Consider the following 72,089-nt stretch of genomic DNA (forward strand, 5'->3'; position numbering starts at 1 on the left):
AACCCCCACAGCCTTTCCATTATTGCTCAACTTGGAAGTTAGATACATCAATATAATTGTTATCACAGTTACTTTTAGACGAAAATGGAGTCTGGCATGTGATTTTATAGTTGAAAAGTTTCTATTATTTTCATAGTCGAATTTTTATCGTTGTCGTACGAACTTTCACTTATAAACATGTACAATCTGTGCATGAGATTATAGGCAAAGTAATTTAGGTAAAAGAACTTCTTAATAAACCTCTTTAAAAAGGTTTATAAGAAGAAAACTTAAATATTTTTTTATAAATTAAAATTAACTTAAATATGTTGAAAACATTTTTTTAGAAAAAAAAAGCTGGACAGGTTTGCAAATGAAAGTTACATTCAGGTTTCATAGAACTCAAACCAAGAAGAAAAATACACATCATTACAATTTATTTTCATTATCTTTGTACTTTAAAACTTGGTATAGTTTGGTCCTTGTGCATGTTATTTTCCCTTTTGCATCCCTTTCATACATTAACTTCTGCCTTTTATAACAAGGAAGAAGAACTTTCCTCAAAATTTCTAAACCAAACCTCAGAGGTAAGGAATTTTGAAAACAATGATATCCTAAGAATATAGGCATGCTAATTTATTTTATGTCCTACTAAAAATTTTCTGTTAATATTTGTAAAAAAATTCAAATTCATAGAAATATTCTAATGAAATTACAATTTTTTGTAAGAAAATTATAGAAAAGGTCTTCTGAGATACGAAAGTATTTATTAAACTTTGTGTCTGTTTGTTAGAAGTAGACTTGTAAGGTGGGGATTGCATCCACTTATATATTCTGAATTGACCTTATCTCTAGTCAGCGGTCCAATATCGGAAGGAACAAAATGTCCAAAAATGCAAACACTGGTTCATGTTAGAAGTGAGTTTTGAGCCTAACTCAAACCCATAAAACCGGCTTGTAAGATAAGGATTGCACCCACTTATATATTGTGAATTGGTGTTATCTTTAGTTGATGTGTGACTTCCAACCGTGTCCACTATTCAAAATTCTTATAATTGAGTTCATGTTTAATTGTTTTCATTAATAGAGAAATATGATTGTTATCTTATCTCTCGTCATCTTACTTATTTATCTTTAATGGTTAAAAAATGTGTAATTTTCTGGTTAATATAAAACTATATTATAGACAATACAAAAACAATAAATAATTTATATTATTTTTAAATGTGTTGAATAACAAGGAACTGTTCACTTACATAATAAGATAACAAGGAACGGTTATATTATTAGTTCACCTTGATTAACGATGACAAAATAACGTAATAAAATAACAATTACATCACTTAATTAATAAAAAGATAAACGGAAGAGACTTAATTAAAAATATAAAAAGTTTTAAGTAAAAAATATTTAATAAAAATCAATTTAAAATTAAAATACTCAAATTTATGAAATATTTAAAATTTAATTTAATAAAAAAATTAAACTTGATTTAGTTGAACTGAGTGTGTCATATTGAATTTATTATTATTAAATATTTAAAAATAAGAGTAATATAACAAGTAGACTCATGAGTTATCTTAAAGTTTACAAGATATAGTCATCTTATAAAACTTTTTTATGAATGGTAGTGTAAAAGGTGTCTAGGTGCATAGACTTTTCCTCTTCTTCTTCTAATATAATTCAATTTCAGAGAGATTTTTAAGATTATTTTTCCAATACAAAGAAATCATTATGTCCTTTATTATATATTATTTAAACTATTGCATACAGTAAAATAGTAATTCCTCCAATTCAAAATCTAGAAAAAAGGACTATGTTGTTATTTTCATATTCTGAATTCATAAAAACATACAATGATGAGAGTTTATAATTATTAATTGAGACAGTACAACTGAAGAAATTTTCACCCTAGAAGTACAATTTTTGTTCTTGAATATGATACACTGTTGGGTGGTGAAAAATGAGCAGGAGAATAAATTTAATGTATTTGATAGATATGAGAATGTTGCAATAGATAAATAGATTCATTTAATAACAATAGAAATAAATGTGTTTCAAAGAAAGTTGACATAACATCTGCTGTAGAAAAAAAGATAATAAAATTGGTAGTTTGAGTACATGCAAGGAACACCAATAGAAAATCAAGAAGGAGCACAGATAGTATAGAGAGTGACTTTATATCTAAAAGTAGGGGAAAACAGATAAAAGTTATAGTCTATATACAGAAGAAGTTATAAATTATTTAGATGACAACAATTTATCTATTATGTAAAAATTACGTTACAACATTTTAATATTGTATGATATATTAAAAGTATTTAAAATAATTTTAATTATTTTTTGTAACGAAAAATTAGGTGATAAATTTATTATGTATATGGTAATCAAATCCAGAAATATTTTTCTCATTGATAAAACTGTTAAGATATTTAATCTTTCCTAAGATGCATTTAAATCTAAATAATACTTTACAATTTTAGTTTTGAAAATGCTGATTTTACATCTTTATAATAACACAAATACTAAATAGTTATTAATATTGAATACATCAATTTTAAATACTTTTTATATTTTATATTTCAACTTCTATAATTAATATTATAACACATTTAAACATTCATAATTTTGAGCATAAGATTTAAAGTTGATCTATAAACTTCATCCAATCAAATAATTATTACAAATGTGAACGAATTTTAACTGTATGTCAATGTATAATTATATTTTGGGGGCATTTTTTGATATGCTGTTAGCATATTCCTATTAAGTAGAAATGCATGCTAAAAAGTTTTGTCAAAAATGTATTTTATTAAGAAGAAAGGGAAATGAAGAGAGAGAAAATAAAATAACGTGAATAAAAAAAAACAAAATGAGACAAGAAAAAAATTATACGTCTACATATTTGGATAATCATAATTATGGTATAATAATAGTTAGTGCTTTAAAAGTATGTTCATAAAGAAAAATCTAATACATATTTGGACAAAAATTTGTAATCTTAAGACTTTCAATATATACTAAAAATCGTACATATTGGATTATTCGTGAGTTAGAAAAAAAGTTTGATGAACATCAAATTTATTTTGAAAAGAATAGAATGTTAAATATAAATAATGAATACTATGATGTGATAAAAGAAAGATGAAAAAAAGAATAGTTCTTAGTAAAATATATTTTGACATACAGCTGTAAGACAGTGTGATGGCTTATGAGGGAAAGATAGAAACTGAATTCCAGTGTAACATGATTCAGGAAAGAGACAGAGAAGTACAAAGCTGAAAGAAGAAAAAAAAAATTGATGATTAAGATCAGAATATATGTTGCTGTTTTAAAAATAGATTTAGTTCTCACAATGATTGCTTGAATTAAGTATCGATAATTGCAAACCTGTGACCCATGCATGTATATATAGTAATCGGGATGGTATCCATGATTGTTCCCCAGGCGATGTGTTACTTCAAAGGAATAGTTAAAATTGACACTTACATACACCGAGTTCCTTTTCTTGATCCCAATTTGATGATGAATTCGGATGCTTAAATACCACCAATCATAATATTGCAAAGTGTATTAAGTAACTATCAAACTGGGCATCGTCATATCAGCACTTTTGACAACATTTTTACAGAAACACAAAAGTAAACGAATTGAAAGTGATATACATATATATATATATATAGAGAGAGAGAGAGATGACATGAGAAAAGAAACTATATATGACACGGATTAAGGTTCCTTTTTTTTCCTTGCGGGGTTACCAGAATAACAGAAGAAGTAGAAGGTGCAGAAGGGTTGTTTTGTTTCTAGTTCCAATTGAGTAGCTCCTCGATCATCTGCAGAGCGAGTGTATCCTCTTCTTCTTCCTCTTCTTCTTCTTCTACGACTACTTCACTGTTTGCAGCAGTGTGATTAGCACCACTGTTGGGGGACCATGCTGATTCACCCTGGGTCTGCTTCTTGCCAAGCTCGACCCTCATGACCCAGCTGGAGCCAGAATGTGGTCCTGCACCTTTCTGCCACACTCCAATGTGGGAGTTATCAGCATCGAGCCTGAGACAGGTGAGGGAAGGGGCAGGGTCTTTGCAGTACTTTCTGAGCTTTGTGCTGAGGAGTTCGGAAAGAGCTTTGGGAGATAAGAAAGCGTTGTCAGAAGCAGCAGCAGAAGAAGTGGCAGCGGCGGCGGCGGCGGCGGAGTCAGGTTGAGGGTGGTTCTTTGAAGTGGGGAAGTTAGTCTTGGCATTCTGACCGTTCATCAAAATGGCTGCTTGATCATAAGCCCTTGCTGCAGCCTCAGCTGTCTCAAAGGTCCCAAGCCACACCCTTCTCTTGCTGCAGTGAGGAGAAATAAATAAAGAAAGAGAAAGAAAGGATTAGTAATAGATAAGAGGAAGAAACAGAAGAAAAAGAAGAAGAAGAAGCAGCATTGTATATTGTGTTGGTGTTGGAGATTAATGAGATGATTACAGCAAAGGGTGGCGAATTTCTGACACCCAGGAGCCCCACTGGCGTTGCCTGACTCCTCTGAACTTCTTGGCTTGTACCATAATGGCGCGTGAGAGAGTGAGGAAGAGAGGTGAAGGGAATTAATAGAGGGATTAATAGGAAGAAAAAGAAGAGTAGTGTAAGTATTTAACAAGTGTTAATGAAATATATGTGGGTTGTCGGTGAGATTGGACGGAAAGTTGAAGTGAACAGTAGAGAAGCAATAAAAGTTTCACCTGCACCACTTTGATAAATCCATGCCTCCTTAACAACTCAAATTAATGACCACCTTGTAGGCCTCCTTCTGCCCACACACATTATGCAATCACAACCTGTGTTCCATTTCCACCCACGGAATGTCAAAATATATATTACCCTGTAATTTCACCTTTTCAGCTCACTCTTTCCATCACGTGAATTCTTAACGGATAATGTTTTCTCATGGATTGTCTTATTCATGGTTACGTCAAGTAATGTTTTTACCATGGAGTCAACCGATTCCTAATATCTGTTACAGAAAAGCTTTCTCCTTCATATGCACCCATCATCTCCTATTTTTCATAGCTCCCAAACTAGGATCATCTCTCATCCCTATTTTCTTCTCTCTTAGACTAATGCAGATTTTTAAAATCCTAACTCTTTTCATTATTAGGAATCAGTTACAGGATACGTTGAGTATTGATTTGAACGAGACCGAAAGAATGTATTTAAGTGAATTGGAAGGTGAAATGTGTGTTATTTTTTTTATTGTAGAATGAAATCTGATGTATTTTTTAAAGAGATTTAGGGTGAAAGTAAATGAATTTAGAGGTAAAATTTGTAAAACCTTGTAAGTGATATAAATGATGTGATAGATAAAAAATAAAGTTTTAATAGATTAAGATATAAATTTAAATTTTACTCTTATAATTAAAATTGATATATTATTTTATTATTATTATTAATATTATTATTATTTATTATATATATATATAACCAAACATATAAAACATATAATAATACCAACATATAATATATGTTGGGTCCAATTTTATTAATATATGCTAGAATCGATTTCAAAATAAACTAATAACAATGATACAAGTGTACGTTTTAATTTTTTTAAGGAAAAAAAACATATATTGGAAACTCTAAGCCTAAGTATTTAATAATTTTTTTAAGAAGTAAAAGGATGAACATGCAAGTTATTAGAGAGGGTGAGAATAACAAATTACTGAATTGAAACATTCTCAACTTAATATATCCAATCCATTTTACTGAATTGAAAAATGATAATCGATTTTGTCTTGCTAATAGTCCATTTGATTAGCCAATTGAGATAATTGATTTGTTAACTACTCCCATGAAGATAAATGATTTTAGTTGATAATTAATTTGGAATCTTATAATTGATTTGAAATCCATCACTTCAATATCTCATCAAAATACCTAAAATAAGTAAAACATCACAATTACAAAACAAACATAACCAAACGAACTAAATAGTATAAATAAATGAATTATATAGAACTCTATTGAGTTATTAAACAAAGCTTCACACAATGCATCTAACACATTTCTTACCTCACTAAGAACAGAAAGGAATAAAACAAAATAGTTTTAAAAAATCTGACAACTTTTAAAAAACTATATTGAATTCAAATGCATGAAACTAAATACCTATTATATATTTCATGAAGTCCAAACATATTGGATTATCCATGATTATCAAGTAATTGTTCAAAGTTTAGTAGAATATTATAATTCAAGTTTCAAGTTAAAATAAATCTGAACTTAACTTACCAAAATTAGTAACAACTTCAAATTTAAGTAAAAACTGTAAATATACGTAAAAAATATCAAAATCCTAGAACTTTAAATTATGTTCATGATCCCGATTATTCATTATTCATATAATATTACAAAACACAACTCAATATCAACTAAAAAAGAACAACTTGACTAACTTAATTATTTGTACTAATTAATTTGATATGTAAATATCTCACAAATCAGTCCGCATCAATTAATCAATCATAACCTAAGTTGAAATGTTACTAGTTTTCTTTATTTGGATTTCCTTGTATCCTAGGAAAAACATAGTTTAAAGGAAATGATGAGTGACTAATGTCCATAGAAGTTCTAACATTAGAGAATTAAACTTTATTTAACGTATTGTAGTGACTTTAACAACGAAAAAAGAGAGACTTTAGAGTAGGTTTGGAAATTTGAAAAGAAAGAAGAAAGAGAATGAAAAAGCAATAACATGTTTTCTATTTTAAAAAGAAAAATAAAGAAATGTTATTGATTACAATGACACGCCACACAACTAAATTGATCCCATTTTATTACTTTTCTATTATAACCTAAAACAAACCTAAGTTTGTTTACTACACCTCTCTAAAATACTATTCTCACACCCTTGATTATCCCTATTATCATAAATCTCTTAAATATAAAACATCACATATATAGAAAACAAAAATTTAAATATACATAAAATTTAGTTATCGTTTACTGAATAATTTCATGCACTAATTTATTACACAAAAACCATAAGTACTTATATAATTAGTTTCATTTAAGCTTGCCCCAATGGTGTATGATTCAAAACCCAAGTACAATTTTTCTTAACTTTCTCAATTTGAAACTTTCTAAATTCAGGCCAGAAAAGTTGCTTGAGCAATGTTCTCATACCTAGTCAAGTTCATAACCAAATGTGAATTTTTGGTATGTGAAAAAGTTTCATACGAAAAACATATTTATTGGACAAAACATTAAACAAATAAAAAACATAAAGTATTAAATTTAAGACTTTTAAATGCAAAAAGAAACTAAAACATAAAGAACTAAAAAAATCACTTATCCTTTTTTATACATTTTATGGATTATACATAACGATCCATGAATATCCCAAAGATTCTTTATTCTAATAATTTATTAGATTTCTTATTTTACCTCATTATTTTTACTTCATAAAAGCTGTACAAGTACAAATTAGTTAAGCATTAGATATAAAGGAAAAGTACAATGGACCAAAAGGAATTAATATCATCTAAAATTTTCAAAATGATACATAGATTAATAGTGAAAAAACAAATTCAAGAAATCTGAAAATTGAAAAAACAAAGGGATATTTTTATTATTGATTATTTAAGTATAATTTAACAAATACTTATTTCTCACATAAATTTGTTTTTATCACAATCAACATTTTCGCTCCTATAGTTCTCAGACAATTAAAGATGTATTTTATTAAAAATAATTTATCATCATCATAGAAATGTTTTATATATATATATATATATATATATATATATATATATATATATATATATATATATTACTAGGAAAAAGGAGGAAAAACAGTTTTTTTTGTCTAAAATACAAAATTAAAAATATACCTAAAAGAATTAGCTCTTTAATTTTTTTCCAAGTCAAAAAGACTTTGAAACAAAAGGGCTCAAATTAAAGATACTAGTTGATTTGTTGAAATTTGGTTTATGATTATGGTAACCACTTTGCTTTTCCTATTTTTATCCACTTTATTTATACGTGTGGTTTAAGGCATAATGAACCACTTATGGATACAATAATGTACACTATAATAGTGAGAAAAGTGTAAAATTTCATTCATAAAAATAAATCTAAATATTTTTTTATTAATTTTTTTTTATTGTCCCCTACTAAATATTAAAAATATAGTAGAAATATACTGTGTTAATATTTTAAATATTTTTTTAATATATTTTAAAACATCAAAATTAATTATAATCGCTATATTACGAAAGAAAAAAAATCAAAATTCCATGGAAATTGACTTAGTCATCGTCATATTTTGGCGTTTAGTAGAAGGTTGTTAATTTATTGTTTAACAAACATATCCAAGTGTCTCTTCGTCATTGGAGCTATTTATTGTGGGGGCAAAATTTTGAACCTTCCACAAATTTTTCCCTTTTTTTATTTTGTTACGATATAATAATTAAAAATTTGAAACTTTAATTACATTCTTTATTTTATTCTTTAATTTGATAAAAGCATTTTTATTAAATATCTGGTGATAAGCCTTGCAATATTAGGTGGATTTCACCTACTGTTGTTGAAATAATGTGATAGCGATAGTGGAGACATAGAAAATGCGTATGGGCCATCAATAATAAAGGAGAGGCTGCTGTTAACATCTCAATATTTGAGAAAAGTCCCACATCCTTATTGGTTACTTAGCCACCAATTCATTTCTTAAAAGAATTTCCACATTACCACAAATTAATTTCTCAATTATAACAAAAAATAACACGTTGTCTTTATTTTTCTAAAGCTTTAATTAAGTTCTATCCATCTTATAATTTACTATTGGGTGTTAACAAATTTATTATAAGTCCAGAAGTGGTAATATTTAGATATTCAAAAAAAAATTCAAATTGACACTTTAACTTTTAATTATTTTAAATAAATAGAAAAACAATTTTGATTATATTGTTATAATAAATATATAAAATAAATTAAAATAATAAGTATGTAATTTATTTATCAAAAATTTTCTTTCGCCAAAAGACATTAGATTGAATTAACTCGTTTTTAGTTCATTATAAGATGGATTAATCAATTTTATGAATTGGCTCGATTTGAGACTCTTGTTAATCATCATCCTTAAATATATCAATGTAAACTTTATAAAGCAATTGACCTGGTAATTAATTGGGTTAAATATGTTTGTTATTCCTTAACTTTAAGTAAAAATTAGAATTAGTCACTCCTTGAAACATTAGACCAATTTAGTCTCATATATTTACATATGTGTGAATTTAATCCTTATAAAAAAATTTTATTAAATTTATTTGACGTTTCAAAAGCATTTCAAGATAATATTTGAGTAGTTTATACCGTTTGACACATTTTCGCTTTAATGTTAAATCAAATACTATCATGAAATGTATTTGAAATTTCAAATAAACTTAATAAAATTTGATTAAAAAAAACTAAATTTAGCATATTTAAAAGTTGAAAAACTAAGACCAAAGTTTCATAGATGTACTAATTTTAATTTTCAAATATATTTAATTCTAATTAATTTATTTTCTCATAGGTGTTTCCTTATTGTAAAAAGTTCAATAAAAAGGCTAAAGTCATTTAAAACATATTTAATAATTAAATATTTAAAAATAGGCTAATTTTTTTATGACGTCGTTAATTCTTCAACGACTTTAAGTTTTTGATCAAGCATTTTAATTAAAGTTAACAAATGTGCAATGAAAGCATTCTAACCGAGAGTGTCTCGAAATAAACTTTTTTATTTTGTAAGCTTAATTTTGTGTACAGTTTGTGGAAATACAAATACAAACAGTAATACAGTAAATACAAAAGTCTGAGACAAATAGCAAATTTTAATTATTATTATTTAGATTTTGTTTTCCTCTCCCAACCACATTTCTCTTTCTCCAAACATAACAGACCCTGAATTCTCTTTCCATGTTTCTCTCCAAATATATACACATCATAATCAACTTAATACAAATGTGTTTTTTATAATAATAATAATAATGATGATGATGATAGTAATAATTAAATAAATATAATATGTTAGAATAAAAAATATCGTGATATTTTATTCATGCAAAAAGTAAATAAAAAAATATTACTGATTCACGGCAGTTTTTTATGCAGAGTAAATAAAAAAAAATCTGAATGTAGTTAAGCTAATAATAATAACTGCTACCAATAAGACGGTCAAACTAAACAATGTGACGTGATTTTCAAATTTATGTTGAAATGTGACTTTTATTATTACTATTTCCATCGCATTTAATTAAACTTCCGTACTGCATGTTTGGCCATTTCTGAGAAATCTCCAAACTAATTCCAATTTTATTATTTCACTCAATTTGACTATTCTCTGGGTTGTGGTATACGTCACCTTACGGCAATTAAAGGAGACAGAGAATATCTACCATTACTTAATAAAATAGAAAAATAAAATTGTATTCGCAGTATTTGCAAATGGATATTAGATATATTTTTTATAGATATCTGTGTAGTGGATATTATTTTTTTATTATTTCTTGTTGGTAAGATAAGTATTTAATATAAAAATAATATATTTTTTAATATTAAATATTAAAAAACAATTACAATTGTATTAATGTTAAATAATAATTGATTGAATATTAAATAATTATAATTAATTATATTAAATTTAGAAATAAGTTACAAAAATAAAAATACAAGAAAAAATAATAAATATTAGATTCCTTAATATTTTAATAACTTAAAACAACGATAAGTATGAATGAAAAACAAGCATCGAGAATATGACAAATACATATATTTACGTTCTTATTTCAATTTAAGAAATCAAGTATTATTTTTATCCTATTAATATAAAAGTTATTGTTTAAATTGTGATAAATTTAAATAATAACCAAAGAGATATATTCATTTGTCATCTTCATTCGTAACCGAAGGTTTCTTACCGTTCCTAGTTCTTATCTATAACTTAGAAGCATAAATAATTTAAGGTTTTAAATTTTAAATTAAAATAACGTAGTTAATAGTTAATTTAATGTAATGAATATTGAAAATAAAGTTTACTTATAAATATTGAGTGTTTTTCACAAATTTTAATTATAAAAATTTTGGTAGTGGTGGAATGAAATTATTTATAAAGATTTGCGTTCTCTTCAATGAAAAACTTTCACTCTGTCATTGGTGTTTTTTTTATTCTCTATAAAAAAAGTAGAGTGTAAAACGTTTTAAGGAATGAAATAATAGGTACCGGTGTCTTAAATGACCAGAATAATTAATATCTATTAAAGTTTACACAAGTTAATTATGATATTAAATTAAATTTGATTTAATAATTATTAGTATAATTTTGTTCTCTTAAAGAAAATAAAATATGAATAAATATTGTACAATTTTTTTTAATATTTTATTTAATATTTATTAATAAAATTTAAAAATAATTAAATAATTATATATTTGTTAATGTTAATAAAAATTAAAAAATAATTAAACATAAAAGAATTAAATTAATATAAAAACTAACAAAAAATAATATTAAATATTTAAAGAGTTTAAAAAATAATTAAAGTATTAATTTGAAGTTTTATTAAGTTTATTTTTATTTATTTTTAGATGATCTTTGTAACATCCTTCATAGTCTAATAAAATGTTAAAGAGATATTTTTTTTCTTAATTTTTATTAAAAATTTTAAAAATTCTAAAACAATTATTTTATATCATAAAATTATTATTTAAAAATTTTTAAAAAAAATTGTTTTTATAAAATCTGTTATATATATTTATATTATTTTAGTTAATAAAATTATTTATTTCAAATTTTAATGAAAAAAATGAAAGTAGTGCTCATTAATTATTTATCAACCTGTTTCAGTTGGTTAACATCTTCATTATATAATTCAACTGTTCATACACATAGTAGAAAAATGAATGTTTGGAATTTTATCAAGCATGGAGAATCGGGGCCCGAAATATTATTGAGCAAATAAAAGAATAATAAAAGTCAAGCCAAGGAATGGATCATTAAAGCAAAAGCCTCAATTAAATTGCTATTACATCACATTCACAATAATTTTAGAAAAACTTATATTTTTTGCATAGTTAAACATATGTGTCTTATCAATTTAAAACGTATAACCAATCCTTAAAAAAACGTAATTTATATAATTTTAAATTAGTACTGATTAAAAATGTAATATATTTCCAAATTATCATGTGTATTATTGAACTTCTGTTCTACTATATCCTTTTTTGTCAATTCATGTCCTATTTCAAAGATAAGAAATGGATTAAAATCTTTTATACTGCATAGAAAAATAAAAAATCTCACATGCTTAATCATTTGAAATACTTCGCTACTTGTTTATCGCAAAAGACAACTCCCAGTTAATTTAAATATATGTGTAATATACATGCAACATCAAAATATATCAAATTTTTATTTCTTTGTCATACAGTGTCTCCTTTACTAGTTTGGCTAATAAATAATTGTATCTCTTCCACTTTGTTTATATCTATAATTAATAAATAATAGTTTCTATAAAAATGTGCTATTCAAGTTATTAACATCAATATAACAAATGTAACTCCGGTTTCAAGTTATTAAATTAACAAATATTACAAGTTACTAATTTAATTATATTATATTTATAATTAATATAAGGAAGATATTATGTATTGTAGGATATAATCGTAAGATGATGTAATTCGTCTATGAATATACAAGAGAATGAAATTACAAAAATAACTAAATTTATATGAAATGATTTATTTTAATTAAAATTTTTCTTTTTTTTATAAAAAGTATTTCATAAAAAATGGTTGGTGGGACATAAAAGTCTCTTCAAGCGATAGGTTTGAAGTTGAGTAGTTTCTTTGAGAGCAGTGGCTAGACCAATCTACACTGTTAAGCAGTTAAGCACCATATCACATAGCATAGAGGCAAGGTTTTTCAACTAGTTAATATGTTGAGGTTCATAAGTCAAACAAGTCTAGGTGATTGTGGTAAGAGAAAATGAGGAGAACATAGTTTCTCTTCTACCCGATGAATGAATTTTCGAGATTGAAATTTTTTGTTGTTGCGAAGATCGTAAAATCCACTTTTTGTCTCAAAAGTTTTGGGCTTAGTCTTACTAGAGGGCCCAGGGTCAACCCACTTATTTTTCATGACCCCTTTCAGTTGCTCCTTTACTCCCATTTTGTCTCCTCACCTAAAAACAACTCTTTTACCTTCTCCCTTTTTCTGAAGTAGGAGCTCTGCTAGGCCTTAAGCTACGTATTCCTTCGAGTGAGCTGTTAGTAGAACGTTCCTTCCTCTACACAAGTCAATCCCCAACCCCTATTACATCTTGTTTTTCTTTTTGAAGCTTTGGTTCCACTGTAATATATGATAGGGTCTCAGTTTCGTCTCCCTTGGTTTTGTTTTCCACTGTAATTGTGTTGTAGTGTTCTTTTTTGGGACTTGTTCTTGCTGGGCTAGCATCTGTCAAGATAAGGAAAGTTAGGGTTTTGAACGTTTTTAAAATATGTTGCTTGTTTTGGTTTTGTTTTCTTGTTCAAGTGCTTGGATGTTGATTGTGATGGTGTGATAATATGATATATGTATTTTTGGACGGATTCTGATGTGCATGCAGGAGCAAGAGAGAAACTGCTATTCTTGCCTAGACGAGAATCCTCTAGCCTAAGCGAGAATAACATAGAACTCTCCTTTGTCTCTGCGCGAATTGTCGCTCAAGCGAGAATTCTCGCCCAAGTGAGAGCAGTCTCACCTAAGCGAGATGGTCTAGCTTAAGCGAAAACTCGCAGTGATGCACTGTACCATCTGTTTGAGCTCTCGCCCATGTGAGGAGAGTCTAGCTTGAGCGAGGGGACCCTGTCGCTTGAGTGAGGGGACCCTATCGCTTGAGCGAGAATGATGCAGATTTGCTCCAAACTCTGTGATTCACTTGTGGATGGATTGAATTACTCTTATAAGCATGAACTAGTGACTTTGTATGTATTATGGGATATTTTGAGCTAAGATTTATGTGCTTGGTATGAAATGAAATATGAATTTGGTGGGTTGGTTGTGCATTGGCATGAGAATATAATGCTTTGAGATAACATGTGGATTTGGTGTGAGAAAGATGGATATGGTATGAGCTACACATAATTCCATGAGACTCTTAGCAAGATTTTATGGTGGTGTTGTAGTGTATATAATCAGATAAGGATTCAAGCAAGGTTGCATCCTGAAACTCTAAAGAATCAATCAGACTCACATAGAGCAGACTGATTCAAGTGGTGAGAATAGCAAGAGGTCCTAGACTCTGACAGGATAATGACCTTAGATGATCATGGACTAACCTTGTGCGTGGTAGGGTGAAACCCATTGGCAATGACTCTGCAGAGCAGTTGAGGTCACCACAAGTGCAGACATCAAACGAATATGATCTCTTATATGTATCCGGATAATTGAGTTAGTGAGTCTTTATTGTTTGCCATCACATGCCTTATATGCTTACTGATTTATTTGTTCATAATATGCTTGCTCATTTATATTTTAAGAAAAAAAATTTCTTTAGCTTACCTTTTCTTGTTGTGTTTGTTTCCTGTTTGGTTTTCCTTTTGCGATGATCACCAAATCTTTGGTGTGAGCAGATGTGGAGACTCGGGATGATCGTGATGTTGACGGAGATATTTCTACTTAGTTAGACTCATTGGTTCTTTATTACTCATTGTTGAGCCTTTCTCCTTATGAACTATTATTTTAATTTCATTGCTCTATGAGCAACCTTTTGTAAATTGTTTCATGTTTAGTCTATGTTCAAGGTATTTTGTTGTGCGAGGATCCAACCTTTTGGTATATTATAGATGACTGTAATGGTTGATTCTTATATACTTATGTCGCTACTCTACTTTATCCTATAAACATGTGACATTTTATTTATTAGAATTATTCTATTAAATCGAGACGTATAAATTTCATAAAATGTGCTATTCAAGTTATTAACTCATCAAATATAACAAATGTAATTCCAGTTTCAAGGTATTAACAAATATATTAAAAGTTACTAATTTAATTATATTATATTTATAATTAAAATAAGGAAGATGTTATGTATTGTAGGATATAACTGTAAGATGATGTAGTTCGTCTATGAATATACAAGAGAACTGAAATTACAAAAATAGCTAACTTTATACAAAATGATTTATTTTAATTAAAAATTTACTTTTTTATAAAAGCATTTCATAATTTTATAATAACAAAAAATCGCAAAAATCAATTCAAAGTAAAGTATTACTTTATTTATGCTGAATTAAAATGGAATCGAAGTGCATTGTCTTTTATATTTACTTTAGATAATTTTTTAAATCCAATCAAATTAGGGTATACTTTTTCATTAAAAAATATAAAAGTATTTTTATTATTTTAGAAATAAATATTAAGAGATGTTTGTTCCAATTCAAAGTATAAAATTGTATTTCCTGTACTTAAATTCCCACAAATATTATGTCCCAGATTTCCGTGAAACATTATTCATTCAATTGTTTTTTTTTTTCAGAAATATTAAAACATATTTAACTAAAAAGTTCAAAATAAAACAATTCTTATACGTTAATATAACTAATAAAAACAAAAATTAACGTGTGAGAGATAATCATTTTAATTTTTTAATAACATGTTCTGTAAAAAACTTCCCCGTTTAAGTATTTAATTAGTAGATTTAAACATTGTACTATTTTGTCTTGTTTTAATTTTGTATGGTTTTAGGACTTAACTGTGCGTGGTATAGTTACATATTGTACAAAAATAGACAAATTGAGTTAAACACAGAGAAAAACACAATTGATGGTGATGTTATGTTCATGTAAGTAAGAGTTGAAAGTTCTGTCATATTTTTCTCCATATGTTTCCCATTCTCACACATTAACAGTACCTTGATTTTGTGAAATCCCTTTGTGACTGGACTCATTTCAATTCACTAGAAACAAAAATCCTTAACCTGAACCTTAACAACAACAATGGACCCAGAAACACACAAAAAGTCATAGCATCGTACAGGAGTCACTGTTGTTACTTGCTTCAAATACTTTTAACTGCGGAATATGTTGAAAACAAACATTCTCGTACAATACTCTCTTCCTTGAATGTTAAGGTGAGAACTAATTCCTTAGTTGAGAAATTGCAAAAGAATCTCTATTCTTCAAAGCCATGTTTGTTTGCATAGTATATCTCTTGCTTCAGAATTAAGACACACTATTATCACATCACATCCATTACTCTTTCTATAAATGCATTCCATGAAGAGACCTTCAACATACGAACTGTATATCGTCGACTTTTTCCATGTAAGCAACTTCCATTTTTGCATTGATTTTAGCTATTTTATAAAATCTGTAACATGCATGCATGTGTTGGTGTTGTGGAAAGTAAAAGCTAAATATCTTTCTCGCCAGTTGCAGAATGTCGCGTTTGCTGCATGGAACGCTCGATGTGACCATATACGAGGTGGATGCACTGCCAACTCTTAACGACTGCGATTTCAATCTCTGCTGCAAGGTTCATGCCTTAACCCAAATTCTCCTGTTCTGTTCTTTCGTCAAATGTAGTCACAATACATATCTTTTTTCTTTCCGATTACACAAAAAAAAATGATATTTCCTTTCTCTTCATTTATGATATACGATATTAATGAAGAAATGAACTAGTTTTGTATTTGTCAAATATAGTGTAGTATATAAGGATTATGTGAAAATTATTCTTGTTCTTGTTCATGTCTGGTTTGAATTTTGTAAACAGGGTACAAATCGAAGCGTGAGGAAGAGATTCCTTTCCCAACTCAAGAGTTGTCTGTTCTGTCAATGCCAAGGCCAACCCGGGGTACCTTAATTTTGGAGAAACTCTATTTTTATTTATTTATTTAGGCTTTTTGACATTTAATTTGAAGTATGAAGCTTAAATTTCTTCTGATTAGTCTAATTCTTTACATGTAATAACGTTTCACAGTCTACCCAAACGGGTCTGTATGCAACAGTTGATTTAGATAAGGCAAGAGTTGGAAGGACTAAAGTGGTAAATGATGAACCCTCCAACCCCACGTGGAATGATACCTTTCGGATATACTGTGCCCATTTGATCTCCCATGTTATATTCACTGTCAAACAAAAAGACCCCATTGATGCAACTCTAATTGGAAGAGCTTATGTCCCAGTTGAGCAAGTCGTCAAAGGTAAATAGTGGACACATGGTCCCAATATTGGACGAGGATCGCAACCCCATTCCCAGTGACTCTAAAATCCATGTCAAAATGCAATTCTCTAATGTTTGAATGACATAAACTGGTCTGGAGGAATAAGAAGTCCGAGGTTTCAAGGAGTTCCCCACACCTCTTTAGTCAAAGAACCGGCTGCAACGTTACTTTGTACCAAGATGCTCATGTTTCACATGGTTTTCAACCGTGGATTCCCTTGTCGGGAAGGATTATGAGTTAGGAAATGCTGGGAGGATATTTACAGTGCCATTGTGGAGGCTAGGTACTTTATTTACATAACTGGTTGGTCTGTGTACACTGAAATAAGCTTGATTAGGGACCCCATGCAGCCCAAGAGAATCACCTTGGGGAACTTCTCAAGAGGAAAGCTGAGGAAGGTGTTAAGGTTCTCATGCTTGTTTGGGATGATAGAACATCTGTGCCAGACTTCAAGAAAGATGGCTTGATGGCAACCCATGATCAAGAAACTGCTGCTTACTTCAAAAACACAAAGGTGAATTGTGTTTTGTGTCCGCGGAACCCGGATGTTGGAAGAAGCATTGTGCAGGATCTGGAAACTTCAACAATGTTCACTCATCACCAGAAGAGTGTAGTTGTTGATACCCAATTTGTTGGTGCTCCGGTGGGACAACGACAAAAGAGAACAATAACAAGTTTCATAGGTGGCATTGATCTTGCGATGGGAGATACGATACTCAGGAACATCCTCTGTTTTCAACTTTGGACACACTGCATAAAGATGACTTCCATCAGCCAAATTTCCCAGGTGCTTCCATCAAGAAAGGTGGTCCAAGAGAGCCATGGCATGATATTCACTGCAAGTTAGAAGGATATGTTGCTTGGGATGTTTTGTCAAATTTTCAACAAAGGTGGGAGAAGCAGGTTGGGAATCAGCATCTATTCCCTTCGAGCATGCTTAATGAATACTTTGTCCCTCGAACCACTGCGGCAACGACCAATGATAATGAAACATGGAATGTTCAGTTGTTCAGATCCATTGATGGTGGTGCAGCTTCTGGCTTCCCCCCAGACCCAGAAGAAGCAGCTGAATTAGGCCTTGTTAGTGGGAACAACAACATCATTGAAAGAAGTATTCAGATGCGTACATAAATGCTATTCGAAGAGCACAAAACTTCATCTACATTGAAAACCAATATTTCCTAGGGAGTTCATATGCTTGGCAAGCATCTGATATAGTAGTAGAGGATATTGGTGCGTTGCATCTCATACCAAAGGAGCTGTCATTGAAGATTGTTAGCAAGATTGAAGCAGGGGAAAGATTTCTGTGTATGTTGTCATACCAATGTGGCCAGAAGGCATACCTGAGAGTGGTTCAGTTCAAGCAATACTAGATTGGCAAAGGAGGACAATGGAGATGATGTATGCTGATATAGCTCAAGCCATTCAAAGAACTGGAATTGAAGCGCACCCGAGAGACTACTTGACCTTTTTCTGCCTTGGAAACCGTGAGGCTCAGAAATCTAGCGAGTACACTCCCACTGAGGCACCAGAACCCGACACTGATTACTGCAGAGCACAAAGTCTAGGCGATTCATGATCTATGTTCATGCCAAGATGATGATAGGTAAGGGATCCAACCCAAGACCACTTTTTTATGTTTATATGCACCAAAGTTTTCCGACATTTTTATGTTACATTGTTTAGTACTTTTGTATTTGGTCGTGACATGAGATTAAGAAGTTGTGTTGTGGTGACTCTTGCTTCCTTCAGTTGATGATGAATACATAATCATTGGTTCTGCGAACATAAACCAAAGATCGATGGATGGAGCAAGGGACAGTGAGATTGCGATGGGTGCATTCCAGCCACGGCATTTAACGTGTAATGGGCCACCCAGAGGACAGATATATGGATTTCGACGTGCACTGTGGTATGAACACCTCGGAGATGTTGATGATAGAAGCATTTTCGACGATCCTGAAAGCGAAGAATGCATGAAGCTTGTGAATAATCTTGCTGAAACCAACTGGGGTGTGTACTCTGAGCAAACTTTTGATGAGAATAGAGAATTTCACCACCTCATGCGTTATCCCGTAGAAGTAACCAAGCATGGAGCCATAACGAACCTTCCGGGGCTTCAATATTTCCTGACACTAAGGCTCGGATTTTGGGTTCCAAATCAGATTATCTTCCTCCGATTCTCACCACTTAGCTTATAAACCATATGTAATTACTTGTTGGGAAGAGGGTGTCGAAGAATGTATGTTCATGTAAATGTCTGTTCTTACCATTTCCATCATAATAAACGTTACGCCTTTAGTGTCTAAGTACAACTCTTTTCTTCGTATTATCCGATTTATATTTGGGTTTAATTATTGTTTAGATATGTCTAAAAATATTAAGTTTGTCTTTTAATTTTTATTAATTTTAATTTGATTTTGATTTTTGAAAAAATTGATATAATATGGTCGATCCCTTAAATTAATTAAAATGGATGAATGATTTTTTATCAAAATGAGAATGATTTACTTTATTGAGAAATTTAACAGAAAAGATTAAATTGTATCAATTTTATTAAAATTGTAAGGGTAAAGATTAATATCATTGATGTAAGATGTTGAGAGGTTAAAATTTTTAATCAATGATATTATTTTAACCTCTCTAAATTTTTAATCAATGATATTAGTCTTCATCTTTATCTTTTTCGTTCAAATTTTAAATTAATCATAATCCTCAATAAAAAATATTTAATAAAAATGTGAATTTTAATAAAATATTAATATAATATTTATATAAAATTAAATTTTCTCTTAATTTAGAGAGACAAAATTGTTCAATTTTAAAAAAAATTAAATTAAATAAAATTAAAAAAAATATAAAATATAAAAACTAAATTAAATATAAAACATTACCTATTGACTTCACACGTGGTACGTGATTAGAAACTAACCAACGGACTAAATGAAATATTTTTGAACATTTGACAACATATCTGAAAATCTTCTTTAAAGTAATTTTCACAATTCATTTCTCTTGATTTGATCGCTCAGTCACTGTGAACTTGGCCGATGAGACCATACCATTTATATCATTCACCAACCTAGCCCCACACAATACAATACTGTATGTGAGGTGAAAAAACTTAGTCTTATAAATAAAAATACATAATTATCTTGAAGTCATCTATGTTTAAGTCAAGCCTTACCCTCGATGTAACACGCTGGCTCCTTGACTCTGTTAGATTCTCACTTGCATGGGAAAACTTACTTGTTTTCCTCCTTGTTTCGTCCCAGAAAAACAAAAGCTAAAAAGATCGAACTTTTTAATTCAATATACTTCAACGATTCTTTCCAATTTGACTAAACCACAAGGAGATCTCATCGATATTCCTGAGTGAGTTTTGGATGTTTGGTTTTGGAACAATTTAATGTAAGTAAATTAACCCAGAAATTGAGATCTAAGATCACTTGCCTAGCCTTTGCCTCAAAAGAAACATAATACCTGTTGCTTCACTTTGATGATTAGTGTTGCTCATTTTGTACTTTTCGAACTATACACGAAAATATTTGATGGTAAACTTGACAAAACTTTTACCTTCGATAATTCATACATTTAATTTATTTAATTAAATGCAAAAAATGGTAACTTGGGTGGTGGACAAACCACCTTACCTAGTCCGTTTGAAGTAGACAAATGGTTCTTACAAGCGAAGGAGAGAATTGATTCTAGTTTTTGGTTTTGTTCTCCAAACACATCTCTTTCTTCAAACAGAACATTCCCAAGATTCTCTTTTCACCTCTCTCTCTCTCTATTTATATACATTATCGTCAAAAACTGAAATTTTATTTGACTGAATTTGATTACCCTCTATGGTTATGGTGCAGATCATAGCATAGAAGGTAACAAATATATAAAGTTGTGAAAGAAAATGCCTGAGCTGCTACACGGGATTCTTAAGGTAACAATATTTGAAGTTGATAGATTGCATACTGGATGTCATTTGGATTTCTGTCAGAAGGTATCTATCTCATTAAACTCTTTACTTTTCTCAGTACAATCATCTCATGTTACAACCTTTTTTCGTTCATGTCAATGCCTTCTGCATTAGTTTTCACAGAGATTAACATGCTTATGTTTCTTTTTCCTTCTTTTCATCTGCTTTAAAAACATTGGAACAAAGGGTACAACACACAAGGGTAAGAGATTTCTAGCCCAAGTCAAGGGTTGTCTGTTGTGCAGGCCTGAGGTATGTTAACCAATCAACAACTTTTCAATCTTTTAACACTATCACATTACTTCTTTCACTTTTTCACTCACGTATATACTTCATCTTTTTCATTAGTAAATGTATAAGACTGGGTTGGCTTCGAAATTTAGAAACTTGACAATATGGGAATGCAATATTTGTGTTTTTGTTACAAGTTTTAAAATATTACTTGTGAAATATCTAGTTTTGGAAATGTAGAAATACTGGATTTTATTTTATTTTTTATTTCTATGATGGGCTTTGAGAACGTAATATTTCAATTTAAATGTGAGAAGTTATTTTATATTACAATTTTCATGTTTATAGATTTTTTGTTTCAATTATTTTGAATTTTAAAAAATAATCCTAAAAGTATTAAAATTTTAAAAATCATATTTTAAATTTATTAATACATAGCATTTTAATTATGGTGTTTATGAAAAATATAAACTTATATATCGAAACTTTTAAAGAAGAAAATATGATTTTGGTTGAAGTCTGTTTGATCAAATTTACTCAATGATGGCAAGTATTTCATATTGTAGACGGAACAAGTGTTTAGAAACAATTTACTCAAAATGCGACAATTACTTTTTCAGAAAAATATGATTTTGGTTGAAGTTTGTTTGATCAAATTGAATTTCATCGCTAATCTTTCGAACAATTAAATAACTTATTTAGTCTGTGAGCGAGATGAAAATAACATTATGGGGGGAGATGCAGAATTATTTTCAACAATTTTAACAATGCAACACTAAAACTAATTTTGACAAGAGAGGGTACTAAGAGTAGAATCTTGTTTTGTTCAATGGAAACATGTGAAAACTTGAGGAAGATTGTTGGGACAAGATTGTATGCAACAGTTGATTTGGACAAGGCAAGGGTTGGACGAACGAGAATGATAGGAAACCAACCCTCAAACCCAAAGTGGAACGAGAGCTTCGAAATCTACTCTGCACATCGTATCTCAAACATCATATTCACTGTCAAAGATGGTAACCCGATCGGAGCAACTCTAATCGGAAGAGCCTATGTCCCTGTGGAGCAAGTTCGCAAGGGCCCCATAATTAAGAGGTGGGTTGAGATATTAGACGAAGAAGATCATCGTCCCGTGCCGGGTCACTCCAAAATCCGCGTCAGCGTGCAATTCACCAGCGTCACTCAGGACCCAACATGTTCATGGTCTCAGGGAATTCGCATGCCGTTTTCTGGAGTTCCCCGTACATTCTTCAATCAGAGAGAAGGTTGTCATGTTACCTTGTACCAGGATGCTCATGCCCCACGTGGCGTTGGTGTTGTCCCGTACATTCCAATATCCGAAGGAAAAGACTACTTGCCCGCAAGATGTTGGGAGGACATTTACACTGCCATTATGGATGCTAAGCATTTTGTTTACATAACTGGTTGGTCCGTTTACACTGAAATAGCATTGGTTAGGGACAAGGAAGAATCAAATATCACCCTCGGGAGTTACTGAAGAAAAGGCCGATGAAGGTGTTAGAGTTCTTCTGCTTATTTGGAATGACAGAACTTCTGTACCAGAATTGACCAAAGATGGCTTGATGGGAACTCATGATAAGGAAACTGCTGCTTACTTTAGAAACACAAAGGTGCATTGTGTTCTGTGTCCACGGAACCCGGATGATGGGAAAAGCATGATTCAAGAACTTCAAATATCAACTATGTTCACTCATCACCAAAAGAGTGTGGTCGTTGATGCAGGTTTTGTAGGGCCATCACAGAAGAGAAGAAGTGTGGTGAGTTTCATAGGTGGTCTTGATCTCTGTGACGGGAGGTATGACACCAGGGACCATCCTCTATTTTCAACTTTGAATACGGTGCATAGAAACGATTTCCATCAACCAAACTTTCCAAATGCTTCCATTGATAAAGGTGGTCCAAGAGAGCCATGGCACGACATTCATTGCAAGCTAGAAGGTCCTATTGCTTGGGATGTTCTGTACAACTTTGAGCAAAGGTGGGAGAAGCAAGTTGGGAAGGAACATCTATTCTCGCTTGATGATCTTGATGGCATTCTAGTCCACCCATCTGATTCACAAAAATCAGAAGTGGGAGTAGAAGACACATGGAATGTTCAGCTGTTTAGATCCATTGATGGTGGTGCTGCTTTGGGGTTTCCCCAAGCCCCGGAAGAAGTTGCTGAATTAGGCCTTGTTAGTGGGAAAGACAACATGATTGAGAGAAGTATTCAGGATGCGTACATTAATGCTATCAGGCGTGCAAAAAACTTCGTCTACATTGAGAACCAGTACTTCCTAGGGAGTTCATATGCTTGGCACCCAACTAATGAGTTTGTGATTGAGAACGTTGGTGCTCTGCATCTTATACCAAAGGAGTTGACATTGAAGATTGTGAGCAAGATTGAAGCAAAAGAGAGGTTTTCTGTGTACATAGTGATCCCAATGTGGCCTGAAGGTGTACCTGAAAGCGAGTCGGTTCAAGCAATATTAGATTGGCAGAGACGAACCATGGAGATGATGTATTCCGAAATTGCTGAAGCCTTGGTAAAATTCGGCATTCAAGCACACCCTCGAGATTATTTGACATTTTTTTGCCTTGGCAATAGGGAGCATAAGGAACCGGGAGAGTATACTCCTCCACAGGAACCAGAGCCTGAGAGTGACTACAGAAGAGCACAAAATTCAAGGAGGTTCATGATCTATGTTCATTCCAAAATGATGATAGGTATGAGATCAAACACCATTATGTTAAAGTTAAGATCTTCAACTGTTGTTCCATGTTTGGGAAAGATTTGACAAATGATTAACAGTGTGTGTATTGGTTCCCTCAGTTGATGACGAATACATAATCGTTGGGTCTGCTAACATAAATCAAAGATCAATGGAGGGTTCAAGAGACAGTGAGATTGCAATGGGTGCATTCCAACCACGTCATCTAGCATGGAATGGAAGACCAAGAGGGGAGATATATAGATTCCGACGTGCACTGTGGTATGAGCACCTTGGGGACCATGGTTTTGACTCAAAAATCTTCGACAACCCAGAACATTTGGATTGCATAGGTCTTGTGAATAGGCTTGCAGAGGAGAACTGGGACATGTACTCTAAGGAAACATTTGATGAACCTACAAAATTCCACCACCTCATGCGCTACCCTATACATGTCGCCCACGATGGAACCATAACATCTCTTCGTTTTGAACATTTTCCTGACACCAAAGCTCGGATTTTGGGTTCCTATTCATATTTCCTTCCTTCGATTCTCACTACCTAAGTATTCATAGAAAGGAGGGATCAAGAGCAATAATGTACATTTGCACCTCCTAGTTAGCATTACATCATTGCATTTTTAATAAAATAGAAATGAAATATTCTAATTTCAATTCTTTTCTTCATCCACAAAAATTACAAATTCTGTTAAAGTTGACCGAGTATAGTATTACTAAGACCAACAACTTATTGCTTCATCATCATGAATCAAACTTAAAAGCACTAATTCAAATCATTAATCGTCTTTTTTCTTTGTATAGAGTCGACACGATAGACTAATTAATAATGCGTTAGAGAGGACAGTCTCTTAGTTTAAGTACGAAATTAATTACTTTATTTTACTCTAAACTTTTGATTTGAGTGAGAATTTGACTACGATTTTATGTGAATTTATTTAAATTCAATTCACTTTTTAAATTTTGTGTTTTTTTTTTCGCTAAGAAGTGGGGATAGTTTTAACGAAAATACTATTAAGGAATATTAAAAGTTGTGATATGATGCGTTCGTTAGCAATACTTTGCATTTAAAAAATTACCTGTAATTTGTTAATTATAGTATATCATGCTAAAGATTCTTCTCAGCATTCTGGTGAAGAAACGAAAGCTGTTATTTATGGCTAACCCCATCTGTATTTCCAATATGAGGGCATAAAATTCCGTTGATGAGTTTGAGGTTTCTCACTGAAGTGGTAGTTGATTCTATTCCAAATTTATCCCTTTTCTGCTAAATTGTTATTATTTGAAACCAAAGTGCCAACAACTAGAACAGAGGATTTTATCCTCTTTATTATTTGCTACAGTACTATTTTGCTTTATTAAATTCAGAGAGAGAAGAACTTCTCTCTGCCTCTTCATTTTTTTCAAAATAAACGGAAAAGAAAAATCGTGCATGCACGTTACTGAATAATCTTCGTCCTGGATTTGGAATTTGAGGTGATAGATCTGCTAAGAATTCCGTAGATGCATATCTGTGGATACGTTCCACCTTGGCTCTGTCAGATTCTCGCTTGCATGGGGTAAATTATTTGTTCCCTCTCTTTCTTTGTTCGGTACCAGAATTTATTTCTTTTAAAGGATTGTATTTTTCATATCAATACACTTGTACGCTTCTGCCAAATTTGGCAAAACCATTAGGAGATCCCTCTAATAGATATGTCGTTAGCGGATTTCTGAGTGAGCTTTGGGTATTTGTTTTTGGAACAATTTAGTGGAAGTAAATGAAGTCAGAAATTGGGATCTAACTTTTCCAATTATTGGAAACTGAAAGTTTGATCTTGTTAAACTGTTTTACCACTGCTGAGTAATTTAATTTAAGGTTTATCTCTTTAGTTTTTAGTAATTGTTTAATTATATGGGAATCTTTGCTTGTACTGCCTTGCTTTCTGATCAAGTGTGAGATCGGGGGATCAGGGAAATTTGAAAAAGTTTACAGCTTGTTGCTCTTTATCGTGTTCTTCTGAATCTGGTAACACTAAACATAGAATTTCGCTGGCCTACTGAGTTTCGTGGTATTCTAGGTTCTGTTTGTTAAGTCAATTGAGAAGATGCTCTGTGAACAAAACTGTTATGCCTTTTTCTCTGTTTTTCCATGCTTGCTTTAGTTCTTTTGTGTGCCATGGAAAAGATAAGGCTCCCCAATTACAAGGGGAGTTTCAATGTGAGGAGAAATTATATTAAGCCTTGTTGATTGTATCTTGCTGTTCATGTAATTTTTTTTGTTCACTCCAATTGATAGCTGATGACTTTATCATATTCATATGTTGCTCCTCTGTTCTTCCATTTTTTTTACTGTTGTTGTTGACTTGACTGTAGTATGCAAACAGAAACTGAAATCCAACGTCTGTTTCCTTATAATGTAAAGGAGAAGGACACTAGATATAGGAGTAAATTCATACTTGTTCACTACGCTAATTGACCTGAGAAAGCCTCCACAAAAAGTATCATACCAAATAATTTGAGTGAATATGCCCTCAAAGTGGGTTGTTCCATCCTATCGCTTTTACATTTCCTCAAGGTATTGATTAGGTCCAATGAGAACTAAAATACAGTAGATGGACTGAACATCCATATGCTAGGTTGAGTTATTCAACTTAATTTTTAACTGGTACATTGAACTCTTTGCTACAACACTGTCTTCTTTTAATAAAAGCTGGTAGACTGATTATATGGTTTATAGTTTGTGTTAATCAAGCTTGTGGTTAAACCTGCTTTGTAACAGAGCAGAAGTTGTCTGGGATGCTTCCCAAATCCTCCTACGATTAAAGGCCAAGGAATGAGCAACATATCAGAAGATTTTTGGAGCAGCAGTGCTTTGGAAATAGATCAGAGGGCATTTCAATCCCAGAAAAGCGTCGCATCAATTGGCTTACCTTCTGATCCTCAAAGTAGCTCTGGCATTCAGATTGATTCTTCTGAATTTGTCAATGATGGCAAGTATTTTCTTAAAGTCAGCTTATCTATAATCTTTATTGGCTTATTGGTTAATCTCATTATCTAAGGGTGCTTTTCATCTTGTATCATCTTGGTAGTAGCCATTTTCTCTGATGCGGACACAATCTTGCTCAAACTGTTGATAGAGCCATGCAAGACTTATTTCCTAACTGTCACATATCTTAGTATTTTCATGGAATTTTCAAATTCAAAACCCTGACCCTGTAGGGGGACAGTTACAATTACAATTCCAATGCCTTGAAATAGCTTGAATTCCACACTTTTAATGCTGGTTCTGCCATGCAACTTTCACTTTAAGCTTTTGTTTTGCTTTTCATTCTCTTGTTTCTCTCCCTCAGGCAACACAGACACTGATTGTCTACTCCTTTATTTGTGTACATTTTTCTTGTAAACTATATTTTCTTTCAAGTTGATGTAATCTCTTTAGTTACATGTAATAGCCATATATGGAACTTGAAGTACAAATCTAGTTTTCTGGATTTCTCTTGATCCACGTCTCTGATGTTATTTTCATTTTACTTGATGTCTTTCAGTCTTGCATTTTCTTACACTTTCTAACATATCTCCAACTGATTATTATTACATTATATGCAGGTCTTCTTCTCTGGAACCAAATGAGGCGATATTGGGTTAGAAATAAAAGGTCCCAGAAAAAGAAAGAAGTTGGAGAACCTCTAATAAGGTAAATAAATATACAAGGATATCTATGTTATTTCGTTGAATTTAATTTTTTTGACCATAAAAATCTTTGTAAGTAAAAATTTGCACGGATAAGGTGGAAGAGCAGGAAACTGGTGGAGAGGTGGAATTGATCAATAACTATAGGATTCAATTCAGTGATCAAAGTCACTTCTCAAAATGTTTGTTTAAGTTCTAATTCTAGAGTTTTGACTTTATAGTTGGAATACCTCTTATGAGAATCTAATGGGAACCGACAAGGCTTTTCCTCGGCCCATTCCTCTTGGAGTAAGTTCTTGCATGCATTGGATTGTCTCTTCTCATTTCCATGTACATGACAGGTCATTTACAAGTTTAGTGTCTATTTCTCTCTTTAATAATTTTAATCCAGCCTCTCTCATTTATAATGTCTATCAAGAAAGAAATAGATGCAAACACATGACTTTGTCCTATAAAACTGAAACATATGCAGGTTTCTTCTCATTCATGCATTCTTACTTGGTTATTTTCTGTTGATATTCATGAACAAGGATTCAGGAAATGCTCCTAACTGATTACAATATCATAACCTGGCAGGAAATGGTTGAATTTCTTGTTGATATTTGGGAGATGGAAGGATTATATGACTAAGCAGACAAAACAGGGTTTTTTTCCTTAGATTTTGCAGAAGGATAATTGTACAAGGGATAACCTTTTTCAAAAGCTAAATGGGTTAGCTCTTAACTAATTGGGTTTATTTTTTCTTCTGGGGTCCTCATTTCTGATTTCTGCGTAATTAACGAGGTGATTCATATAAATTTGTTAAATCTGTTTTTACGATTTGTAAATAGAGTTAAATTTATGCTACTCCAATTTGTTTTATGTAGTTTAAGGTTCCCATATAAATTACCATGCATATACGGTAATGATACTTTTTGATGGTGCAATTAATATTAAGAACTTGACTTTCATAAGATGAAAGGGTGTAGAGTAGAGGGAAAAATAGTAGTAAAATGCAGCTGTATATAAACTTGTAATTATTTAATAGAAAAGCAGTGTTTGATATTATAGTAAAAGCATAGTCAGATAAAACAAAATGATGAAAAAAAAGTAGTGTTTTAAAGTATAATGATTTATATTTCTTAAAAGATCACGATAAGATGTGTGGAATTGGAAGAAAGATCAGCAGAGAAAATGGTGAGCCTGGAGCCTCCAAAGTTGACTTAAATGCCCATGTTTCTTGATTTCAACGTGTCTTATTAGTTACTGGTAATAAGTAGGTACGTGGGGCGGGTAGGTTACGGATACTAGCTTCCACATATCTTAGTTGTTGGATGAATATTTTTCTCGTATCTGTATCTATATTTATGCGGATATCCATTATGCACGGGTACCTATGAGTATTTACAAAAGAAAAATTTAATATTGAACAATATATTTTAAACATAAATTCAAATAAAAATACAATGCATAACATTCATAAATTTAAATTTTAAACAAAGTGCAAATAACTCATTTAAATAGTAATCAATGAAAATTTACAAATAAATTGAGATTTTTTAAAATCAATTAATTAAAAAAAACTCATTCAAAATTAATGTGTTAATATTTTAATCATTTTTTTATTTTTTTTAAATTTAAATTAGAGAATAGTGGGTACGGATAGGGATGTCAAAATGGGCCAAGCTCGCTAGGCTGGTTCGCCAGCCTGCCAAAAAAAGGGTGGGTCGGGTTGAAATTTTCAGTCCGCCAAACCGCTGTAACCCGACCCACGTTAGCCCACCAGTTTAGCGGGCCAAAACGGTCAGCCCGCCAACCCGTTTTATAATATTTTTTTATTTTTTTATGTTTAAAATTAAAAATAATTACAAAATAATACTTTTTTATATTATATAAATAAATTTATATATATAAAATAGATTTATAAACAAAAAGTTAAAAATATTAAAAAAGAAAAAAGACAGGCCAGCCCGTCCGAAAACGAGACGGGTTACAATATCCAGCCCGTTTATTGGTGGCGGCTCAGCCCGACCCTGCCCGTTTTTGATGGGCCACAGGTGAGTCGGGCCAAAACGGGTAGGGCTAGCCCATTTTGCCACTCCTAGGTACGGACACTATGATACTTGTACCTGTCCCGTTAACATGCGGGTATAAAAATATACTCATATCCGTTATCCGCGAATATTCATTTACAATATTCATTTTTTATCCGTTGTAGGTTTTATTCACATATACCTATGAATACGAATTTTTTTGAAATTTCTAATAATAAGGTGGTCAAGTTTTAGGGTTGATGAAGTGATGTTTGTCTTCAATTACTAATAGATTTTAAAAAAAAAGTTCAATTATCGACAAATTTATTAGCGAAGTTTATCACCACACACTCAAAGTTCAAAGCTACTATTTCAACAATGAAAATATCCGTATATGCATTATCAAATAATTTTATTTACAAATTTTATAAACAAATTTATTGAAAGATTCGTTACCAATAGAAATACCTATTAATAATTAAAATTTTAAAATCTATTTGTAAGATTTGTCAATAAATGTTTTATTGATAGATTTTTTTTATCAGCAAATTTCCTTTAACAATATAATATTTTCTTTTAGTGCATTTTAAACTTTTTAAATAACTACATTTTTGTATATGTTATAAAATAAAGGTAATAAGAGAGACAAAGGAGAGGAAGAATAGAGAATGAGAGAGTAGGGAGCAACTTCTGGTTTTATGTGTGTCTAATTACTGATAGGACGAGTCCTATTTATAGGTACAATATGGTAACCCAGAAAGGATATAAAATCAAATAGTAAATACAAAATATTACATCATAAAGAGTAATGAATAATATGATTATCAATCATATGAGTAATTGTATAAATCAATGGACGACCATTAATTCATAACACTCCCCCTTGGGTGTCCATTGATAAAAGAATGTGCCTCGTTAAAACCTTACTAGGAAAAACCCTTTGGGATAAAAACCTAGTGAAGGAAAAAGAGTACATCATTCTATATAATATTGTTCTTTGCATCTTCTAATTTCTCCCCCTCATGTAAACTTACATCATTAAGATGGCGGAGTCCAATCCTATGAACCAATTGCTCAAAAGTTCTCCTTGGCAAAGACTTTGTAAATAAATCTGCTAGATTTTCACATGAGCGAATCTTTTGGATCTCTACATCACCATTTCTTTGAAGATCATGAGTGAAAAAGAATTTTGGAAGAATATGTTTTGTTCTGTCTCCTTTAATATATCCTTCTTTCAATTGAGCAATGCATGCACTATTGTCTTCATATATCGTTGTTGGTTTCATTTTTCCCAAGGATAAACCACAAGTTTGTCGCACATGTTGAATTATAGACCTTAACCAAACGCATTCACGACTTGCCTCATGTAATGCTAAAATTTCTGCATGATTTGACGATGTTGCTGTTATTGTTTGTTTCACAGATCGCCATGAAATCGCTGTGCCACCACATGTGAACAAATATCCTGTTTGTGATCGACCATTATGAGGATCTGATAAATAACCTGCATCTGCATAACCCATTAGATCTAATTTTGAATCATTTGGGTAAAACAAGCCCATATTCATAGTGCCTTTAAGGTAACGGAGTATTTGTTTTACTCCATTCCAATGTCTTCTTGTAGGTGAAGAACTATATCTTGCTAACAAATTTACAGCAAATGCTATATCGGGTCGAGTATAATTAGCAAGATACATTAGTGCTCCTATAGCACTAAGATATGGTACTTCAGGACCAAGTAGTTCTTCATCTTTTTCTTGAGGTCTAAAAGGGTCTTTATCAACATCTAATGACCTCACCACCATTGGAGTGCATAGTGAATGTGATTTGTCCATATAGAACTTTTTAAGCACTTTCGTTATATAAGCTTCTTGATGTACAAGAACACCTTTGTTTAAATACTCAATTTGTAATCCCAAACAAAACTTTGTCCTTCCAAGATCCTTCATCTCAAATTCTTTCTTTAAACAATCAATTGCCTTTGTGAGCTCATTAGGAGTTCCAACTATGTTTATGTCATCTACATAAACAGCAATTATGGCAAATTCATTCTCGGATCTTTTCATATAAATACAAGGACAAATAGGGTCATTTTTATACCCTTCCTTTAATAAGTACTCACTTAGACGGTTATACCACATACGTCCTGATTGTTTCAATCCATAAAGGGACTTATTCAATTTTATTGAATAATCCTTTTTAGAATTTGCTTTGTTGGGCACATTAAATCCTTCAGGGAGTTTCATATAAATATCATTTTCCAAAGAGCCATACAAATAGGCTGTAACAACATCCATGAGGTGCAAATTCAAACCTTCTTGTGCAACAAGGCTAATTAAATATCTAAATGTTGTTGCATCCAATACTGGAGAATATGTCTCCTCAAAATCAATACCAGGTCTTTGTGAAAAACCTTGAGCAACTAACCGTGCTTTGTATCTAACAATTTCACCATTCTCATTTCGTTTTTGTACAAAAACCCATCTGTACCCAATAGGTTTTACACCCTCAGGTGTGCGAACTACAGGTCCAAAAACCTTTCGTTTAGCAAGCGAATCTAATTCTGCTTGGATTGCATCTTTCCATTTTGGCCAATCATTTCTTTGCCGACAATCTTCAATTGTCATTGGTTCTTGATCATCATTGTCACTTATGACATCCTTTGCTACATTATATGCAAAAACCTCGTCAATATTGACTTTATTTCGATTCCATATTTTATGATTCATGACATAATTTATTGAGATCTCATCATTTTCAACAATTTCAGGTACCTGAGGTTCTTCTGGAACCGAATCATTGATTATGTCAAAAGAATCTTTTGGGACTTTTACCCCCTCGATTAGGCCATCTTGCCTTTTTTCCCTTTTTCTCACACGAGGATTTTTATCTTTGGAACCCAAAGGCCTACCACGCTTTAGGCGTGTTTGAGATTCATTTGCTATATTAGATTGTCCAACAGGAATATCAATTCTGATTGGAGTATTAGCAGCGGGTATATGCGACTTAGTTACCCTTTTTGTGTCAGTAAAAGCATCTGGTAATTGGTTGGCCAATTTTTGTAAATGAATTATCCGTTGAACTTCTAGTTCACACTCTTTTGTACGAGGATCAAGATGAGATAGTGATAATTCATTCCAACCAATATCTTTTTCCAGTTTCTTTCTTTCTCCCCCTAACGTTGGAAAAATTGATTCATCAAAATGACTATCAGCAAATCGAGCTGTAAATAAGTCACCTGTTGATGGTTCAAGATATTTTATTATCGATGGAGAATCATATCCAACATATATTCCCAAACGTCTTTGAGGACCCATCATAGTCCTTTTTGGTGGGGAAATTGGGACATATACAGCACACCCAAAAATTCTTAAATGAGAAATATTTGGTTGTTGACCAAAAACCAACTGTAAAGGAGAGTATTTGTGATAACTTGTTGGTCTGATGCGAATCAATACTGCAGCATGCAGAATTGCATATCCCCAAGTAGTCATTGGAAGATTAGCTTTCATAAGTAAAGGTCGTGCAATCAATTTTAGACGTTTTATCAATGATTCTGCAAGTCCATTTTGAGTATGAACATGTGCTACTGGATGTTCAACTTCAATTCCAATTGACATACAATACTCATTAAAAGCATGAGATGTAAATTCACCAGCATTATCAAGACGAATTTTCTTAATTGGATAATCTGGGAAGTGGGCTCTTAACTTGATCAATTGTGCTAATAACTTAGCAAATGCTTGATTTCGAGTTGATAGTAAACAAATATGTGACCATCTAGTGGACGCATCAATTAATACCATGAAATATCTAAATGATCCACATGGTGGGTGTATTGGACCACAAATATCACCTTGTATTCGTTCTAAAAATGAGATTGACTCATTTCTAATTTTTTCTGGTGATGGTCTTATTATCAATTTTCCCTGCGAACATGCAGTACATGAGAAATCATTGGACTGAAGAAGCTTTTGACTTTTAAGTGGATGTCCACATGAGTTTTCAGCTATTTTTCGCATCATGATATATCCAGGATGACCCAACCGATCATGCCAAACAAGAAATTCATTCTTATTTGTAAGCTTCTGGCTTACAATAACATGCGTCTCAATCGCATTAATATATGTGTAGTACAAGCCATAAGAGAAGGCTGATAATTTCTCCAATACACATTTTTTATTTGACTCAATTTGAGTGATATAAAGATATTCAACATCTCCTTCATTATTTGTCTCAATATGATATCCATTTAGACGAATATCCTTGAAACTTAATAAGTTTCTATTGGACTTAGGAGAATAAAATGCATTTTTAATATGCAATCTTGTACCTCTTGGCAGAAGTACTGTAGCTCTTCCAGAGCCTTCAATTATATTTGTAGTACCAGAAATAGTACTAACATTGACTTCTCGCATTACCAAAGTAGAGAAAAATTTATTACTCTTGAGAATTGTATGAGTTGTTGCACTATCAGCAAGGCACAGATCCTCATCATTGGTGTTAATGCCAATATTCATTCTTCATATAAACATAAATATCAATATTAGAGATTACTTTGTAAGAGGAGAGAAAGAAAAAATAAAATAAAATAAAATAGAGGATTTTATTCATAAAAACATAAAAACTTGTACATATAAAAGCAACATGAATTAAATATAAAACATTGTCTTAAAAATTAATCATAAAATAAAACTATTTTCTAACACTCCCATCACCAATAAGGTGATCAATGCTTCCATCGGGTTTAGAAAAGAAATCACCAATATCAAGATGAGTAGTATCCATATGACCATAATCAGAATCACCATCTTCATAAGCAAAGTGTGTTTCTACATTCTTCTTTTTAAGTGATTCTTGGTAGAGTTCAACAAGATGCTTTGGTGTATAACAGGCACGGGTCCAATGACCTTTACTACCACAACGGTAACATATATTTTCAGCCTTTTTGCCATTATTTTCACCCCTTTCTTTTTCCTTTTTCGCATTCTTGTTCCACTTCTGTTGATGAAGTTTCTCTTTGAAATTTCCTTTATAACCATGTCCACGACCATGATTAATAGCACGACCACGACCACGACCATGGCTACGACCACGGCCAAAATTACGACCACGATTATTATTATGGTCTTGACCTCGTCCATGATTATATGGATCAGATGTTGCTGCATTCACTTCTGGGAATGGAGCAGAACCAGTTGGTCGGGCCTCATGATTTTTCATCAAGAGCTCATTATTTTGTTCAGCCACAAGAAGGCATGAAATCAATTCAGAATATTTGTGAAAACCTTTTTCACGATACTGTTGTTGCAAAAGCAAATTAGTTGCATGAAAAGTTGAGAATGTTTTTTCCAACATATCTTCATCAGTAATTCTTTCTCCACATAGAGTCAATTGAGAAGTAATTCTAAACATTGCAGAATTATATTCACTTACAGTTTTAAAATCTTGCAACCGTAAATGCATCCAATCATAACGAGCTTTTGGCAAAATCACGGTCTTTTGATGGTCATATCTTTCTTTTAAATTTTTCCATAATACAGAAGGGTCTTTTATAGTAAGGTATTCAATTTTCAACCCTTCATGAAGATGGCGACGAAGGAAAATCATAGCTTTAGCTTTATCTTGTTCAGATGCTTTATTTCCTTCTTTAATAGCATCACCCAGACCCATTGCATCTAGATGAATCTCAGCATCTAAAATCCATGATAAATAATTGTCCCCCGAAATATCAAGGGCCGCAAATTCAAGCTTTGCAAGATTTGACATGTTTTAGAACTAGCACATAAAATATTAATATAATCAAATTTCATGTATGAAATTATTAAAATCAAATAATAATAATAATAATAATAATATGACAGAGAAAAATAAATCAAACAATTATCATTACACAAAAAAAAAATGAGATAAAGTTTGTGAATGAGAAAAAGATTAGAAAGAACCTTGATTAAGGAATATAGAGCGTTGTTCTTAGGGAGAAAGAAAAAAAAAAAAAAATATGCCTTCACGCTCAGTTGGATAACCCTCGTGCTGATAACGTGTTATAAAATAAAGGTAATAAGAGAGACAAAGGAGAGGAAGAATAGAGAATGAGAGAGTAGGGAGCAACTTCTGGTTTTATGTGTGTCTAATTACTGATAGGACGAGTCCTATTTATAGGTACAATATGGTAACCCAGAAAGGATATAAAATCAAATAGTAAATACAAAATATTACATCATAAAGAGTAATGAATAATATGATTATCAATCATATGAGTAATTGTATAAATCAATGGACGACCATTAATTCATAACAGTATAGAGTTAATTTATAATTATAAGACATCTTTATTTTATATCTTTCAAATTAAAATTTCATTCTAGTCTTATGAACGGTTTCATTCAAAACACAAGAGATGTGGGACTTGGAATTGTAAAACTAATATAATGAACTGTTTGAATCAAAGATCAGCATGCATCACTAGTTGTATACTAACATTATGGAAGTGCTGTGGAAGCAACATGTTCCAGTAAAATGTGAAATTAATGTAACCATTTTTATGTGAAAGGGGGGAAATAATTGACTAGTAACAAAATATATAATTAATGTTAGAGATAAATCAATTATTTTCTTTCACCTATATAACTTAAACTTTTCATATCATTGATTAATTGTAGATTTAGCTTTTCATATTTTTCTCAGTATAATATGTTTCATAACTTACAAACCTAGTTTAAGTTAATAAATCCATTCTAACTCCCTTATCTACATTTGTTCCTACAAAATATTTCAAAATTAAATTAATTAAATTTAATAACAAATTATTTTCTTTTCTTTTTCTTCCAACAGTATATGATGAATCCTGGAATAATAAACTAACGTTTTATGAACGCAACGACTAATGTTGGAACAAGAATATAATCTGATGGGATCTTCAAACTTCTTTCCCAATTAAGACCATGAACAAATATTTATCCAAATATAAACATTTTTTTATTTTGAATAAACTTTAAAAGACCATGTAGACTAAATAAAAATGCATAAATTGTATGACCAATTCAATCAAATAGGAGAGAAAAACATGAGTAGAATTGGACATACTATAAAATAAATAAAAAATAATAATTATGGTGTTCAAATTGAGAGTACAATTTTCTTTCTGGTGAAGAAGACTATTCAAATTTCAAGCTTGTCTTGATGTTTCCGACATGTCTCTTTAGTTGTGGTCTTCATCCACAATGTTGGGACCGACAATTTAAGATTCTTTGACACCGGTTTAATAGACTTTTTAAATCCGTTCATAATCATCATTGTATCATAAATATATTCATTATGTAGAAAAATAAATATATTTTCTACATTTTAAATCATTTTATTATATTTTAAACTAATTCTTATTTATTTTAAATGCCTCCGAACAAAATTGTGTACAAGAAATTATAAAACAAAGATAGAATAGATTTAAATCTCATTAACATTACATCTCTGTACTCAACAAATGAAATATATAGTATTTAGAAGTAATTTACTGTCTTCTACTTCCCATGTTTGACATCATTTTAATGGACTTTTTAATGATCAGGTTATTGGACCTATCTTCACATTTCAGCCCAAAACCTTAAAATGTGTTGCTGATGAAAAAAAACCCAAACTAAACTTCAGGGAAAACAAGAAACATGCTCAACATTAAATATTTTCATTTTTTATCATTAATTATTGTTATTTATTCTTTTAAAGAGAATGTTAATCGGATCTGAAAAACACTTGGTTAACGTATTATTGATTTTATTATTTATATATTAAAAATTAAAATAATTAATTTTATTAATTAAAATAATATAAATTTTTGTAACATATTTTATAAAGATAAAATTATCCTTTCAAATTTTTTAACAATACTTTTTTCTTAGTGAAATCTTGCATTCATATTTAATTGTTTTTATTTTTAACTTGTTGGATGTAAAACACTATTTTTCTTTTTTGGTATTTTTGTTAATTTAAAATTTTTTACATTTAATTATATTTTTATTTTTAACAATATTAAAATATAATTATTTTTTAATTTTTTATTTATGTGAATCAAAGAAAATGTTATATAAAATAATATTTATAGACATTTTAACCTTAAAAAAAAAAATATTAATAATTATTAAATTAGAATTCATTCAATATCACAATTAATTATATGAATTTTTATAAGATTTAATACATATTAATTATTTTTAATCATTGTCCTAAAACATTTATATATCCTACTTTTCTAATATTTTCAATATACAAGAAGCATCCCTATATCCCACCCCCTATTACTTTCCGACCAGTAAAATAAAAATAAAATAATACATGTACTTATTATATAAAATATTTTACATAATTATTTAATTTCATGTACTTATTATATAAAATAATAGATGTACTTATTATAATAATTCCTTTTAAACTCTATTTATTATTTTTTATTAATTAAAAAGAAAAACTTGTACACGCACAAGACACATATATTTATTAATTTCTAAAATCAATTACATATGATTTGTAGACTCTATTTTTTGTTTATTTATGCTTTTTATATTTATTATCTTTCTCTTCCTAAAAAATCACATATCCACTAGAATGTTAAATGACATTCTTTTTCAAATCAAAAAATGTTGTACAACGAAACTTATTTTAACTAATAAAATCAAAATAAGGTAAAGATGTAAAAATTGTATGCATGAATGTTAGTGTGAATGTAAAAATAGGAGTTTTGAATAAAGATAAATTGTTGGTGCATGATAGTGACAGTTGAAGTGGCATGAGTTCAAAGTCTCTTATTTTCCTTGTCAAAGACTTACAGCGGCAAATCATGGTGATGTTGCTTCATAGCCAACACTACCACAACAATCAAAGACTCAAAAAATAAAAAATAAAAAATAGATAACAATAATAATGAGTTAGACAAAATATAGGACACAAACCACCAAAACTTAACATCCATCACTTAATTGTTTTGAATTCCACAAAAAATGTTAATACATTATATATTACCACATCCTATGCTGTGATGACATCAGTTTAATAGACACATTAATTTCTTAAATAGAGTTTCGTATTAGAAGATAAAATTTTCAATAATTTGTATAGTCCTAAAAATTAATAAATACAACAATAAAGATACTTTGTTTTTAGTGAAAATTAATAATTGTTAAAAGTTTGTTGTTCAGAAAAATGTTATCCAAACTATATAATTTTGATTTGTTGAAAAACGAGGAAAAGAGGTGTGAAAGAGAGAACAGTAGAAAAAATGGCGATCCTGTAGCCTCCAAAGTGGACTTGAATGTCCTCAACGAGTTTCTTGATTTTAACGTGTTTTCTTAATGAATGGTAATAACATGGTCATGTCATTAATATCTTATACAGACATTATTTGACCTATTTATATAAACAGATAGATTGAGCTCAAGTTATTCGGTTTTAGAAAATTTGAACTCAAATTATATCAGATTAAAATAAAGTTACACTTAACGCAATTTTTCAGTCTTTTTAATATTCATATATCATGATCGTAAACAGTGTTAAATATGTTTTTAATTTTTAATAAAAAATAAAATTAGTCTCCTTTTTAAAATTTTGATCTAATATAATTCGTTAACTTTATAAATGTGGAAATCTAGTTCTTTTAACTAAATTTTGTTAAGTTTATTTTACGTTTTAAAGACACAATATAATTCTCTAACTTTATAGATGTGTGAATCTAGTTCTTTTAACTAGATTTTGTTAAGTTTATTTTGCGTTTTAAAGACAGTTCATGATAGTATTTGAGTTAATATTGAAACAAAGATATGTCAAACGGTGTAAACAATTTAAATACTATTATAAATTATGTTTGAAACGTCAAATAAACTTAACAAAATTTAGTTAAAATGACTAAATTTACACGTTTTTAAAGATAGGTGACTAAATTAGTTCAAAATTTAAAAAAAAAAAGACTAATTTCAATTTTCACTAAAAGTTAGAAGATAACAAATATATTTAAACCCAGGAATATTTACTTTTGTTCGTTTTAGTTATTTTTATATCATTATTATTATTACTTTTTTCATTTATTGAGTCTCTTTATTTAATTTCTATTTTTCTCTATTATTTTTAAGTCTTATAGATATTTTTAGTAGTTTTTTTTTTTCATTCAAATTTGATCACTGGAAAGTGAACATGTATAAGTCATTTTTAATTAAATAAATACTGATTTTGAGTAAAATTTATTTTGTTATAAAATATCTCTATTTTCCTTTAAGATCTTATATATGTAGAGTTTTAGAAATCTTTGTTTTATGTCAATGTGTAAGTCCTTCATATTGATGAGATGAATAAGATTTTATAAATATTTTTATATAAATAAATCAGTATAACACTTAAATAATATTTATATTACTTAAAAAGTAAGCAAGTAAGTAATTTTGTTTACCACTACTATCTCTCTCTATATATTATTAGTTTCACTAATATTTGTGTAAATAAACTTTCTCCAATACTTATAAATTTAATTTTACATATTAAACAAAACTATTTAGAATAAATAAAATAATAGTTTCTAATAAAATATATTTAATATTATTTTTTTCAAAGATTTCTTTTTTGTTATTTTTGTATTCATTAGAATTGATATTTAGATCTAACAAATCTTGAAGTATACTAGATACATTTTGATCAGCTTGACAAACACACACTACTGAATATATATCAAAATTATACATGAATATACAAGACTTTGTTGTCAAACATATAACAAATGATTTTATATCTATTATTCAAATTCCAAAATAATTAAAGAGATGTTAATGTATATACCGCTGGTACAGAAAGACATGTGATTAATTAGCGAATTAGCCAATCATATATTAAAAGAATTGAGTTAAGTTTACATTTTATATATAAAAATTATTTTAAAATAAGCATACAATAAAACAGTACATAAAATATATGAAAGTAATAATTAATTTTTAATAACAAGGTGAATACTAGATATTGATAAAATAACGTGTGAAAAATAAAAACAAAAAATATCTCATGTCTAAGAATAAAAACTGAGTTTGCTATATATAAAAATGAATAAAGCAATTGATTGTTTCCACATGAAATAACATTTAAATGTAGCACACATATTTTTTTATTTCCATTCAAACATACAATTATCGGTGTAAACAAACTTTCATAATTTAGTTTATCTTTTAATTTTTTTGAGTTGTCAATGTTCTGTATTTTTAAAATACACTAATTTTAATAATCATATTTTTTAATATATATTTAAAATATTTAAATCAGTATATATTCTTGAAGGTACAAACTCAAAACACAAAACAAAAAATCTAGCATAAGTAATTAATTTGTTAAACTATCGTTACTTTTAATTTAAAAGAAGTCTAGACATTAATAAAAAAATTTCATATTACATGAGTTTTTTCTCGCAAATTTATTAAAAAGATTTATAGGAAAAGAGTTTTTTTTGTTCTTCTTTTTAAGAATCTTAATTGACAAATAATTTATTCATGGATAATTATTTCCTACAAAATTATAAGATTCATAATTATTTTTTATAAAATTTGTTGTGAGAAATGTTTTATACAAAATATTTTACAAAAAGAATTGATAACAATAATTTTTCATAATAAAATTTATAACTATTTCCTAAAACAGAATTTTAAAATAAAATTGACATATGAATTTTTTTAGAACAAAAAATAGGTGGATAAAAAACGTTGCAAAGAAGAATGAAGAGTCAAACACGCAGAACACAACTGGAAATTTAGGATGAGTAGGCAGCATCCAACCAAAGATAGAGTGTTCAGTCCAATGTCCAAGGTTGCCATTTCAACAAGGAAATCACTTCTCATATATAAATATATATATATATATATATATATATATATATATATATATATATATATATATATATATATATATATATATATATATATATATATATATTAATGCACACAAGTGGATCACAATCTTCAAGATAGGGGAAAAGGAACAATTTGTGTATATATTATATTGTGTAAAATGGAAGTGCATTGCATGGTTGTGGGGGGAAAGAACATGATTGATACAAACTGGTTGGCAGTCTTATATAAAAATAATGCTGTTGTTTACCTCCAAACAATGAACCTACAAATACAAAACAATATTAATCAAAGAATAAAATTACATAGTTACATTTCATCCTCTGTCCACAAAAATACCAAAACCATGTTTCAACGATACGATATTTTTAGAATATGGTTCCAAATTAACCTATAATACTTGCAGTATTTAAACATGTGTACTTTTAATGGAGTGAATGTACATTTTTTCTTAAAAAAGTATATTAATGAAAGTGGATGTTGGCTACCATGATCCCAATTGGATTCTACGTATAGGAATATTAGGTATAAATGTTGGTTTATGGTTAAATAAGTTATTGATTTAAGCTGAATAGGAGTGCTTATAAAATATATAACCTAAAAATGTGGAAAAGCTAATATTTATGCCCTCCTTTAGTGGTAAAAGGACATAACTTTTAAAGCTTAGGTAAACAAGAAAAAAAATATTAATATTCAATGTCATCTTAGAATGCTTTAAAATATACATAACCCTTCAATTAAATGTCAAATACCTTTACTCGTAATCATAAAAAGGAACATTGATAGTAAATTTATTTTGATAATGAAAATACAAGAATAATGTGTAATTTATTATGTTTAATGATGTAATTAACCTTGGTACTTAACTAATTAGGAATCATTATCGAGAAGATTACGAAGTATCTTATATGAGGAACATTAGCTGGAATTAAACTTAAAAAATGATAATCTAGAATTTTGGACACCGATTACCAACACTATCTAGAATTAGTTTCAGTGAGCTTTAGGGGTCTAGGATACTGGGTGTTGGGCATCAAGTAGTGGTCGCTCGCTGGACACCCAATGAGATGCTAAGTGTGTATCCTTTATATTGAACGTGAATTGGAACTTAGGTTTCAGGTAAGGAGTCTTTGTTATATGTTTGTTGTCGGAAAAAAAAAAAGGTACCACTGGATTTCATGAATTAATAATAAATTAATATGCTTTAGATTATTTTTGAATGATGATTTACTATTGAGATGAGAAATGTTATGTATAATTTGTATGGATGATGAGTATATAGTGACTTTTACGGACAAGGTGTTATATTGTTTTGTCTTTGGTGTATTTAATTATGATTTAATTAGATTATTCATACTCTCTTAATATCCAACTCACATAAAGAAAAATAGGTAGTTGTGAGGATTAAAGAAGGTTCCTATAATATGATGTTTCAATACGAAACAAGCCATGGAGGCATATGATATATTTATCCTATCATACTTTGAAGGAAACTTTAGTCCTAATTTATTATTTTGCATATATATAAGATAGTATGACAAGTGAAAAATCTCATAACTTATTTCATATATATATATATATATATATATATATATATATATATATATATATATATAAAAGATAGTAGGACAAGTGAAAAATCTCATAACTTATTCTACACGTTGTCTTCCAAAAATATTATTAAATGTTTAAGAGTTTCTATGGATCAAATTACCTGGTCGTGACTTTTATATAAAAACCAATGAAAGCATAGTTGATATAAATATTTCATTCTTGAAAAACACGTTGAATGATGAAATTATGAAAATTGCTTTTGTTATAAGAAAAATATATATCTTATTGTTGGGTATTGGGCTCCTTTCCTATGTGGAGAAAATGCCCAAAATTTGAGAAGCCCATGTCTCACTTAAACCTAGTGGAGAGGAGGCTATAAAATAAAGAGAGAGGCAGAACAATAGAGTCAGAATACACTGAAAGCCCTAAGACATAGAGGGAGAGGTAGAGGGAAAATTATGTTCACGTTTTTTATAGAGTTGTCGCAGTAAATTTGGCGCTGCGGATTCGTTCACCGTTGGATCGGGCTGAAATTTTTACAGCAGGTTCGGAACTCATTGTTCTTCATTCTGACCGGTCGGATCTTTGATACGAGGTCTAATTTGGGAGATATTAATTTCGCACTGCAACAGTGATTTGTAGAGATTTCCTCTCTCGTTCTTCTCTATTTGAAAGCTTTGTTGCTTTGTTATTTGGTTGGGTGTTGGCACTAATTTGTGTTATTGATTGAGACTCTTTTGTACTCTTGTTGATCATAGTGGAGCTATTTCTTTGGTCTGGACGACTCGTGGTTTTTACCCTTGATTTGAGGGGTTTTCCACGTTAAAAATCTTGGTGCCTTTATTTGTGCTTTTGGTGATTTATTATTGCTGCTCTTTGATTATAGCTCCTCATAGATTCTTGCAAGTTAGGGAAAATTATATCCGCTGCATTCTCTGGTATATTGTTTGTTGTTGTTTTCCCCATCAGAGTGGTATCAAAGCTCTTGGTTAGGCCATATTTACTTGCTTGAATGATGGAGGCAAATGCAAAGATGGTTGCTTTGAATGGTACAAATTGTCATTTGTGGAAGGGCAAGATGAAAGATTTATTATTTGTCAAGAAATTGCATCTTCCGGTCTTTACTACACAGAAGCCAGATTCTATGTCTGAAGAAGAATGAGACTTTGAGCACCAACATGTATGTGGTTTTATTCGGCAATATGTTGAAGATAATGTTTATAATCATATTGCTAATGAGACACATGCCAGAGCTTTGTGGGAGAAGATTGAGTCTTTGTATGCTTCTAAGTCGCGCAATAATAAATTGTATTTGTTAAATTGCTTGATGAATTGAGGTACATGGAGAATTCTTCTATTTCTGATCACTTAAATGAGTTTCAAGGGCTCCTAGATCAATTGTCAGGAATGGGCATAAAGTATGATGACGAAGTTATGGGATTATGGTTGCTTAATACTCTACCAGAGTCTTGGGAGGTATTTCGGGTTTCAATTACGAACTTTGCCTCGAATGGTGTTGTTTCTTTTCAGATGGCAAAGAACGGTGCTCTTAATGAAGAGATGAGGAGGAAGGCGCATGGTTCTTCATCTCAGTCTGAGATGCTTGTTACAGAAGCTAGGGGGAGAAGTCAAAAAAAGGAACATAAAGGTGGTAGAGAGAAGAGTAGGAGCAAGTCCAAGTCAAGATACAAGAATTTAGAGTGTCATTTTTGTCATAAAACTGAGCACATTCAGAAATACTGTTTTAAGTGAAAAAAGGAGAACAAAGACAAGAAGGGCAAACAGAGAGAGAATGATCATGATGATGATGATCGTGTCACTACTGCTACAGATGGTGATCTTGTTCTTCTTCGTGACTTTGAGTCCGTTAATCTTGTATCTGATGAGAGCATGTTGATTATTGATAGTGGTGCTACACTGCATGTTACACCTGGGAAGGAGTTCTTCACATCTTACACTTCTGGTGATTTTGGAGTGTTGAAGATGGGTAATGATGGTGAGTCTAAAGTGATTGGTGTTGGTGATGTTTGCCTGCAAACCAACATGAGAGTGTAGTTGTTGCTTAAAGGAGTCAAACATGCTCCAGATGTTCGTTTTAATTTAATCTCTGTGCAGTTGCTTGATGATTGTGGTTATGACAATCACTTTGGTTCTAGTAAATGGAAGCTCACTAAAGGTAACTTGGTTATGGCCAGAGGGGAGAAACAATCTAAATTGTATTGGACTAAAGCTTTGGTTGCTAAAGACAGTGTGAATGCTATGTATATGGAGGCATCTTTGTGGCACCGGAGGCTTGGTCATATAAGTGAGAAAGGGCTTAACTGCTTAGCTAAAAAGGATGTGCTTATGGGATTGAGAAATGTAGAATTGGAGAAATGTTCTCATTGCATGGCTGGTAAACAAACCAGAGTATCTTTTAAGAAGCATCCACCCTAAAGGAAGTCAGAATTGCTTGAATTGGTGCATTCTGATGTTTGCGGCCCATTAAAGGTAAAGTCATTTAGTGGTGCACTTTATTTTGTTACTTTTATTGATGATTGTTCCAGGAAGCTATGGGTCTATGCTCTTCAACGGAAAGATCAAGTACTTGAAAAGTTCAAGGAATTTCATGCTATGGTTGAGAGGCAATCAGGCAAGCAGCTGAAATGCATCCGTAGTGATAATGGTGGTGAGTACCGTGGACCTTTTGATGTTTATTGCAGGCAACATGGTATTAGACACGAGAAGACTCCTCCTAAAACTCCTCAATTGATGGTCTAGCGGAGAGGATGAACAGGACCTTGGTTGAAAGGGTTACATGTATGCTTTCGGAAGCAAAGTTGCCTAAGCACTTTTGGGGAGAGACATTGCTTGCAGCTGTGCATGTCATTAATCTCAGTCCTGTAGTTGCTTTGAATACTGAGGTGCTAGACAAAATTTGGTTTGGTAAGAATGTTAGCTATGATCATTTGTGTGTCTTTGGTTGCAGGGCATTTGTTCATGTTCCTAAGGATGAAAGATCCAAGTTAGATAAAAAGACAAGGCAATGTATCTTTATTGGCTATGGTGAGGATGAATTTGGCTACAGGTTTTATGATCCTGTTGAGAAGAAACTTGTTAGAAGCCGTGATGTACAATTCATGGAAGACCAGACCATTGAAAACATTGATAAGGTGGAGAAGACCACACCCGAGAAAAATAGTAATCTCACTAATGGTAATCCGATGAGGTTGCCCGCTCACAATTTGGAGAATGTTGAAACGGAAGCTCAAGACAATGAGCAACATGGTGATGTTGATGATCAACAATTTGGAAGTGGAGTAGAGGTTCCAATTGATGATGCTCAAGAGGAACATGATGATGATGACGATCTTGGTGATATACCTGAATCACCTCAAGTCCAACTCAGGAGGTCTAATAGACAGAAACAACCTTCTACAAGGTATTTTTGTGATGAGTACATAACCTTGACTGACGGTGGAGAACCTGAGTGTTTTGAAGAGGCAAAGTTCATTGCTATTACTGAAGCATGCAAGGAGTTGTTATGGTTGAAGAAATTCTTGCAGGAGCTTGGTTTTAGGCAAGATAACTATTCATTGTTTGTTGATAGCCAAAGTGTTATCCATCTTGGTAAGAATCCAACTTTTCATTCTAGATCCAAACATATTGATATTGATGTGAGGTATCATTGGATACGTGATGCTTTGGATGCTAAGTTGTTGGAGTTGAAAAAGGTTCATACAGATGATAATGGTGCTGATATGATGACTAAAGCATTGCCAAGAGGAAAGTTTGAAGTTTGTTGTGAGATCGCCGGTTTGGCAGTTATCTCCACATAGTTGTGAGGGGGAGATTTGTTGGGTATTGGGCTCCCTTCCTATGTGGAGAAAAGGCCCAAACTTTGAGAAGTTCATGTCTCACTTAAACCTAGTGGAGAGGAGGCTATAAAATAAAGAGAGAGGCAGAACAATAGAGTCAGAATACACTGAAAGCCCTAACACATAGAGGGAGAGGTAGAGGGAAAATTTTGTTCACGTTTTTCATAGAGCTGTCGCAGTAAATTCGGCGCTGCGGATTCGTTTACCGTTGGATCGGGCTAAAATTTTTACAGCAGGTTCGGAACTCATTGCTCTTCATTCTGACCGGTCGGATCTTTGATACGAGGTCTGAGTTGGGAGATATTAATTTCGCACTGTAGCAGTATAGAGATGTCCTCTCTTGTTCTTCTCTATTTGAAAGCTTTGTTGCTTTGTTATTTGGTTGGGTATTGGCACTAATTTGTGCTATTGATTGAGACTCTTTTGTACTCTTGTTGATCATAGTGGAGCTATTTCTTTGTTCTGGACGACTCGTGGTTTTTACCCTTGATTTGAGGGGTTTTCCACGTTAAAAATCTTGGTGCCTTTATTTATGCTTTTGGTGATTTATTATTGTTGTTCTTTAATTATAGCCTCATAGATTCTTGCAAGTTAGGGAAAATTATATCCGCTGCATTCTCTGGTATACTGTTTGTTGTTGTTTTCCCATCACTTATTAGTTTATTATAACTACATTTACACTGTTTTTGGTTTGTTTTGTGATTTATTCGTTTATTATGATCGTATGGTACAACTGGGAGTGATGGACACAAATTAGACGGTTGAGATTATGTTTGAAAATTTTATTTCCACATTTTTATATTGTTGTAATTTATACATTCCTTAATGCAGATATGTTTTAAAGTTTAAACGTAGTTTCTAATATATTTTGAAAGACATTAAATAATATATATATATATATATATATATATATATATATATATAATATAGAATCTTTAATACTTTAATTCTACAACAGCATTTTTATAAATATAGATATTTTTTTTCATAAAAAGTTAGATACGTAAAATATTATATTAATAACAGTGATGGACTGGAAAAACTATTTGAAAAGAATTATATTCTATCTTAATTTTTTTTAATCTATAATATATACAATATAAGATGTTACGTGTGAATAAACGTTTCGTCTTTTTTAGAAATTGAAACTTTTTAGCTTTTTTGTACACAATATTTGTAGGTTTAAAACTTAGATAAATTATTTTTTTGGAATAAACCTTACATGTCTCATCCAATGTATATATAGTGAAAACAGTTGAGACGACGTTGTTAATAATAGATTACCAAGAGAAATGGGTAAAAGAAACTTCCACCCAAAATTTAATAATTGATCTATTTGTAGTCTAGGCAAAGTCCATCTTGTTGTGATAAAAAGGAATATGAATAAATAAGTTTTCACTAGTGTAATAGAGATACTAATTATTGTTACAAAAACTCCGTATGTTTTATTTATTTGAAAAAAATTAGAAGTTTTCTTTCTATTTTTAATATAACTAAATTACTTAAAATGTCATTACATTTTTTAATATTTTTTTTCTACACTTTTCCTTCGTAAACTAAAAAGCAAGTTGTTTGAATTTTTTAATTTCTTCAATCGTGATTCTTAAGTCACTGTCCTCAAATAACCTACCGACCCTAGTTCATTCAACCTTCTTTGTAAATCCACACTTAAAATGACTCTATGTTCACTGAACTTGCTCTATAAATAAATACTAGTCAAATAATGAATTCAAAGATTTCATTACTTTTTAATTAAAAAATATTTTTTTTTCTCTTTAAGTTTTGATGTTCATCAGGCCTAATCTAGAAATAAATATACTTTGGAGAAGTGAATAAATTCATGAACCTCCTTAATTTATTTTATAAAATAATTCAGTTTTAAAAGTTTTCTTCATGACTCTTTATTAAGACCGTCCTTAAATAATATTATAACAATAAATAACTCATGAACTTAATTTTTGTTACATTTATGAATATTTAATGTCAGTATCAAAACTTATTTTCAATTCTTGAAATCCAAGTTTGTTGGTGGATTAGATAAGAAATGTGTAATTCAAAATTCCAACAGTGTTTCCTAGTTTGGAAGTTTCTAAATCTGACAGAATGAATTTTCCATCAAACATCGTACGTACCAATCACACTACAAATTTAATATGTACCGATTATCAGATTCAAAGACATTACAAAATTTCAAATTTATAAACTTGACAATATTATATATATATTTTTTAATAAAAAGTATTCAAATGTCCAAATTATTTAGAGGACTCTTAACTCAGGTCACATTAAATATTTTTTTTTTTTTACAAATCAATTATACAATACACTCTAATAAAAAAATTTGTTGAACAATACCAACTTATGTAAGGGGACATATTACATATGTTCTAATATGTTAATTGTGTACTTGGTCAATCATTTGAGATATTGATTTTGAATAATGTTTTTTTTATGCATTAATTTGATTCAATGGAATTGTTAAGCAATAAATAATTATTTTATGATGTTTTTAATATTCTTACAAGATTCAAATTAGAAATGAATAGAAACTTTTATTTTTTGCAAGACCTGATTCACAATACTTTTTAGTTACTCTTTTTAGATTAAAACATTTTACATTAGTGAGAATTTATATTCAAGGAAATTTTAGAAAGAGAAAAGCATTAATTATAAAAAAGTTTTAAGAGATAAATTCAAGAAAAAAATTATTATCAACTAATATAATTGCTTTTCTTAATATGATAAATTAAATAATTGTAGAAAGAGAAAAAATATAAATATACATTAAACATAAATTCTACCATGTTAGTATGTTACCTAACAACTATGAAATTCCTTAAAAAAAAGTCTGTTAAACTAATTTGGTAAAAAGTGATTTTTAAAATCTGAGTTTATTCATTTTAAACACAAGGCAACAAAAAATTTAGATATAAAAGTTTCTACTTGAAATAATGAAAAAGAAAAGGTAGATATAGAAAGGGAAAACCAGTGTGTGTGTGGTTTCTGGTATTCATTTGGTGGAAGAATAATACAAAGAAAAGAAACCCCACTTTGTATGTTCAGATACATTGCACTTAGGAACTTTGCATTCATTGCACCCGAATCTGTTTCTTTCCACTTTCAATAAAAGCCTCCCTTTGGCTAACCAAAGCCCTTCATTTCTCTTTCCCTCACTTTCTCTCTCTATTTTTTTGCCCTATCTCATAGGGTTTCCACCTTCTCCCTCCTCCTCCCTCATGCATTTTTGCTCTCACGAGTTCTTCTTCGTGCTCCTTCTCTTCTTCTACGCTATCCTTCAACTCTTCTTTTGCCTGGAAAACACCAGATTTCACCTACCGGGCTTTTCTCAACTGCGCCCATGTCTCAAGTCTTCAGCTTTTCAGGTACCTTTTTGTCTGATCGCATCTTTTACCCGATTCAATTCATGGGTCTGGTTGTTGTGTTTGTGGTTATTTTTGGAGGTTGCTTTAAATGTTTATTTCCTTGCTTGGTTGGTCAAAGATTATTATTTGGGTTTTAGCTGATGAATTTTTTTGAGTCGTTGTCTTCCTTGGTGGATCTGATGAGAGATGGAAAGAGTTTCAAAGGTTTTTTTAGATAGTGAGATAATTTAAGTTTGGATTGGCCTAATGGTATTTTTTTGTAGTAGTTTTCGGTCTTCCGTGAAAATTGGATCTTTTTTTTTTTTTTTTTATAGATTATATAGCAGAAGTTTCAACTTTTGAGTAGTTAATCTTGTGTACAAAAGTGAATTTTGTTGGTAAATAGTCTTTGGATCTTGTTTTTGAGATCACTTGGCAGAAGGTTCAACTGTTGAGTGGTTAATCTTTTAAGTCCTGCAAAATTTTCAGAGTTGACCTTTTGCAACTGCTGCCTTTAGATGTTCATGAATATATACGGTTTCTTTTGTATGTTCAAAACTATCGCTCATATGACAGAGTCTTTCTTTGTTTTAGTTGTGGAAATTTTACATTTCCTCGATGTGTTTTGTGCGTAATTTTGTAGTGGTCTTGACCTTGGATGCAATTGATTTTTTTTTTCTTTTCAGGAAATGATGATTTTTACCCTGGGGGTCGTATATATCCTAACCCCAAGGAACCATGTCTCTTCTTGTCTCTTGGCCGTTCTGTTGATTACTTTCCTCTTCAGAAGAGATCTCGCGTCAGTGTTCCGTTTGATATCAATCGAGAATGGTTTGATGAGCCGAAGCAGAAGACATCTATTGAATCTCTGCCAGATGAATGCCTCTTCGAGATCCTTAGAAGATTGCCTGTTGGCCAAGATAGGAGCGTCTGTGCTTCTGTATCCAAGCGCTGGCTTATGCTTCTAAGCAGTATTTGTGAGAATGAAATCTGCAGCAATGGAAGTACTCAAGATGATAATGTGGTTGTTGATGATGCTGAGGGACTTAGCAACGAAGGATATCTATCCCGAAGCTTGGAGGGAAAGAAGGCAACAGATGTAAGGCTTGCTGCCATTGCTGTTGGAACCGCCTCTCGAGGAGGACTGGGGAAGCTTACAATTCGCGGAAGCAATTCAGACCGTGGGGTGACTAATGTGGGTCTCAAGGCCATTGCTCATGGATGCCCTTCTCTGAAGGTTTTCTCTGTGTTTGATGTTGCTACTATTGATGATGAAGGCCTAATTGAGATTGCCAGCGGGTGTCATAAGTTGGAGAAACTCGACCTTTGCAAGTGTCCCAATATTTCTGACAAGACTTTGATCGCAATCTCAAAGAAGTGTCCAAATCTGGCTGAGTTATCAATTGAGTCATGTCCCAACATTGGCAACGAAGGTCTACAAGCTATTGGGAAGTTGTGTCCCAATCTAAGGTCTGTATCGATCAAGGGTTGCTCCGGAGTTGGCGATCAGGGGGTTTGTGGCCTCATGTCTTCGGCTTCTTATGTTCTATCAAAGGTGAAGCTTGAGTCGTTGATGGTGTCTGATCTCTCTCTAGCAACTATCGGGCATTATGGCTTTCAAGTTACTGATCTTGTCCTAAGTGGCCTTCCAAATGTCAGTGAGAAAGGGTTCTGGGTTATGGGTAATGGCCGTGGACTGCAGAAATTGAATTCAATCACAATTGAATGCTGCCAAGGATTGACAGACACAGCGATCGAAGCTGTTGGAAAGGGTTGTCCAAATGTGAAAAACTTCCAGCTTCGTAAATGTGCATATCTGTCGGACAAGGGGTTGGTTTCATTTACCAGGGCTGCTCTATCAATTGAGAGCCTAAAATTGCAGGAGTGCCACAGAATTACCCAAATTGGGCTTTTTGGTGTCTTTTTTCACTGTGCTGCCAAACTGAAGGTTCTCACTCTGATTAGCTGCTATGGAATCAAAGACCTGGACTTGGATTTGCCGGCAATCTCTCCTTCTGAATCATTTTGGTCCTTAACAATCCGTGACTGCCCTGGATTTGGCGACGCCAATCTTGCACTACTTGGAAAACTGTGCCCTCGGCTTAAGCATGTTGAATTGAGTGGACTTCAGAGAGTAACAGACGTAGGGTTTCTTCCACTGCTGGAGTGTTCTGAGACTGGTCTGACAACAGTTAATTTAAGTGGATGTCTAAATGTGACAGACAGAGTAGTTTTGTCTGTTGTGAACTCATATGGATGGACTCTTCAAGTGCTATGTCTTGATGGTTGTACAAGAGTCACCGATGCTAGCATGATGGCAATTGCAGGCAATTGCCCAATGCTCTCTGATCTTGATGTTTCCAAATCTGCAATCACTGATACCGGTATTGCAGCTCTTGCACGCGGAAATCAGATCAGCCTGGAGATACTTTCTTTTTCAGGTTGTGTATCGGTTTCAGACAAGAGCATTCCCGCATTTAAAAAATTGGGCCAATCCCTTGCAGGATTGAATATCAAGCGTTGCAGCGCAATCAGCAACCGGGGAGTCAGCAAGCTTCAGGAACATCTCTGGACGTGTGACATCCTCTACTGAACAGGAAAAGCCTCATCAGCTTTTATAGTTAGTGTTGCTCCTTAGTGTTTTTGGGTTCATTCGCGATGGATCTTTGTCATCCATTACTCGGTTCTCCTTTTCCAGAGGGTACAGTTATATTCAAACTCCATTTTTTTCCAGGTTTCCTTGAATTGGAAATCTGTTGAAAGCTTTTTGGCATTCATTCTATCGATGAGATGCCACTTTTATAATGACTGCATCTCTGTGAGCAATAGTTACCGGGTTCTGGAGTTTTAGGTATCCCTTTTCTAGTGTTGGCACCTGATGTTTTTAGCTATGCTTTGTATCGGTTTTGCCACCATGTGTGTCCTTTGTCTTTCTTTCTTTGCAGCCGTATGTAACGAGTGTGTCCAGTGGTGTTGACCCAGATTTTCACGTATATGAGCCATGTGGCGCGCGTGTTGTTTGGGTCTAAGTTTTATAGTCAAGGGGGCATCTTGAAGTTGCAGTTGTTACTTTGAGAGTTGAAGGTTTATGAAGCCTTTCACTTCAGTCAGGGCTTTGGCTATGGCAGCCCGATGTACAGGTCTGTCATCACAATCCGTTTCCCTTTTTGGGGATGGCTTGTTTTTTACCACCAAACCCTACTTTTTTAGGCTTCATTTTTTGGAACTCTTCATTGTAACTAACCTCTATATGCCCCTTGTACTCTCTATGTTAATTTTATGAAAATAATGAATAAAAATTTGGTTCCTTGGTCCTTCCACAATCATGTTTAAGTTATGTTTTGCTTAGAAGCGGAATCACTTTTGTGCTGTACATGACTGAGTCTGCGAACGCCGACGTTGGTACAATGCATACGCGTTTGACTTTTATTTTATATTCTAAATTTCATACGGTGATGATCTTTTTAATACTGTTAAAATCTAAGATAACATGAAAATGTTTAATATTTAATCTATGGAAAAGTAATATTTTTTTTTATTTGGTAATTAGAAGTGTGATTAAGAAAGATGGAATGTGAAGATTTAAAAGTGTTGAATTGAGGGTGTGGCGTGTTGCGATGAGGAAGATACCAAACACTTTGTAGAATGGCACGTGCAGTTCACATGCATTCTCATAAGGCAATTATTGAAAAAGGACATGTGGTACAGCAGTAGTGAGACATTGTCATGTGATTATCTATCAACCAAGGCTTCGTTAAGTCGCTTAGCATGGACGGTAGGTGCTCAGCCTCCCAGTACACTTCATCTTTTTTCACAAATTTTAAAATGTAAAAGACTATTTTCTTCTAATTAAAGCATAATATCTCAAGGACTTTGATTGATGTACTTATAATTTATTCAACACTTTAATTTATAAATCAGTGACAAATTTGTACTGGTTGTGAAGGAGGACAGTCAATCGCAAGCTTCATTTTTCATCAATCACTCTCTATCGTATACATTATAAGTATTTCAGAAGAAATATATGTAGCTAGAATTAGTCCTCACAAACCTCATATTTGATGTTAAAGAAAAAAAAATGATGGCATGATTATAAGAAAAAAAAGGAAAATGATAGCTATCCTATAATATGTTTATTTCGTTTTCTATTTTGTGGTTGAAAGTCGTTGAATGCATAATGAATATGATGTTAATAATAAAACAACCACATGATTGAAAAATCTACATACATGTATTGTGTTTATTTTTTATTAAATTTGCGTAGTCAATATTAGTTGAAAACAACAACCCACGAACGCTCTTGGAATCCGAATTAGTTCATCAATTAAAATTGTGTTCACACACACCACCGCTACTTTTCGTCACAAGTACATAACCCTGCCAAGAACAAAAAATACAGATATTGGTACAACCATTATATTATGCAGCTTCCAAACTTGACAATTAGAGTTAGTCCTACTCATATGCTTGTTTGATTTTTTTTATCTTAATATTTTTGTAAAGACCAACAATAATGATTCATTTTATACCTCAAATTTGATTGAAACGAGAACGATAACTTCCCTTTTATTTATTTATTTATGTATTTTGCTTCTGGTTTGTGACTAAGATATAAGATGAAAGATGATTGTGTTATGAATCTAGTATTAGTAATAATAAAACCAACTAACTATACTAAAACTACAATTTCGACAAAATATTCGTATTATGTACAAGTTCAACGGCTGAGAGAAAGTACCTAAAGGAAAAGGTCTGCATCCAGAACCAGAACTTTAGATAAGATGAAAAAAAAGTTATGACTAGTTTTAAAGATGAGGTTTTGATGAATAGATTCTAATGGTTGTTAGCTACATCAAGAAGGCTTGGTCTCTAATTAGTTCTTGAGAAAATGAACGTTTCAATAAAACAATTTTAGAGAATAGATTGAAAACTGATCAAAACAACAGAAAAAACAAGGGGGGAATCAGAATGTAACTAAGTAGAAGTATTTATTTGCTTGAGTTGCTTGAGCATAAGCGGTTACAAGGTAGAATCCAGAGGTGAAAGTCGATGCAGAACACAGAGCAAAGCTGTAGCACAATCATATGGCTCATGAAGCACGACACAGCTTGTTTCAAAATGTGACTGAGCCACCGATGATGGCAAACTATCTCAAAATTTTCGCCAACATATTAACTAAACAGACAAATGTTACATGTTGAAATAACATCAGCTAGAACAACAACCTGAGAAATGGTTACATACATTGCTGCAAGAGGAGGAGCAGAAAATCACAAGGACAAAACCAGCAAGCTTTAGGAGCAAACACAAGAAACAATGCTGCTTGGACAAAATGACATCAAAAACCACAACGGAATTCTGCAAGCCTTCACAATAATCTCAGTATTCGCGACTCGAATCAATTGATCTGATAGTTAATAATATTTGGTCCTGTTCCTTTTGTTTGCTCAGAGCTCTGCCACTATGGGTTCTTGTGACAAGGTGAGTTGTTGCGGTTTCTCTTCAATGGCTAAATCACCATTCTTAGCGGGTGAATTAGCTTCACTTGGCTCTACAATCAGAGGCAGAGTTTTATTTGTCTCATCCAATAAGACATTGCTGTCTTCAGTGGCTGCGACTACTTCAACTTTCTCTTCCCCAGTTGAAATGGATAAGATGGTAACTTCAGTTGTTACATTTGATAAGGAGGTTTTGTCATCATTCACTGCTTTAGATGGGGTCCGATTGGATGAACTGGTCTTTTCAGAAGTCAGCCTAGGAGGAAGAGACTTTCGTTGTGGCTTCTTTTGATGAACAAGAGTAACTCCTTTAGTGACGTTAGTCTGAGACACTTTCTCATCCAGACTTAATCGACTTTGTCGAACACTATTGCTAGTGTTTCCTTCTGTCTCAGAAACCGCTGAATTCTTCTTACGACCAAGTTTGGGAGATTTAGCTCTTGTAGTGGGCATCTATATTAGTAAGTCCAAAAGCTTATTAAATTTGCAAATGAGACAAGACCAAACTTGCAAACACAAAATAAGAATAAAATGACATCAACAATTACATGTCAGAGAGGAGGGCAGAAAAAAGTAAGATCAAAATAGTGTGCTCAAAGAAAGGGTCAAATAGAAAAGCAAACAAGACTTAGTTTCACCAGTGAAAGGATAGAAAACTGGGTTTTAGTGTCACTTTGGAGAGATTTAAAACCATCTGCTTATATAAGAAATAAGTTTCAATGATGTTTAAGTTTAAATAAAATTAGCACAGAAGCACCTGATCAAGCATACACATATTGATATAAGCAGATGGTTTATACAAATACAATTGAGTATCAGCTGGTGAACAAAAAACAGAAACAACGAAATTCAAGTAAAAATTGAGTCTCAGGAACACCGAAAAAGAATCTGATTGGACTTAACAATCTTGTTTTTTCGGGGGATTCAATTTTCATGCACTTTGTAACAGTTGTGTTCTATAACCAAATTGAATAAGTTTCACCTCCTGAATCAGTAAAAAAATAGTTTAAAATGTATCTTCAGAAAAAAGATAGTTATTTTAAAATGACCAAATTGACCCAAATTTAAAAGATCAAGAAATAAAGTAATCTTTTAAAAGAAAGGATCATACTGAAACTTATATATAAACTTAAGAAGCAAAAATATATTTTAGCTTAGATTTGATTAAAACCAATGTTATATTCGGTTTTCTTTTCTTTATTTAGAAATTGGTTTATTATCAACATAATAGTTACAATGAAGTTTTGAGATGAGAAGAAGAACAAGGTTCATTTGGCTCACTGAATATTAAATTTGACATTTAAGAAGCCACATGAGCAAAAGAGGAGAATTTTGATTCATATATTTTAGATCAAGAGATATTCCAAATTGTGTACACTATAGAGCAATAGAAGTTATGATTCACACTGAAACTAAGAAAAAGGGTGATGAAGCCATTGATTAAAACAGAAAAAAAAAGGATTGTAGAGAATCAATTTGGTTTCATATTAGGAAAGTCTATATAACAGAAGCCCTTTATCTTTAACTGGAATTGATGAAAAGGTATTGAAGCAAAGAAAAGACTTACATATGGCTTTTTCCGAATTAGAAAAAAATATGATAGAATGTCAAGTGTTGGAAGGCTTTAAAAAAGGAAAGTGTTCTTTTCTCGACTTAGATTTAGGCAATACAAGACATGTATGATGGATAACTACTAGTTTAAGAACTCCTAGCGATGAGATTATAGACTGTCCTATAAGCGCAAGTTTACATCAAAACTAAACCTTGAATCCTTGATTAACAAAGATTTGGATGTGCTTAATAAGCATTGATAATAAACAAGATGAAAATGGGAGAAGATACTATATCATATGTTTCTAAGTTATCTAGGATCAATTTTACAAATGATGATGAAATTAATCAAGATGGCAGTCACACAAGACATCAGTTGGGTGGTTGACACGAAGAAACAATATAATTGTCACAACACAAATTATAAAAAAAACTTTTCAGAACTACAATTATTTTACTCTTGTTTGAGATCATTTATCTATTAAGGTGCATTAAAAGAATTTGTCAAATTATCTATAGAAAACAAATATTGGAATTACTTAAATATAAACTTTGATAAATTATTTAACAATCAGAAGGATAGAAAATCGAAATTGATGGATGGATTATACTGGATTGGATCTCAGACATAAATTCATTCCAAGGCAGGAATGAGGATGGGCATTGCACCCCTCATTTTTCGAAAATTATAATAAAATACAATAAACTTTCATTTATGTACTCTCTAAATTTATATATCGACCCACCCTCAAAAGAGAGATTCATATGCTAATGTAAGTTTGTGTATAATCATTATTATACAGTAATATATACTATTTGTTTTTGAAATCAATTTCCGCCGTTCTTGGTCTTGAGTCCTCATGTCTGTCTAAATTGTTTGCAGATGCATGTATTATTTTGTTTATTTTGTCATCAAATTGTCTTTATTTTATATTACACTCTTGGTTTTCTTATATTTTTTTGTAAATAAATGTTTTAGGAGTAGACATTATGGTTTGGAAGGAATCTGCAGGGCAAACTTTAAACTTGGAATCAAATGGAATGAGAAAAGGCAGGTCAGAAGAATTTCACAGGCTGATTGTAGATAATTTCATGCTGGTGGAAAATTTTCCTGAGGGAGAGTTAAAGTAAAAAATTCACCACAACCATGAAGAACATTTTTTTTTGCATTTTGGTGTCAGTTTGGCCAAAATTGAGGGAGGATTTAAAAGGAAGAGAAATTAAGACTTTTGGTTGGGAACAATTAAAAGTCAGAGAAGGTCAATAGTGGGAAGTGGAGCTACTCTTATGCAACCAACTGTACCACCAATATTAGACTTTATCTTTTACATTATGCATGGCTAAATATACTCTAGTTAGAGAATTGATGTAGTATTCTGAAGTATATGTTTTTAATTTTTTTTTATGTTAAGTTATTCTGATTATCTTGGCATTTTATTTCCATTTCCGTTACATTTGTCTATTTATTTATGAAGAATTTAACACTTCCAAAATTGAATTATCAATTAGAGACCGAAAAAATTAAGTTTTGTAACGATTGAAAAATTGGACGTGCTTGATTAGATTATTATTACTTTTAACCGTTCTATTATATTTCTCAAATTACTTAAGGGATTGGAGATCTAGAATTCAATGAACAACTTCACATCTAATGCATCAGGAGTAAATAACTCTTAATTAACTCAGAATACTAAGAGTTCTTGCATCAGCTAAAAAGGATAGAAACATAAGAAAGAATACAAAATCAATTTTCTAATGTTTTTTATAGTAATAGTAATTGAATTTGTTCTTTATAATTGTAGTCATTTTTTCATTTTGTTAATTTTATAATTAATTGTTGTTATCCTTAATTTAAAATATCTCAAATGTGATGTTTATCAGCAGAGTGATTATTCAACAATTTCAATCTCTGTAAACTATATTTTTAGTACAACAAGCACCGATCGATACACTTGTCAAACCTACAACAGGTTTGCCACTGCATAAGCTATTGATGGAATGAAGTGAAAAAAAGTAACAAAAGGGCTTCAAGCTGCTGATATGGCTCTTTCGAAATTAATTCAGAAGAATAGAAGATTGCTGTACGCTCTAATTATTTGAGGGCACACTGGTGTATATAACAACAGAATATGCATTACATATGAATTAAAAACAAATCAGAAATTAATTACGCAGACAGCTTGCATGCAATCGACAAACAAACGGGTATGCATACACACACAAAGTAACTTACCTTTTTAAATTCCACCCTAGGAGGAGGAGGCTCCTGGTAGAAACTTGGCATTGGAGTTGCTTTAAATCCTAGACTTTTTCTAAGCATCTTAATCTCAGCTTCTTGGGTCTCCTACAAAAGAAGTTAAAGATTGGTATGATTAAAAGGCAACATCTGCATCTGCAAGTTACATTTCCACTAAGATATCAAATATTATCACCTTGGTTTTCGCTTGGAGGTTACTCTCCTCCACTTCCTTTGCATGAATCTTTTCCTCAAGCTTAGTGTAGAACTGGCCACCATGATAACATTTTTTTTTAAACTGAGATTATTCAAAGAATGGCAGAAGTAATAATTATATACCTCTCTTCTTCTCTCAGCTCGTTCATCACACTTGAAACTGAATCCATAATTTGGGAGCATCCCTACCCTGCGAAGTTTGCCATCTTCTGCAGTAGGACTTATATCGGGATCAAGGATAATGCATAATCATACATTTTGTCACTCTCATAAAAATTATAATATATATATAAAAAAAAAAAATCCACATCAGCTCTCCATTTGCAGTCGTAAAAAAAAAATGCTCAGGCACAAAATAAAAAAGGATACGAAGAAGATTCTGCTTCTCCTTGAAGATTAAGATTATCAGGGGCCCCTTTCTTTGATAATCGTGGTCTGTTCTTCTCCCTGTTTCAAAAGAAGTAAAGTAAAGTCCACTAGTCAACTAATGAAGATGGATTATTCATACTCAATCATTCTTCAACTAATATATGATGAAAAAACCAAACATAATTGAAAAGCAGTACATACATTGATGCCTCAGAAGGTGCCACGCTAGACTTTCCAGCATGCTGCAAGCATAAAATATAGAAACTATCAGATAGTGCCAAAACTGTAACTTCTATTAATCAAAATCAAAATGATAAAAGAAGAAACCAAGGGCACATAACCATTTGAATCCCTGACCATATACGAACATTTTCATAAACAAAGGTAACTACAAAGTTAGTTTACCTTCGACAGTCGAGCCTGCTTGTCAACCAATGATCTATTTTTAATATGCTGTCTTGGGATAGAGTCTGAAGAAAAAGTACCGTTGGAAACAGTAGATGCTACCTCTTCACCTTTTCCATCTTTGTTCTTTTTAATTGAACTTCCATGAACACCTCTGGGGCTTGGTGACTTTGCATTCTTATTCTTGACAGGACCTTTTCCTGCTTTTGATTGCTCTGTCTGTTCTACGATTTCTGCTTCTTCTTCCTAGCATTGAGAAAATAAATGAGATGAAATACTAAATTTGAATAGTATTAATGAGACCAATTCAAGGGAATAAAAATCCTCTCACCTTAGAAATGGTGACATTGTTCACACCTAAGTAGTCAATTGATCCTTCCTTGATTTCTTCCTTGGATGAGTAATCAGTTGCAATGCTATCATACTGGATGAAATTTTCAGAAATTCCATTTGAAGCTTCAGTTTGTGTAATTTTAGTGACAGCAGGGTCATTAGAGGCAATACCATCCATTCCAGAGTTAGATAATTTGCCATTTATACCATTTTGGTAGACCTCTTCAAGTCCATTGGCTGGTAAAAGGTTGCTTGGATCCATCATTCAAGCCAAGCTACAAGTTTCATAAAACCAATGACCAGCTACTTAGAGATAGTCTAACAAGAGTGAAAGGAAATAATTTTAACCATACAGAACAAGATTGTTCATATGAAAAGTTCATCATTTGTCCTTTAAGCCAGAATGGTTTCCCAAAAGTATCTAGAAAATCCTCATAGGCTTTTTTTTACTATCAAAAGAGATTGACTTCCATTTTCTAAAGACAAATTCACCAGCCTACGTATCCTAACGGAATGCAAGTTACCCACTTGAAGAAAGAAAGACGAGAGTGACATGTTAAAACAGCATGCCTGTCAGGTGGTGCCATGAGTCACTTACTAGTCAAAAGGGTGAAAGCAACATAACATATAAAATACAGTAATAAAGAATATAAACAAGACATTTCAAAAGCATAGACATTAATGAATAATGTGGAACACACTAGTACTAGGTCTAGGTAGATAATAGAATGCATCTAATCTCCACTTGGTGGCCAAGCGCATTAAGACAAACTATGAAAAAGGAGCTAAATTGACTTGCTTCCAAAGCACTCTCTTAGGTCTTAGAAACCAAATGAAAAAAAAAAAAAAAAAAAGAGTACTTAGCAATGAACTAGCATCAACAAAATAAGAACAGTTAACAGAGAAAATCAAATCAGGGGATACTAAAACAAGCCAGATTAGCATTCTCCACAGCACCCCCATGCGCAAAAACAAAACCTTGATCCCAAAAAAGTGCCCCCCAAAGAGAAACAATTAACAAAGCTCCATTTAGGCGCAGAATATAAATCAAGAAGTACACTACCATCTTAACTAAAGCACAGGACTTGACATAAACAGAGAAATAAAAATGAGATTTTGATGTTTTCCCAGAAATTATTACCTGAGGGGTCAGCTTCAAGAGCCGAATGGCATCGTGGGTTCAGAGATCTGGGGAACGGGGGATCCGAGTCCGACCAACAAGATCCGAAAGATTCAAACTGTGGTAGAAGATGTTGGTGATGCTGATGCTTTATCTATTATTGTTTTTTATTCTTAAAATAAAATAAAATGAAAATAGGGAAAAAGAGAGAAGGAAGAGAGTGTAAGGTTGAGAGTGAGAAGAGAAGTGTGGTGTAGGAGACAACGGTTTCATTTCAAATCCAAATGCTGAATTTCAATTTCCGGGTCAGGTCAAGTCGCTTTCTCTGCGGTACTCAAATTTTACGGTTACATCAAGTTATTTGGTTACTGCTTACAGCATTTAATCTTCTTGTAATAATGGAGTTTTATTGTACAGTATTTGAGTTCCTATATATTTTTGCAGGATGAAATTTGTTAATAGGAACCTGAAAACGGTATCAAATTGAATCGATCACTTTAATTTCAAGGCATGTAATAAAATTAAATTATATTTTGTAATATGTATTTTATGATAAATGATATCATTATATAAATGTTATTATTATTTTATAATTATCTTGAAAAAATTAAGAGAATAATATAATATTGAATTGAATTGAGACATTGAGTTTGTCCTTAAAATACATTATATTTTATTTCTTAAATTAAAGCTTATCAAGTCTTTTTGGATGGTATGAATAAAATAAATTGGTTATGAACACTTGTTTGTAGTTGTAATAAACGAGATAGTTATAATGTTTAAAATGCCACTCAAAACTATTAGAGTTGCTTGCTTTATTTTGATCATCATTTTCAAAGTTTAAGTATTACATGTGAAAAAAATATTTTGATAGCACGAAAATAGAAGGAAGAAAATTTGTAAGGAGAGTGAAAATAATGTTGGCTTTAATTAAATAAAAATAAGGATAAAATTTTTAGTATCTTTTATTTTATTTCTCATGGTTTTTTATTTATTTATATATAAAGGAAAAAGGACTATTTAAAATGTTTGTGTTGACATCAGATAAAAAAAACAAGACTGGTTGAAATAAATAATAGATAATGTGGGATAAATCAACAAGTGCCGTTTAATTATAGATCGCAGCAAATTAGACTAATATTTTTTTCATTTTTATATTTAACATTTAATCAACTTAATTTATTAATAAAATTAATGATCTATTTTGTGACTTACTATAAGTTATGTTTAGCCTGCCATGAGTGGAGTATTCGTTCTTTTGTTGATGGGCGAGGATTTTCAACTAGGGTCTTTGAGAATATTTGTTTTCTGGTTTATGTTTCGAGAAATAATACTTTTCACCTAAAAATGTTTTATGTTACAATAAAATTGTTTTAATACGATAAAAATATCATGTTAACTCTGAACACAAAAATAACATGTTACTTTTATAAAATAAATGAAATATAATAAATAATTGAATTCTTTAAATTTCCTCAGGAATTATTCTCTCTTAAATTATCCATAAAATAAGAAAATATATAATTTATCCAAGTATTCAAAGTTATAATAAATTACATTAAAATATAAAATTATCCATGTTACGTAAATGTTAAAGCTTCCAACTCTTTGCGAAGAATTTAACCCATAATCTCTCACCTTTTTTTTCAACTTTTATCATTAATATATATATATATATATATATATATATATATATATATATTAATTATATTTAAGTTCTGATTGTGTTAAAGGAGGAAATGTGGTCATAAAAAACTGTTCCATATGCCATGCCTTCACACTTTAAATTTAAAGAACTTTTGCATGAAATTTATTGGCCCTGCTTGCTGATGCTTCATAGCAACTCTGAATAAACACCACCATTAGCAGGTCAATAAAAATGCACGTTGCCCCTTCAGTGCAAGTTAGACCATTCAACTCCTGAATTACATGTTTTTCCACCTCACACCAGAATTCACCAGCTTGACATACGCATTTTTGAAATCTTCAAAGAACAGATTCTCACTGTCGGCGTATTTTTTAATCCATCTGTTCAATCAATGGAGTTGTCTTAGCTTATGCACACAATAAGAAACATATAATTAGCATAAATATAGACATGCAGTGCACCAGGATATGTAACGTGTAAGTGAATTTTTAGTCATCAATAATAAGATATAATAAAATGGTCCAGCAAAAAAGTTTTGTTAAAATCTTTCCCTCCAAAACACTTGATTGACAAACAGACAATTTTATGGACAATACTGACTCTAGTTTACTTATATGACAACATTGTTTTTAGTACGTCGTTGTTTGCTCACATGGACAAAAAGGAATCAGAAATGAAATGAGTCCCTAGGCCAACAAACAACTATAATATTAGCATTTGAACAGGAACATGTAGGCACGGGAAAATGACCTAGGTGTTAGAAAATTCACATTTCAGATTTCAATTTTAGTATTGTGTGTAAACTCGTTATCCAGGGGCAAGGACCAGGTTTAAAAGGGCATGAAAATATACGAATTATAGTATCAGAAATCAAACTGTCATAACTTATCCATTAACAATTGATATGCAGTTGTTACTTGTTTTCAATTGTTTGTTTTCAATTGGTGAATTGTTTGCCTTACCTGTTATTTTCTTGAATTCTGGAAAATAAGTAAAAGAAAAGCTTCTCGTTTTAATTGTTTTATCTTTTCAGATAACTTACTTGAAGTATTTAACACTTTTGAACTGATATTTTAGTGCTTAGCCAGAAAAGGAAAAAAACTGGTTGCCAATTTCATACAAGTGTAGCATAGGTTGTCAAGAGATACGGAACCTTAGGCATTCATCATCCTCAACAAGGGCATGATCTGAAGGAAGGCCAATCATACTCGACATACCACCTGCATAAAAGAGAACAGGCGGACAACTATAATAATTAAAAAAAACGATGAAAACAAACCAACAGACATGTTAGGTCTTTCCAGAAATATGAGTGCAGAGCTGCCAATTTGGCCTGACCCCAGTTTACTCACAATACCAGATATTAATGTTATTTGTAGTAGTTTATGGAAAGACAAACTTGATGCCATGAAACTGAAAAACTTGATGCCATGAAACTGAAAAACTTGATTGGAACATTAACATCCAGAGCAGACTAGACAGAAATTATGTCTTAATCCAGTGGCTAAGCCTAACAAAGTAACATGCATTCAACTCCTGCATTTCTTTATTGTTTGCTTCACAAAACAATGATTGGTTGTTAGAGAAGATAAGCTTTTAAATTACCTGAAGACGTCCATGGCTTTTCCAAAAGGACCTTATAATATGAATTATCAAAAGAATTTGGGCTTCCAAAACCTTTGCTTCCAATAGTATGGGCTCCGGACAATGCCACGAGTTCTTGTGTTCTATGGAAGAAAAGCTCCAAGAGGATAAGGATGCTTAAACAAATTAATTTAGGTAAAATATATTGAAAAGTTTATACAATAACTGATAAACACACGATCAACGTTTAGTAAATAAAAAATCACTATATTTATGCCTTATTAATCTGGTCTAGAGATAAGACTTTATAAGATACAATAATCAGTTTGCCTCTGTAGTGTTAAGATTCTCATGTAATGAGCAATCAGACAGCTTTTAAATGATGTATAGTTGCAAATAGGTACAAATAAACAACACTTTATAGCATAAAAATACAAAGTAAATTAGGAGTTTTCCTTATACTCACGATAAGCCTTTGCTCTGGAAACATTTCTTCAAACCAGAAGCATTAAGAGATTCCTCGGGGAGTCTCCCTTCTGGATCAGGCACCCTATCATTAAAATGAATACAAATATTATTTGATAGAAGACAAAAACAGGTTTCGTTATGTGAAAACCAATGAGTTAAATTCCCTTTGAGGATTTTTGTTTTCCTTCCTGCAAAACGGTTGATTATTCATTAAACAACTGATTGAACATTATTCAATAATTGCATAAAAATTATTTTCAGAGAACCTAATCTAACAAAACTAACATTTAACTGCTTGTTTTCATCCTATTGATAAAAACCAGTTGCTTGTCACGCAGTTCAAACTAACTAGAGTACAAGATACTAGAAACCTGGCCTCTTACAGTGCATCTAGTCTGCCCAGTGAAACTTGGATAGGTGGGCCTCCACATACTTCAACTGCTTCAGCTCCAGCCACAGCAATCATGTCCGCCCAAGATACTAAGAAAGGTAAATGAAAACGTGTTGGTCTACACCAAATTATCACTTACTATTAGCAGCAGTTATCAGATAGAAGAAGGACCTGGTTGGATGGCATCTATCTGAGTCTTTGCCTTTTGCAGAACCTAAAAAATATACATCCACTAAGATATTAGCTGGCAGTTAAATGTAAGATAAGATATTCATCTTAATGATAAAGTAATTCAAACTATAGAACATACTATCATGTGGAATTCTTCAAATAGTAATAGAAAGAGCGGTGACAGAAGGGAACAAAAAAATAGTGAAACAGAGCATGCCTTTACTGATTTTTTCAGGCCGGCATTTTCGGGTCTTTCAAGTTCATAGACTATAGAACCATTCATACCACCTGCAACAGAATGGAAAGAGCATAAATATACACACACACATTTTGAAATTGATAAGAATAAGGAAATTGACGTTACTGTTGATGATGACACCATTACCAAGAAAACATAATAAGAGACCGCGTAGTTTCCTTTTTAATTTCTTAGCTCATGCCTTGTGAACACTTACCTAAACAAATTCAATCGATGAGCAAAGGCAAGAACTACTATTGAAACGGAGTTACAGAAAAGGTAACGCAGAGATATAGCATGGAAACTTAAATCTTCCATATTGATAACTCATTACATGAGGAGAAGCCACATAATAATTTTGTTTCAAAAGAATTTGCCATGACTCATCCGAAAAAGTCATCACTGCCTCACTATCCTTGTTTCGTTACCATTCTAGCGTGGATTGGTGTTTTTGCTGGAAAGCTCAAAACCCTCATCAAAATAAGCTTGGAATTGTGCATAGCTTTAGTGTTATGCTCCTGATGCCAAATTGGATGATCGAGAGAGCATGTGTAGTAGTGGATGCAAGCTTATTTATACTATCATCCAAAAGTTGGACTAGCTACATTTTTAACCGGAAACAAATAATATATGCATAGACATTGTAAAGGTTATTTATACCATCATCCAATCCATTCCAATTACAAACCATTATAATAACTACTTTTAAACTCATACTAATGATAATTTTCAACTGTTTCAGACAAATATCTCACTTTATTGCACAAGAGAGTAAAATTTCATTGGGTATTGCTAGAAAACTGGAAGGACCGACAAAATTAACAGCAACTTTGAGTCACAGGACAACATAAGTAACAAACCTGAATTGTCATTGACGTCAAAGGTTCCAGCATCGTGGAAAACCAATCGAAGCACCCCAGCTGCCTTTCCCTTAGACAACACCTTTCTCACCTCTTCTTTAATGAGAAGATATTCCTTTGCACCTGCTCTTCAATGACCACAACGCATTCAAGACATGAGTGTAATATTGTGATTGCGAATAATTTCGTGCGCACCAACCAAAGTTAATTATATACATACTTACTGCAAGGCGTTGGCTGGGAGACAACCTATGAGAGGAAGAAGACATGGCCACGTCACTATGCATATCACCTCTCTCCTGCTGCTACTAGAAACCGCTGAATCTATAATATACAGTTACCGTGTTGAGAAATTGTGAAGTATAAACGCAATAACAACCTTGTCCGAGATAGGTTTTTGGTTCAAGGTTGTGGTCTCACTCACCTGAAGAAACATCGTCGGGGCGGAACTTGACAGCTGAGAAAGATGAACGTTGGGATTTGGCGGGAAAATGAGTTTTGGATTCGCCTGAAACGGTGCCGATTGAGCACCGCACAACGTGCTTATTCACACCTAATCTCATTATCTCTGCCCAACGCCACACACTCAAACGCGCGTCTTTCTTTCACTCCCTCCTCACTTATTTCTTTTACACTTTCATAGTTTTGATATCAAAATTAACATTATACTAATTTGTACTACATACTTTTTTCTTAGCTTTTTATAAAAATAAATCTCAACAATACGTTTTAAAATTAATAAGTAATTAATTAATATTATCGTATCTAATTTACTTCTATCCATGCTATTGTCCTCATTTATATTTATGTTTTTTATTTATATAGATAGATACAGAGAGGGACGACGAATTTGCATAAAACTTTAAATACTTAAATTATAATTTGTTTTCTAAATTATAAAAGTTTCCCCATATTACAATAACAGAATATTTTTAAAATAAACCGTAATAAAAAAAAAGAAGAAGAAGAAATTTTCTAAATAGGAAATAAAAATATTTACCTTTTTTGAATTGTGGCGGAAAAGGAACAATTATTTTTTATTGTGAAAACAATTCGATGACCGGATACAGGATGAAGTTTAGTTTAGTACTTGGATTGTCTTCTTTTTAAGTGTTGTTTTACTGTTTCGGATTAAAACTTAAATGAATATTGAAAACTACGATTATAGGTTGTGATGATCGAAAAGGAAATCTGTTCTGAAAAAAAAGAAAAGAAAAGAAATGCAGGGTGATTGTATGAGTAACTATTCATATTACAAAATTTGAGGAAGTTGAAGAAAATGTACAAGAGGTGAATGGCTCTGCTGCATTAGATACTAATTTACTGAAGAACACAAGAGAGAGAAAAGAAGGAGGAAGTAAGTGTTATCTAGGCCCTGAAAGACGAACTGCAGAGAGGTAAGCATCACTGTTACAGTCTGAGGGAGCAGAAGAGGTGGCCCCTTCACTGGAGGATTTGAAGACAGTGGCATAAAGGCGAGAACCCAAGAAAGAAGTGGTTGGAGGGTTAGGAACAGGGCAAAGACCCTCCAACATTTGGACAACTCTACTCATTGATGGCCTCATTGACATGTCTTCCTGTATGCACCACAATGCAACTTTTATAGCACATTGAAACCTCTCATCATTCTCGTCAATTCTCAACTCCGAGTCAAATATATCCCTCACCTTCCCTTCTTCCATCATTTTGAACGCAAAAGTTGGGAAATGGGATTTCTCTGAAGACTCACCAGGATCATAGTTTTTCCTTCCCCCGATGATCTCCAACAGCACCATCCCGTAGCTGTAAACATCACTTTTCTCTGATATAGCGTAGTTTGTTATCCACTCCGGCGCAAGATAGCCCCTCGTGCCCCTCAGTGTTGTGAAAACATGGCTTTGTTCTCGATTCATGAGCTTCGCCAGCCCAAAATCAGAAACCTTCGCCATGAAGTGTTCATCCAGAAGAACGTTTTCTGGTTTTATGTCACAATGAACAATCTTCGAGTCACAATCTTCGTGCAGATAAGCAAGCCCTTTTGCCGTTCCCAGAGCTATGTTGAACCTAGTATCCCAATCCAACAGAAACTCACCTTTGTTTTTCTTGAATATCCATTTATCCAAGGAGCCATTAGGCATGTACTCGTATGCAAGAAGCCTGTGAGTTCCATCAGCACAGAATCCCTTAAGCCTCACCAAATGGAGGTGATGAATGCTGCCAATGATGCTAACTTCAGCCCTGAACTCTTTCTTTCCTTGTCCAATACTTTCCAATTTCTTCACTGCTATTTGAGTTCCATCTGCTACAACTCCCTTATACACTGACCCGAAACCCCCTTGCCCAAGCTTCACAGAAAAGTTATTGGTGGCAGTTTCAAGGTCCTTGTAGCTGTAACGGATTGGCATACCGGTTAAATTCTCCAAGAAATTGGCCTCTTCTGAGCCATCTGAAGGAGACTCAGGCACCCTTTGCTTTCTTCTTTGGTATCTAACTCCCCAAAAGACCAGACCACAAATGACAAAAAAGGTTACTAAGACAATGATCACAACAACTATGGTGTGCTTATTGCCACTTCCACCGCCCCCAGAACCCGACCCAGAACCTCCTTCACTCGACACCTTGATATAAGAAACATAACCAGGATCAGAAGCAGGTTTCTCAAAGCTTCCTACACTGTCCAACAAGAAGCAATTCCCCGAACTTCTCTGGAAGAACATGGCAAGGCAAGAACAGTTTCCACGGCAAGATGTTTGGCAACCGGCCAAATCGGTTTTGGAAAACGGTTGAAGAAATTGAAGCGCAAAGTAATCGAGTCCATCATCAGCTTTAACCAACTGAATGGATTTTCCTGAGTCACCACCACAAGGAGAGTCAAAACCAGGTTTGCAACTAGGAATAACAGAAGGGCAGCTACACCTCTTGTTACCCGTGCATATGGAATACGCATCACAAGGTTCTGGAGTACTGCAAGAATCTTCCGGAATTGTTTCAGAAGCAGCATTTGACCCTCCATTGCTGAGGGTGTAGAAGGTGATGAAGCCATCACTCCCCAAAACAGCAATCCAAGTCGAATTTGAGTCTTGACCTGAAGAGAAAATGAACTGCGACAGCAGCGATTTGCTCTTGTCATAGAACCTCCATGAGTTTCCACTAATGCTTGCTGAAGCCACTTCATCGCCGCCCTGGTTGATGATTCTGCGGCTGTCCGTCTGCATAGTCCAATAAGGCTGCGGAGTTTGAAAACTTGCGGAGAGAACAACGATGCCAGACTTGATCTCAAGAACATGGGTCAAGTGGTTGGTGCTAGGATCACTGACGAGTTTCATTCCCTCTGTGAATTCCTGAGTTGGCAGCAAAGTATCTGTTGGATGGCCGAAACTCTGCCAAATCACTGTACTATTATCACTCCCAAGCAAAACCAAATTCCCAGTGTCACGCAATTCCATTGAAGAAACCCCTCTGCCGCTCGTGTTCGTGGACCAGACCACGGTTCCATCTTTCTGCAACAAGGCGTTGCCCTTGTCATCAAACACAAAGTTGTCGGAATTAGCAACAGGAACTGCTCTATTAGCAGTCCAAACGACCCTGGAAGTGTCCACGTGGATGATTGAGAGTAGAAACAAGGTGGTGTCATTCGCTGTGGTCACAAAGCCAAACGAAAATTGTCCCTCGTTTGATACGAGGAATTGGCCATTTCTGTCAATCCAATTCATTTGAGAACCCTTTATCCCCCCGGCGGAGATCCTTCCGGTATATTGATTCGCAGCCAAACAAACATTGCACAAAAGGAAAAGGGTGCCCACAATATGCAAGAAAAACCAATGTTTTCCCATGTTCACCCAACAGCGAATATGGAAATCAAACGAACAGGTAAGAAATAAAATTCATCTGAAAGAAAGAAAAAAAATCTAACCGCTAGCAGTACGAGCGCAACCACCCAAAATAGAATAAGAAGTAAAGAGAAGATCTTTCTGGCGGTGTTATCTTTAATTCAATGCTTTATCAAGGCCATGCAACATAAGGAGAAAGAAGAGAAGAGAAAGATGAACACAGCAAAAGGGGTAAGAAGAAAACAGGATTGACCAAACAATAAGAATAAAAGATGAATTTTAATACAATGAATAGTGATTTAACACGTGAGAAAACGGAGTGTGAGCATTGGGCAAGAGGGTGATTGAAAAGGAAGTGTGGAACGGAAGGGTGGATACGGCACGGCGGGTTTGTGGTTATGGAGGAGCAGAGAAAGAAGGGAAGAGAGGGGAAGAAAAAGTCAACAATGACAACTGGAGAAAGTACTCATGGTTTGACCATGAGTCTATCTGTCTCAGTGTCTGTGGCACGTGAAAAGAGAGAGAGATAAATAGATAGAAAGATGAAGTTGGAAACAGAAGAACAATGAATGAATGAATGAAGGTGTTTGTATTTGTATATAGCAGCTTGGTGGATGAAATGGTTTCAGACTTTGGATCTGACTTTGGTTGTCTCTGTACTTTACAGCTAATTCTGGTTTAGGAACCGTGAAAAGCATTTAAGGAAGGTGTCTTCTTCCATTTTAAATTCATTTTTCT

The 72,089-nt window shown here is 32.1% G+C and overlaps 6 protein-coding genes and 2 pseudogenes across 17 annotated transcripts; 4 read left to right on the forward strand and 4 right to left on the reverse strand.

Annotated features, from left to right (window-relative positions):
- Positions 1–3,497: 3,497 nt before the first annotated feature.
- On the reverse strand, positions 3,498–4,737 carry LOC114164534 (ethylene-responsive transcription factor SHINE 2). The gene is made up of 2 exons (XM_028049244.1): positions 4,447–4,737; positions 3,498–4,311 (listed from the first exon to the last, which is right to left on the reverse strand). Exons 1-2 carry the CDS (start codon positions 4,524–4,526, stop codon positions 3,786–3,788), a joined length of 606 nt encoding a protein of 201 aa, XP_027905045.1. The 5' UTR covers positions 4,527–4,737; the 3' UTR covers positions 3,498–3,785.
- An 11,534-nt stretch (positions 4,738–16,271) lies between these two features.
- On the forward strand, positions 16,272–19,507 carry LOC114162724 (annotated as a pseudogene).
- A 1,529-nt stretch (positions 19,508–21,036) lies between these two features.
- Positions 21,037–24,783, forward strand: LOC114162788 (annotated as a pseudogene).
- Positions 24,784–25,228: 445 nt separating this feature from the next.
- On the forward strand, positions 25,229–28,666 carry LOC114162422. Of its 11 annotated transcripts, none has more exons than XM_028046300.1 (5): positions 25,229–25,365; positions 25,617–25,692; positions 26,895–27,105; positions 27,722–27,809; positions 28,027–28,666. In XM_028046300.1, exons 3-5 carry the CDS (start codon positions 26,949–26,951, stop codon positions 28,319–28,321), a joined length of 540 nt encoding a protein of 179 aa, XP_027902101.1. In that variant the 5' UTR covers positions 25,229–25,365; positions 25,617–25,692; positions 26,895–26,948; the 3' UTR covers positions 28,322–28,666. The 11 variants fall into 11 exon arrangements, with proteins under 11 accessions (XP_027902101.1, XP_027902097.1, XP_027902100.1 ...); XM_028046296.1 differs by having other exon boundaries at positions 26,900–27,105; XM_028046299.1 differs by having other exon boundaries at positions 25,232–25,365; positions 25,610–25,692.
- Positions 28,667–50,207: 21,541 nt separating this feature from the next.
- On the forward strand, positions 50,208–53,777 carry LOC114162394 (EIN3-binding F-box protein 1-like). Its single transcript, XM_028046263.1, has 2 exons — positions 50,208–50,475; positions 51,141–53,777. Exons 1-2 carry the CDS (start codon positions 50,451–50,453, stop codon positions 53,045–53,047), a joined length of 1,932 nt encoding a protein of 643 aa, XP_027902064.1. The 5' UTR covers positions 50,208–50,450; the 3' UTR covers positions 53,048–53,777.
- A 1,646-nt stretch (positions 53,778–55,423) lies between these two features.
- On the reverse strand, positions 55,424–62,459 carry LOC114164013 (protein WVD2-like 5). Its single transcript, XM_028048463.1, has 9 exons — positions 62,204–62,459; positions 61,061–61,337; positions 60,730–60,975; positions 60,526–60,566; positions 60,325–60,402; positions 60,079–60,175; positions 59,936–60,007; positions 59,737–59,847; positions 55,424–56,405 (listed from the first exon to the last, which is right to left on the reverse strand). The coding sequence occupies exons 2-9, from the start codon at positions 61,325–61,327 to the stop codon at positions 55,902–55,904; spliced, it is 1,416 nt and encodes a 471-aa protein (XP_027904264.1). The 5' UTR covers positions 61,328–61,337; positions 62,204–62,459; the 3' UTR covers positions 55,424–55,901.
- Positions 62,460–63,701: 1,242 nt separating this feature from the next.
- LOC114162470 (putative L-ascorbate peroxidase 6) lies at positions 63,702–68,189 on the reverse strand. Of its 2 annotated transcripts, XM_028046378.1 has the most exons (10): positions 67,967–68,189; positions 67,767–67,866; positions 67,543–67,670; positions 66,662–66,732; positions 66,445–66,487; positions 66,266–66,362; positions 65,881–65,964; positions 65,436–65,557; positions 64,984–65,050; positions 63,702–64,210 (listed from the first exon to the last, which is right to left on the reverse strand). In XM_028046378.1, exons 1-10 carry the CDS (start codon positions 68,103–68,105, stop codon positions 64,108–64,110), a joined length of 954 nt encoding a protein of 317 aa, XP_027902179.1. In that variant the 5' UTR covers positions 68,106–68,189; the 3' UTR covers positions 63,702–64,107. The 2 variants fall into 2 exon arrangements, with proteins under 2 accessions (XP_027902179.1, XP_027902180.1); XM_028046379.1 differs by lacking the exon at positions 67,967–68,189 and having other exon boundaries at positions 67,543–67,665; positions 67,763–67,866.
- Positions 68,190–68,754: 565 nt separating this feature from the next.
- LOC114163840 (G-type lectin S-receptor-like serine/threonine-protein kinase SD2-5) lies at positions 68,755–72,038 on the reverse strand. The gene has a single exon (XM_028048196.1). It carries the CDS (start codon positions 71,352–71,354, stop codon positions 68,907–68,909), a length of 2,448 nt encoding a protein of 815 aa, XP_027903997.1. The 5' UTR covers positions 71,355–72,038; the 3' UTR covers positions 68,755–68,906.
- Positions 72,039–72,089: the final 51 nt, after the last annotated feature.

The sequence above is a fragment of the Vigna unguiculata genome, chromosome 9, assembly GCF_004118075.2.
Source record: "Vigna unguiculata cultivar IT97K-499-35 chromosome 9, ASM411807v1, whole genome shotgun sequence".
Classification (NCBI taxonomy): domain Eukaryota; kingdom Viridiplantae; phylum Streptophyta; class Magnoliopsida; order Fabales; family Fabaceae; genus Vigna; species Vigna unguiculata.

Excerpts from the sequence above, each read along its gene's own strand:
- LOC114163840 (XM_028048196.1), bottom strand. The coding sequence starts at position 71,354 with ATGGGAAAACATTGGTTTTTCTTGCATATTGTGGGCACCCTTTTCCTT.
- LOC114164013 (XM_028048463.1), bottom strand. The coding sequence starts at position 61,327 with ATGATGGATCCAAGCAACCTTTTACCAGCCAATGGACTTGAAGAGGTC. Across the intron at positions 60,403-60,525 it reads GCACCTTCTGAGGCATCAAT|GGAGAAGAACAGACCACGAT; the intron begins GTATGTACTGCT and ends CTTTTGAAACAG. Across the intron at positions 60,008-60,078 it reads GAGCTGAGAGAAGAAGAGAG|TTCTACACTAAGCTTGAGGA; the intron begins GTATATAATTAT and ends CATGGTGGCCAG.
- LOC114162422 (XM_028046296.1), top strand. The coding sequence starts at position 25,637 with ATGCATATCTGTGGATACGTTCCACCTTGGCTCTGTCAGATTCTCGCT. Across the intron at positions 27,106-27,721 it reads TTCTGAATTTGTCAATGATG|GTCTTCTTCTCTGGAACCAA; the intron begins GCAAGTATTTTC and ends CATTATATGCAG. Across the intron at positions 27,810-28,026 it reads GTTGGAGAACCTCTAATAAG|TTGGAATACCTCTTATGAGA; the intron begins GTAAATAAATAT and ends TTGACTTTATAG.
- LOC114164534 (XM_028049244.1), bottom strand. The coding sequence starts at position 4,526 with ATGGTACAAGCCAAGAAGTTCAGAGGAGTCAGGCAACGCCAGTGGGGC. Across the intron at positions 4,312-4,446 it reads GAAATTCGCCACCCTTTGCT|CAAGAGAAGGGTGTGGCTTG; the intron begins GTAATCATCTCA and ends TCCTCACTGCAG.
- LOC114162394 (XM_028046263.1), top strand. The coding sequence starts at position 50,451 with ATGTCTCAAGTCTTCAGCTTTTCAG. Across the intron at positions 50,476-51,140 it reads TCAAGTCTTCAGCTTTTCAG|GAAATGATGATTTTTACCCT; the intron begins GTACCTTTTTGT and ends TTTTCTTTTCAG.
- LOC114162470 (XM_028046378.1), bottom strand. The coding sequence starts at position 68,105 with ATGAGATTAGGTGTGAATAAGCACGTTGTGCGGTGCTCAATCGGCACC. Across the intron at positions 66,363-66,444 it reads GATAGATGCCATCCAACCAG|TATCTTGGGCGGACATGATT; the intron begins GTCCTTCTTCTA and ends TACCTTTCTTAG. Across the intron at positions 65,051-65,435 it reads AAAGCCATGGACGTCTTCAG|GTGGTATGTCGAGTATGATT; the intron begins GTAATTTAAAAG and ends TCTTTTATGCAG.